Here is a 72,089-nt window from a genome sequence, read left to right on the forward strand (position 1 = left end):
CACAGAGACCCACTAAGGGAAACTATTGTTCCTGTAATATGGGCACACCCGCAATACATAGCCGTCGGTTGATTTCTGCTGAAACACCCGCATTCACGGGACATATATCCATTTGTTTCAAGGGGTCTGAAATTCCTAGGAATGATACAATCCCCAATGTGCACTTTACTGCCTGTCTCTTTTGATCTTAGTACACTTTTGCGGAGCTACTTTTCCTTGTTATAGGCTTGTGCCATTTCTTCTCGACGTAGTGTAGAATATGGCATTCATTCATCCTGTTGGAAGACTTGCAAGTCTATATCACGGACTAGGAATCCATTGGATTCCTAATCGGCATTTGGGTTAGGTCACGATATGCTCATATGAATCAATATTTACGAATATAAATGCACGCCTCTGATTTCCGAATACAGGTGTGCTGAGTACATTCAAGCCGCGATACTGGGTCGATGCATACTGAATGATCCTTGACATCACCTTGAGTAATTTCTTTTGAATATTCATGTTACCCTACCCTTTTTGTGTTGTTTGTTTGTTTGATTCTTTCTTGGTCTGCTTCTCGTTTGTTTTGCAAACACGTCAGGCCATGCATCTCTCCGTTTGCTTCCAACAGAGAGTCATATAAGCTGACTCCCTTAAGATAGTGCTTCCAATCCCCTATGATTTCCTGCTTCCCTCTCCCATCTTTAGGGTTTTGATGTCCTCCTTGCTTTCTTCTTGTTTCTTCTTTTCCACTCATGCTCTTCTTGCATTTCCAATAAGGGTTTTCTTCTTTCCATTTCATCTTGCTGCTTATCCCTTCAGGGGAGAATTCTCAACCTATCTGTTAGGATAGGTTTCGAACTGCTGAATTCTTTTAAGATTTGCAGGTCTGTGGCATTCTCTAGCTCTGCTGTTATTAGAAATGGTGGTCATGTGGCATAGGCTACCCTAGATGGCAGCATTTTGCCATTCAAGCTATGGTCTATGTCCTGGCACTCCCCCCTGTCCTGCAATATTGCTGCTGAGATAGCAGCTGAAACCCCTCTGGAGGTTCTCTTGTGACTATGTTGCTTTCCTCCAGGCGCATTTTAAATCACTGGGATGCTCATGAACTTTGTTGATTTGGATCATACAGCTGCTGCTAAGTCTATTGGGATTCCACCTCTTTTGGACGCTGTGTACTTCCTGAATTCGCCTAGATGATTCTATCTTGGCTTTCAGCAAGTTTCAGTCTGATTTTTTTACACATAACTTTTCAAACATTGTTTGTTTCTTTATCTCTTGCTTTTCCATCTGGGACTCTTTCGAATTTTAGTCTTTCATGCCTTGTCTTAAACCAGGATTCAACAGCAATGTTTTCAATGGTTTGCACTTGCTTTCCTATGTGTGCTTCTGACCGAGGGATTTCTGTTCCCCTGTCTTCAAAAACTTTCACGCGTCCCTCTGCAATATCTAGTCTGCTTAGGACGGAATGTTAGCCCTGATATTTTCTCATCCACTGAGTTTTCTGATATTATTTAGCTCGTCATTAGGCTTTCTCTTCCCCTTTTCTGGTATTCTGCCTTTTGTGATTCTGAGACACTGTTGTTCTTCAGTGTTTCCCTCACCTCCATTTTCAATACTTGCTCTGGAGAGCGTTTTGCAGTCTAGTTGTCTGAAAGCTTATCTTTAGGGCCTTCAATCTCTTTGGAACTGAAAATGGTACTTCCTTTTCCTTTTACTGTATTTCTTCATCTCTAGTGGTCAGGTAATTTCGGGTATCTAATGTAGACTTCTAGGGCTTGGTTAAGTGAAAACTTTAGACTCTTGGCTCTACACAATTGCATGGGATTTCTGTGAGGACAAATTTTCCTAGACATTGATGCCATGTCCTGTTCCTGTGTGTGTTGTCTGGTCTATCTCCAATTGCTGGTGTTGCATTTGTTGTGATGAACCCCCCATACTATTTCGATTAAGATAACTTCATTTTGATTACGCTTATCTCAGAAATCTGAAAGAGCACAGGACACTTCCTCTGGTGGAAATGGAGCTTCTAAAGGTTCTCAGCTCTGCATTCTACTCTATGTTATTTTGGAGTGTTTCCAGAAGAGCAGAGTGTGAGTGCGCTTGTGCTTTGTAGTGCCACGGGAATGTCCCACTGAAACCAGTTCTTCCAAGAGCTTCTCTGTCTACAGAAACACCAGTGGAAGCATATCTATGGATGTCACACATCAGGGCCTGCTGGAATGATCCCGCAGCCCGAACTTGGTGTCCTCGCTGCCGAACCGTGCCGGTGCCATCCAAAATGTAGCATCCGCTTTTGAGCGATAAACTGAAGGAAATCATTCCTCGTCTCACGCTGTGGTCTTGGACCACACTTCCTTGTCCTCTCATCCTTGTGGTACGGGTGCACGAAGGCAACCACAGAGCTGTTGCACATCCTGTGCCTCAAACCAAACCATAATCACAGCCCAGGTTATGAATGTAGCAGATCCTAAGGCTTTTCATTCTGAATTCAAACCCAAGGCCCCCTGGATCCCTCAGACCCGATGCACAATATCTCTGATTCAGCCCCACACATGCTCTATTGGCAAAATGCCAAATTGGTCTCTGGTCCTGCAGATGCACTGGGTGTGGCCATGGGACAGATCGATAATTTCAACTGCGTGCGCCAGGGTGGTTGCTTGCTCATTGGGGTCACAGGTCGGTTTGCTCTCTTGATAGGACCCACCACATCCCACAACGCACTCCAGATCCCTGAGACTCAGCGTGTGCCATCATCCGTAGCCCTATCCCTCCCTGAACGCTGCCTCTGCTACCTCAAATTTGGCAGCTCGGAGCTTGGTCTCAGAATCAACTGTGGGGATATTTTGCACTGGATTCTTTGCGTTCTGTCAGCCAAGCATCTGCTGTGCACTCTTCTAACACTCAGCGCATCACCTTCAATCCCATGTCTCCTGTCCGCTTGAGAGTGTGCGTCCAAGTTAAAGAGAGTTTCACCTTTACTGCTCCATCAACAGGGCTCAGACCATGCACTGGTATCCATTCCCTGCTTTTCCTTCTCCTGCTTCCAGGTGTTCTGAGGCCTCATCCTGTCTTTGGAAGTAACAGGCCTCTCTTCGGCAAGTGTCCTGTGCCAAGGGATGGGTGAGTGGATGTTTCCATTGCTGTGTTCATGGGAGCGAGTGAGCGCAGGTTGCACTGCTTCTCTGTCAACTGGGCATCGATGAATCAACACTTTCCAGATACATTTCACAGAAATGTGATTTTTTTTTATCTCTTTGTTTCTATACAGCCGTGGTGGGAGGGATTGTCCGAAGACTCCAGTTTTGACATTGTGTTGATATCTCATTTGCAGTCTCTAAAAATTTAATAGAATTTATATAAATGTTTTGGGAGTTATACGAAAATGAAGTTAGTTTCTGAAACATACTAAATCGACCTAGAAGCCAGACTTGTCAATTTCGGTAACATTTAGTCATCTCTAAGGAAAACAAAGACAGATACAATGCAAACTAGCAGTCCGAACTGTTAAAGGGGTCATGTCAACTCTTTACTGTTGAAGCCTCCGAAACCAACAGGAACCATGAAATAACTAATGGAAACATGAAATAACCCCCAAGCTTGGATTCACTTGTGCATGTGGTGCCCTTTACTCCCGATGACACCTACTGGTCAATGTTGGCATTTCAAGGTGTAACATCCCTCTCAAGGAAAATACAAGAGGAAACGAACTAAATATATACATTTAGCTTTGAATCCAAAGAACCTAGAGGCATTATAGCTATGAGAACCCTGCTGCAGCTATGCTAGGCTACTGAGAACCAGGTGTTCTTCTATCAGTGATGAGAACGCTTAATCATCCGATCATGTTGGGTAAAGCACTTGAATGCAACCAAGTCTGCACCCCCATGATCGATTGCCCCCGGGGGCTTGACTCAATTGAAAGACGGTCCACATAAGCTGTGTCTTTCATGTCATTGGCGACTTTTACAGTTCCGTTCACTATCTGACTTCTAATATGTACCTAGACTGTCTTGAAAAACGGAGACCTAATACAGATTCAAGTTCAGTCAAAGATTCCCCTCACTTACCACACTCCCTTCACCCCAGAGAAGACATGAACCCAGCATTTGCTGAATCTAGCGGAAGGCCATCGTTTCTTTGTGGGAGCTAAGTATTCAATTCCTATCTATTTCATACGAGAGTATTTGACCTTTATGGGGTTCCCTGTTGTTCACAGAGGATGAAGCTAGGGGAACTCTGATTCTAGGAGGGGCTTGCTCTTCTCTTACTGGCTTCATTGCAGCTCAGGTACTGATCCCTCAAAATGGATGCCTGAGTGGAGGGGAGGGAAGAGCAAGTGCTTGATAGCTAGGCCCAAACCTGGGAAAAGGCTTACCTGGGCTTGGTGCACTTTGATCTGAATGGCTTGGAATTGCCCCTTGGGTCGTGTGGATTATCTGACCTCTTTCAAGAACATGAGCGTTTTTATCATCTCTGCCATCTCTTCTCTTTAGACGTCAGAGATCTTGGACCCGTTCTTGGAGCAGAGAATTGAGGAACTTCCTCCAGTCCACGGTGGCCCTCCGTATGTTTCTGCTAGTATCAGCGAGGTTCAATATGTCTCATGAATGCCTTTCGAGCCTGCTATCCTCTACAGCTGTCTCCAGGCCAGTATTCTCTATTGTAGCAGAACATCTCTCATCAATGTGTTCGCATCTCTCCTCAATCCGTGCAGCCATATTTTCGGCCAGCTTCTCTTCGTGTCTCCCATAAAGTCGACTTCAACAGGACTGGGCAAGTCTGAAAGGACCTCGGAGCCTCTCCAGTAAGCTGAAGACAGGCAGATCTTCCACTGTCTGCCCTTTCAGGTTCTGGAAACTGAGCCGTGAACTCAGGTCTTTGGGCAGCAGCAGTATCTCGAACTGACACAGCTTCCCGGACCAAAGACCTAAGCCAAGCTCCACAGAGGGCGGCAGCCCCTCCATCGCACTGATCCACCCACAGAACTCTGCCCGGTTACCTAGGATCCACCAGCCACAACAAGCCTCGCGGTACACACCAACATTCCACCTGGAATCCAACCGCTAACTGCCATCCCCAATGGCTGCTGCATCTTGTCAGTGTTGGGGGAGGGGCTGCATCCGACGAGAGGTTCCTAAGGTAAATGTGATTCTACCCACTAGCGTCCCATGGGCCTTTGTTCTTCCCTCTTTCCTTTTGTTCAGATCTGTATGCACTGTAGCAACGGAGGGAAGTGTGTCCATTTTCAGTTGAATGTTTCACACGTCTTTAAACTTTCTAACAGTTCACAGTACACAGAGACCCACTAAGGGAAACTATTGTTCCTGTAATATGGGCACACCCGCAATACATAGCCGTCGGTTGATTTCTGCTGAAACACCCGCATTCACGGGACATATATCCATTTGTTTCAAGGGGTCTGAAATTCCTAGGAATGATACAATCCCCAATGTGCACTTTACTGCCTGTCTCTTTTGATCTTAGTACACTTTTGCGGAGCTACTTTTCCTTGTTATAGGCTTGTGCCATTTCTTCTCGACGTAGTGTAGAATATGGCATTCATTCATCCTGTTGGAAGACTTGCAAGTCTATATCACGGACTAGGAATCCATTGGATTCCTAATCGGCATTTGGGTTAGGTCACGATATGCTCATATGAATCAATATTTACGAATATAAATGCACGCCTCTGATTTCCGAATACAGGTGTGCTGAGTACATTCAAGCCGCGATACTGGGTCGATGCATACTGAATGATCCTTGACATCACCTTGAGTAATTTCTTTTGAATATTCATGTTACCCTACCCTTTTTGTGTTGTTTGTTTGTTTGATTCTTTCTTGGTCTGCTTCTCGTTTGTTTTGCAAACACGTCAGGCCATGCATCTCTCCGTTTGCTTCCAACAGAGAGTCATATAAGCTGACTCCCTTAAGATAGTGCTTCCAATCCCCTATGATTTCCTGCTTCCCTCTCCCATCTTTAGGGTTTTGATGTCCTCCTTGCTTTCTTCTTGTTTCTTCTTTTCCACTCATGCTCTTCTTGCATTTCCAATAAGGGTTTTCTTCTTTCCATTTCATCTTGCTGCTTATCCCTTCAGGGGAGAATTCTCAACCTATCTGTTAGGATAGGTTTCGAACTGCTGAATTCTTTTAAGATTTGCAGGTCTGTGGCATTCTCTAGCTCTGCTGTTATTAGAAATGGTGGTCATGTGGCATAGGCTACCCTAGATGGCAGCATTTTGCCATTCAAGCTATGGTCTATGTCCTGGCACTCCCCCCTGTCCTGCAATATTGCTGCTGAGATAGCAGCTGAAACCCCTCTGGAGGTTCTCTTGTGACTATGTTGCTTTCCTCCAGGCGCATTTTAAATCACTGGGATGCTCATGAACTTTGTTGATTTGGATCATACAGCTGCTGCTAAGTCTATTGGGATTCCACCTCTTTTGGACGCTGTGTACTTCCTGAATTCGCCTAGATGATTCTATCTTGGCTTTCAGCAAGTTTCAGTCTGATTTTTTTACACATAACTTTTCAAACATTGTTTGTTTCTTTATCTCTTGCTTTTCCATCTGGGACTCTTTCGAATTTTAGTCTTTCATGCCTTGTCTTAAACCAGGATTCAACAGCAATGTTTTCAATGGTTTGCACTTGCTTTCCTATGTGTGCTTCTGACCGAGGGATTTCTGTTCCCCTGTCTTCAAAAACTTTCACGCGTCCCTCTGCAATATCTAGTCTGCTTAGGACGGAATGTTAGCCCTGATATTTTCTCATCCACTGAGTTTTCTGATATTATTTAGCTCGTCATTAGGCTTTCTCTTCCCCTTTTCTGGTATTCTGCCTTTTGTGATTCTGAGACACTGTTGTTCTTCAGTGTTTCCCTCACCTCCATTTTCAATACTTGCTCTGGAGAGCGTTTTGCAGTCTAGTTGTCTGAAAGCTTATCTTTAGGGCCTTCAATCTCTTTGGAACTGAAAATGGTACTTCCTTTTCCTTTTACTGTATTTCTTCATCTCTAGTGGTCAGGTAATTTCGGGTATCTAATGTAGACTTCTAGGGCTTGGTTAAGTGAAAACTTTAGACTCTTGGCTCTACACAATTGCATGGGATTTCTGTGAGGACAAATTTTCCTAGACATTGATGCCATGTCCTGTTCCTGTGTGTGTTGTCTGGTCTATCTCCAATTGCTGGTGTTGCATTTGTTGTGATGAACCCCCCATACTATTTCGATTAAGATAACTTCATTTTGATTACGCTTATCTCAGAAATCTGAAAGAGCACAGGACACTTCCTCTGGTGGAAATGGAGCTTCTAAAGGTTCTCAGCTCTGCATTCTACTCTATGTTATTTTGGAGTGTTTCCAGAAGAGCAGAGTGTGAGTGCGCTTGTGCTTTGTAGTGCCACGGGAATGTCCCACTGAAACCAGTTCTTCCAAGAGCTTCTCTGTCTACAGAAACACCAGTGGAAGCATATCTATGGATGTCACACATCAGGGCCTGCTGGAATGATCCCGCAGCCCGAACTTGGTGTCCTCGCTGCCGAACCGTGCCGGTGCCATCCAAAATGTAGCATCCGCTTTTGAGCGATAAACTGAAGGAAATCATTCCTCGTCTCACGCTGTGGTCTTGGACCACACTTCCTTGTCCTCTCATCCTTGTGGTACGGGTGCACGAAGGCAACCACAGAGCTGTTGCACATCCTGTGCCTCAAACCAAACCATAATCACAGCCCAGGTTATGAATGTAGCAGATCCTAAGGCTTTTCATTCTGAATTCAAACCCAAGGCCCCCTGGATCCCTCAGACCCGATGCACAATATCTCTGATTCAGCCCCACACATGCTCTATTGGCAAAATGCCAAATTGGTCTCTGGTCCTGCAGATGCACTGGGTGTGGCCATGGGACAGATCGATAATTTCAACTGCGTGCGCCAGGGTGGTTGCTTGCTCATTGGGGTCACAGGTCGGTTTGCTCTCTTGATAGGACCCACCACATCCCACAACGCACTCCAGATCCCTGAGACTCAGCGTGTGCCATCATCCGTAGCCCTATCCCTCCCTGAACGCTGCCTCTGCTACCTCAAATTTGGCAGCTCGGAGCTTGGTCTCAGAATCAACTGTGGGGATATTTTGCACTGGATTCTTTGCGTTCTGTCAGCCAAGCATCTGCTGTGCACTCTTCTAACACTCAGCGCATCACCTTCAATCCCATGTCTCCTGTCCGCTTGAGAGTGTGCGTCCAAGTTAAAGAGAGTTTCACCTTTACTGCTCCATCAACAGGGCTCAGACCATGCACTGGTATCCATTCCCTGCTTTTCCTTCTCCTGCTTCCAGGTGTTCTGAGGCCTCATCCTGTCTTTGGAAGTAACAGGCCTCTCTTCGGCAAGTGTCCTGTGCCAAGGGATGGGTGAGTGGATGTTTCCATTGCTGTGTTCATGGGAGCGAGTGAGCGCAGGTTGCACTGCTTCTCTGTCAACTGGGCATCGATGAATCAACACTTTCCAGATACATTTCACAGAAATGTGATTTTTTTTTATCTCTTTGTTTCTATACAGCCGTGGTGGGAGGGATTGTCCGAAGACTCCAGTTTTGACATTGTGTTGATATCTCATTTGCAGTCTCTAAAAATTTAATAGAATTTATATAAATGTTTTGGGAGTTATACGAAAATGAAGTTAGTTTCTGAAACATACTAAATCGACCTAGAAGCCAGACTTGTCAATTTCGGTAACATTTAGTCATCTCTAAGGAAAACAAAGACAGATACAATGCAAACTAGCAGTCCGAACTGTTAAAGGGGTCATGTCAACTCTTTACTGTTGAAGCCTCCGAAACCAACAGGAACCATGAAATAACTAATGGAAACATGAAATAACCCCCAAGCTTGGATTCACTTGTGCATGTGGTGCCCTTTACTCCCGATGACACCTACTGGTCAATGTTGGCATTTCAAGGTGTAACATCCCTCTCAAGGAAAATACAAGAGGAAACGAACTAAATATATACATTTAGCTTTGAATCCAAAGAACCTAGAGGCATTATAGCTATGAGAAGCCTGCTGCAGCTATGCTAGGCTACTGAGAACCAGGTGTTCTTCTATCAGTGATGAGAACGCTTAATCATCCGATCATGTTGGGTAAAGCACTTGAATGCAACCAAGTCTGCACCCCCATGATCGATTGCCCCCGGGGGCTTGACTCAATTGAAAGACGGTCCACATAAGCTGTGTCTTTCATGTCATTGGCGACTTTTACAGTTCCGTTCACTATCTGACTTCTAATATGTACCTAGACTGTCTTGAAAAACGGAGGCCTAATACAGATTCAAGTTCAGTCAAAGATTCCCCTCACTTACCACACTCCCTTCACCCCAGAGAAGACATGAACCCAGCATTTGCTGAATCTAGCGGAAGGCCATCGTTTCTTTGTGGGAGCTAAGTATTCAATTCCTATCTATTTCATACGAGAGTATTTGACCTTTATGGGGTTCCCTGTTGTTCACAGAGGATGAAGCTAGAGGAACTCTGATTCTAGGAGGGGCTTGCTCTTCTCTTACTGGCTTCATTGCAGCTCAGGTACTGATCCCTCAAAATGGATGCCTGAGTGGAGGGGAGGGAAGAGCAAGTGCTTGATAGCTAGGCCCAAACCTGGGAAAAGGCTTACCTGGGCTTGGTGCACTTTGATCTGAATGGCTTGGAATTGCCCCTTGGGTCGTGTGGATTATCTGACCTCTTTCAAGAACATGAGCGTTTTTATCATCTCTGCCATCTCTTCTCTTTAGACGTCAGAGATCTTGGACCCGTTCTTGGAGCAGAGAATTGAGGAACTTCCTCCAGTCCACGGTGGCCCTCCGTATGTTTCTGCTAGTATCAGCGAGGTTCAATATGTCTCATGAATGCCTTTCGAGCCTGCTATCCTCTACAGCTGTCTCCAGGCCAGTATTCTCTATTGTAGCAGAACATCTCTCATCAATGTGTTCGCATCTCTCCTCAATCCGTGCAGCCATATTTTCGGCCAGCTTCTCTTCGTGTCTCCCATAAAGTCGACTTCAACAGGACTGGGCAAGTCTGAAAGGACCTCGGAGCCTCTCCAGTAAGCTGAAGACAGGCAGATCTTCCACTGTCTGCCCTTTCAGGTTCTGGAAACTGAGCCGTGAACTCAGGTCTTTGGGCAGCAGCAGTATCTCGAACTGACACAGCTTCCCGGACCAAAGACCTAAGCCAAGCTCCACAGAGGGCGGCAGCCCCTCCATCGCACTGATCCACCCACAGAACTCTGCCCGGTTACCTAGGATCCACCAGCCACAACAAGCCTCGCTGTACACACCAACATTCCACCTGGAATCCAACCGCTAACTGCCATCCCCAATGGCTGCTGCATCTTGTCAGTGTTGGGGGAGGGGCTGCATCCGACGAGAGGTTCCTAAGGTAAATGTGATTCTACCCACTAGCGTCCCATGGGCCTTTGTTCTTCCCTCTTTCCTTTTGTTCAGATCTGTATGCACTGTAGCAACGGAGGGAAGTGTGTCCATTTTCAGTTGAATGTTTCACACGTCTTTAAACTTTCTAACAGTTCACAGTACACAGAGACCCACTAAGGGAAACTATTGTTCCTGTAATATGGGCACACCCGCAATACATAGCCGTCGGTTGATTTCTGCTGAAACACCCGCATTCACGGGACATATATCCATTTGTTTCAAGGGGTCTGAAATTCCTAGGAATGATACAATCCCCAATGTGCACTTTACTGCCTGTCTCTTTTGATCTTAGTACACTTTTGCGGAGCTACTTTTCCTTGTTATAGGCTTGTGCCATTTCTTCTCGACGTAGTGTAGAATATGGCATTCATTCATCCTGTTGGAAGACTTGCAAGTCTATATCACGGACTAGGAATCCATTGGATTCCTAATCGGCATTTGGGTTAGGTCACGATATGCTCATATGAATCAATATTTACGAATATAAATGCACGCCTCTGATTTCCGAATACAGGTGTGCTGAGTACATTCAAGCCGCGATACTGGGTCGATGCATACTGAATGATCCTTGACATCACCTTGAGTAATTTCTTTTGAATATTCATGTTACCCTACCCTTTTTGTGTTGTTTGTTTGTTTGATTCTTTCTTGGTCTGCTTCTCGTTTGTTTTGCAAACACGTCAGGCCATGCATCTCTCCGTTTGCTTCCAACAGAGAGTCATATAAGCTGACTCCCTTAAGATAGTGCTTCCAATCCCCTATGATTTCCTGCTTCCCTCTCCCATCTTTAGGGTTTTGATGTCCTCCTTGCTTTCTTCTTGTTTCTTCTTTTCCACTCATGCTCTTCTTGCATTTCCAATAAGGGTTTTCTTCTTTCCATTTCATCTTGCTGCTTATCCCTTCAGGGGAGAATTCTCAACCTTTCTTTTAGGATAAGTTTCGAACTGCTGAATTCTTTTAAGATTTGCAGGTCTGTGGCATTCTCTAGCTCTGCTGTTATTAGAAATGGTGGTCATGTGGCATAGGCTACCCTAGATGGCAGCATTTTGCCATTCAAGCTATGGTCTATGTCCTGGCACTCCCCCCTGTCCTGCAATATTGCTGCTGAGATAGCAGCTGAAACCCCTCTGGAGGTTCTCTTGTGACTATGTTGCTTTCCTCCAGGCGCATTTTAAATCACTGGGATGCTCATGAACTTTGTTGATTTGGATCATACAGCTGCTGCTAAGTCTATTGGGATTCCACCTCTTTTGGACGCTGTGTACTTCCTGAATTCGCCTAGATGATTCTATCTTGGCTTTCAGCAAGTTTCAGTCTGATTTTTCTACACATAACTTTTCAAACATTGTTTGTTTCTTTATCTCTTGCTTTTCCATCTGGGACTCTTTCGAATTTTAGTCTTTCATGCCTTGTCTTAAACCAGGATTCAACAGCAATGTTTTCAATGGTTTGCACTTGCTTTCCTATGTGTGCTTCTGACCGAGGGATTTCTGTTCCCCTGTCTTCAAAAACTTTCACGCGTCCCACTGCAATATCTAGTCTGCTTAGGACGGAATGTTAGCCCTGATATTTTCTCATCCACTGAGTTTTCTGATATTATTTAGCTCGTCTTTAGGCTTTCTCTTCCCCTTTTCTGGTATTCTGCCTTTTGTGATTCTGAGACACTGTTGTTCTTCAGTGTTTCCCTCACCTCCATTTTCAATACTTGCTCTGGAGAGCGTTTTGCAGTCTAGTTGTCTGAAAGCTTATCTTTAGGGCCTTCAATCTCTTTGGAACTGAAAATGGTACTTCATTTTCCTTTTACTGTATTTCTTCATCTCTAGTGGTCAGGTAATTTCGGGTATCTAATGTAGACTTCTAGGGCTTGGTTAAGTGAAAACTTTAGACTCTTGGCTCTACACAATTGCATGGGATTTCTGTGAGGACAAATTTTCCTAGACATTGATGCCATGTCCTGTTCCTGTGTGTGTTGTCTGGTCTATCTCCAATTGCTGGTGTTGCCTTTGTTGTGATGAACCCCCCATACTATTTCGATTAGGATAACCTCATTTGGATTACGCTTATCTCACAAATCTGAAAGAGCACAGGACACTTCCTCTGGTGGAAATGGAGCTTCTAAAGGTTCTCAGCTCTGCATTCTACTCTATGTTATTTTGGAGTGTTTCCAGAAGAGCAGACTGTGAGTGCGCTTGTGCTTTGTAGTGCCACGGGTATGTCCCACTGAAACCAGTTCTTCCAAGAGCTTCTCTGTCTACAGAAACACCAGTGGAAGCATATCTATGGATGTCACACATCAGGGCCTGCTGGAATGATCCCGCAGCCCGAACTTGGTGTCCTCGCTGCCGAACCGTGCCGGTGCCATCCAAAATGTAGCATCCGCTTTTGAGCGATAAACTGAAGGAAATCGTTCCTCGTCTCACGCTGTGGTCTTGGACCACACTTCCTTGTCCTCTCATACTTGTGGTACGGGTGCACGAAGGCAACCACAGAGCTGTTGCACATCCTGTGCCTCAAACCAAACCATAATCACAGCCCAGGTTTTGAATGTAGCAGATCCTAAGGCTTTTCATTCTGAATTCAAACCCAAGGCCCCCTGGATCCCTCAGACCCGATGCACAATATCTCTGATTCAGCCCCACACATGCTCTATTGGCAAAATGCCAAATTGGTCTCTGGTCCTGCAGATGCACTGGGTGTGGCCATGGGACAGATCGATAATTTCAACTGCGTGCGCCAGGGTGGTTGCTTGCTCATTGGGGTCACAGGTCGGTTTGCTCTCTTGATAGGACCCACCACATCCCACAACGCACTCCAGATCCCTGAGACTCAGCGTGTGCCATCATCCGTAGCCCTATCCCTCCCTGAACGCTGCCTCTGCTACCTCAAATTTGGCAGCTCGGAGCTTGGTCTCAGAATCAACTGTGGGGATATTTTGCACTGGATTCTTTGCGTTCTGTCAGCCAAGCATCTGCTGTGCACTCTTCTAACACTCAGCGCATCACCTTCAATCCCATGTCTCCTGTCCGCTTGAGAGTGTGCGTCCAAGTTAAAGAGAGTTTCACCTTTACTGCTCCATCAACAGGGCTCAGACCATGCACTGGTATCCATTCCCTGCTTTTCCTTCTCCTGCTTCCAGGTGTTCTGAGGCCTCATCCTGTCTTTGGAAGTAACAGGCCTCTCTTCGGCAAGTGTCCTGTGCCAAGGGCTGGGTGAGTGGATGTTTCCATTGCTGTGTTCATGGGAGCGAGTGAGCGCAGGTTGCACTGCTTCTCTGTCAACTGGGCATCGATGAATCAACACTTTCCAGATACATTTCACAGAAATGTGATTTTTTTTTATCTCTTTGTTTCTATACAGCCGTGGTGGGAGGGATTGTCCGAAGACTCCAGTTTTGACATTGTGTTGATATCTCATTTGCAGTCTCTAAAAATTTAATAGAATTTATATAAATGTTTTGGGAGTTATACGAAAATGAAGTTAGTTTCTGAAACATACTAAATCGACCTAGAAGCCAGACTTGTCAATTTCGGTAACATTTAGTCATCTCTAAGGAAAACAAAGACAGATACAATGCAAACTAGCAGTCCGAACTGTTAAAGGGGTCATGTCAACTCTTTACTGTTGAAGCCTCCGAAACCAACAGGAACCATGAAATAACTAATGGAAACATGAAATAACCCCCAAGCTTGGATTCACTTGTGCATGTGGTGCCCTTTACTCCCGATGACACCTACTGGTCAATGTTGGCATTTCAAGGTGTAACATCCCTCTCAAGGAAAATACAAGAGGAAACGAACTAAATATATACATTTAGCTTTGAATCCAAAGAACCTAGAGGCATTATAGCTATGAGAAGCCTGCTGCAGCTATGCTAGGCTACTGAGAACCAGGTGTTCTTCTATCAGTGATGAGAACGCTTAATCATCCGATCATGTTGGGTAAAGCACTTGAATGCAACCAAGTCTGCACCCCCATGATCGATTGCCCCCGGGGGCTTGACTCAATTGAAAGACGGTCCACATAAGCTGTGTCTTTCATGTCATTGGCGACTTTTACAGTTCCGTTCACTATCTGACTTCTAATATGTACCTAGACTGTCTTGAAAAACGGAGGCCTAATACAGATTCAAGTTCAGTCAAAGATTCCCCTCACTTACCACACTCCCTTCACCCCAGAGAAGACATGAACCCAGCATTTGCTGAATCTAGCAGAAGGCCATCGTTTCTTTGTGGGAGCTAAGTATTCAATTCCTATCTATTTCATACGAGAGTATTTGACCTTTATGGGGTTCCCTGTTGTTCACAGAGGATGAAGCTAGAGGAACTCTGATTCTAGGAGGGGCTTGCTCTTCTCTTACTGGCTTCATTGCAGCTCAGGTACTGATCCCTCAAAATGGATGCCTGAGTGGAGGGGAGGGAAGAGCAAGTGCTTGATAGCTAGGCCCAAACCTGGGAAAAGGCTTACCTGGGCTTGGTGCACTTTGATCTGAATGGCTTGGAATTGCCCCTTGGGTCGTGTGGATTATCTGACCTCTTTCAAGAACATGAGCGTTTTTATCATCTCTGCCATCTCTTCTCTTTAGACGTCAGAGATCTTGGACCCGTTCTTGGAGCAGAGAATTGAGGAACTTCCTCCAGTCCACGGTGGCCCTCCGTATGTTTCTGCTAGTATCAGCGAGGTTCAATATGTCTCATGAATGCCTTTCGAGCCTGCTATCCTCTACAGCTGTCTCCAGGCCAGTATTCTCTATTGTAGCAGAACATCTCTCATCAATGTGTTCGCATCTCTCCTCAATCCGTGCAGCCATATTTTCGGCCAGCTTCTCTTCGTGTCTCCCATAAAGTCGACTTCAACAGGACTGGGCAAGCCTGAAAGGACCTCGGAGCCTCTCCAGTAAGCTGAAGACAGGCAGATCTTCCACTGTCTGCCCTTTCAGGTTCTGGAAACTGAGCCGTGAACTCAGGTCTTTGGGCAGCAGCAGTATCTCGAACTGACACAGCTTCCCGGACCAAAGACCTAAGCCAAGCTCCACAGAGGGCGGCAGCCCCTCCATCGCACTGATCCACCCACAGAACTCTGCCCGGTTACCTAGGATCCACCAGCCACAACAAGCCTCACGGTACACACCAACATTCCACCTGGAATCCAACCGCTAACTGCCATCCCCAATGGCTGCTGCATCTTGTCAGTGTTGGGGGAGGGGCTGCATCCGACGAGAGGTTCCTAAGGTAAATGTGATTCTACCCACTAGCGTCCCATGGGCCTTTGTTCTTCCCTCTTTCCTTTTGTTCAGATCTGTATGCACTGTAGCAACGGAGGGAAGTGTGTCCATTTTCAGTTGAATGTTTCACACGTCTTTAAACTTTCTAACAGTTCACAGTACACAGAGACCCACTAAGGGAAACTATTGTTCCTGTAATATGGGCACACCCGCAATACATAGCCGTCGGTTGATTTCTGCTGAAACACCCGCATTCACGGGACATCTATCCATTTGTTTCAAGGGGGCTGAAATTCCTAGGAATGATACAATCCCCAATGTGCACTTTACTGCCTGTCTCTTTTGACCTTAGTACACTTTTGCGGAGCTACTTTTCCTTGTTATAGGCTTGTGCCATTTCTTCTCGACGTAGTGTAGAATATGGCATTCATTCATCCTGTTGGAAGACTTGCAAGTCTATATCACGGACTAGGAATCCATTGGATTCCTAATCGGCATTTGGGTTAGGTCACGATATGCTCATATGAATCAATATTTACGAATATAAATGCACGCCTCTGATTTCCGAATACAGGTGTGCTGAGTACATTCAAGCCGCGATACTGGGTCGATGCATACTGAATGATCCTTGACATCACCTTGAGTAATTTCTTTTGAATATTCATGTTACCCTACCCTTTTTGTGTTGTTTGTTTGTTTGATTCTTTCTTGGTCTGCTTCTCGTTTGTTTTGCAAACACGTCAGGCCATGCATCTCTCCGTTTGCTTCCAACAGAGAGTCATATAAGCTGACTCCCTTAAGATAGTGCTTCCAATCCCCTATGATTTCCTGCTTCCCTCTCCCATCTTTAGGGTTTTGATGTCCTCCTTGCTTTCTTCTTGTTTCTTCTTTTCCACTCATGCTCTTCTTGCATTTCCAATAAGGGTTTTCTTCTTTCCATTTCATCTTGCTGCTTATCCCTTCAGGGGAGAATTCTCAACCTTTCTTTTAGGATAAGTTTCGAACTGCTGAATTCTTTTAAGATTTGCAGGTCTGTGGCATTCTCTAGCTCTGCTGTTATTAGAAATGGTGGTCATGTGGCATAGGCTACCCTAGATGGCAGCATTTTGCCATTCAAGCTATGGTCTATGTCCTGGCACTCCCCCCTGTCCTGCAATATTGCTGCTGAGATAGCAGCTGAAACCCCTCTGGAGGTTCTCTTGTGACTATGTTGCTTTCCTCCAGGCGCATTTTAAATCACTGGGATGCTCATGAACTTTGTTGATTTGGATCATACAGCTGCTGCTAAGTCTATTGGGATTCCACCTCTTTTGGACGCTGTGTACTTCCTGAATTCGCCTAGATGATTCTATCTTGGCTTTCAGCAAGTTTCAGTCTGATTTTTCTACACATAACTTTTCAAACATTGTTTGTTTCTTTATCTCTTGCTTTTCCATCTGGGACTCTTTCGAATTTTAGTCTTTCATGCCTTGTCTTAAACCAGGATTCAACAGCAATGTTTTCAATGGTTTGCACTTGCTTTCCTATGTGTGCTTCTGACCGAGGGATTTCTGTTCCCCTGTCTTCAAAAACTTTCACGCGTCCCTCTGCAATATCTAGTCTGCTTAGGACGGAATGTTAGCCCTGATATTTTCTCATCCACTGAGTTTTCTGATATTATTTAGCTCGTCTTTAGGCTTTCTCTTCCCCTTTTCTGGTATTCTGCCTTTTGTGATTCTGAGACACTGTTGTTCTTCAGTGTTTCCCTCACCTCCATTTTCAATACTTGCTCTGGAGAGCGTTTTGCAGTCTAGTTGTCTGAAAGCTTATCTTTAGGGCCTTCAATCTCTTTGGAACTGAAAATGGTACTTCATTTTCCTTTTACTGTATTTCTTCATCTCTAGTGGTCAGGTAATTTCGGGTATCTAATGTAGACTTCTAGGGCTTGGTTAAGTGAAAACTTTAGACTCTTGGCTCTACACAATTGCATGGGATTTCTGTGAGGACAAATTTTCCTAGACATTGATGCCATGTCCTGTTCCTGTGTGTGTTGTCTGGTCTATCTCCAATTGCTGGTGTTGCCTTTGTTGTGATGAACCCCCCATACTATTTCGATTAAGATAACTTCATTTTGATTACGCTTATCTCAGAAATCTGAAAGAGCACAGGACACTTCCTCTGGTGGAAATGGAGCTTCTAAAGGTTCTCAGCTCTGCATTCTACTCTATGTTATTTTGGAGTGTTTCCAGAAGAGCAGACTGTGAGTGCGCTTGTGCTTTGTAGTGCCACGGGAATGTCCCACTGAAACCAGTTCTTCCAAGAGCTTCTCTGTCTACAGAAACACCAGTGGAAGCATATCTATGGATGTCACACATCAGGGCCTGCTGGAATGATCCCGCAGCCCGAACTTGGTGTCCTCGCTGCCGAACCGTGCCGGTGCCATCCAAAATGTAGCATCCGCTTTTGAGCGATAAACTGAAGGAAATCATTCCTCGTCTCACGCTGTGGTCTTGGACCACACTTCCTTGTCCTCTCATCATTGTGGTACGGGTGCACGAAGGCAACCACAGAGCTGTTGCACATCCTGTGCCTCAAACCAAACCATAATCACAGCCCAGGTTATGAATGTAGCAGATCCTAAGGCTTTTCATTCTGAATTCAAACCCAAGGCCCCCTGGATCCCTCAGACCCGATGCACAATATCTCTGATTCAGCCCCACACATGCTCTATTGGCAAAATGCCAAATTGGTCTCTGGTCCTGCAGATGCACTGGGTGTGGCCATGGGACAGATCGATAATTTCAACTGCGTGCGCCAGGGTGGTTGCTTGCTCATTGGGGTCACAGGTCGGTTTGCTCTCTTGATAGGACCCACCACATCCCACAACGCACTCCAGATCCCTGAGACTCAGCGTGTGCCATCATCCGTAGCCCTATCCCTCCCTGAACGCTGCCTCTGCTACCTCAAATTTGGCAGCTCGGAGCTTGGTCTCAGAATCAACTGTGGGGATATTTTGCACTGGATTCTTTGCGTTCTGTCAGCCAAGCATCTGCTGTGCACTCTTCTAACACTCAGCGCATCACCTTCAATCCCATGTCTCCTGTCCGCTTGAGAGTGTGCGTCCAAGTTAAAGAGAGTTTCACCTTTACTGCTCCATCAACAGGGCTCAGACCATGCACTGGTATCCATTCCCTGCTTTTCCTTCTCCTGCTTCCAGGTGTTCTGAGGCCTCATCCTGTCTTTGGAAGTAACAGGCCTCTCTTCGGCAAGTGTCCTGTGCCAAGGGCTGGGTGAGTGGATGTTTCCATTGCTGTGTTCATGGGAGCGAGTGAGCGCAGGTTGCACTGCTTCTCTGTCAACTGGGCATCGATGAATCAACACTTTCCAGATACATTTCACAGAAATGTGATTTTTTTTTATCTCTTTGTTTCTATACAGCCGTGGTGGGAGGGATTGTCCGAAGACTCCAGTTTTGACATTGTGTTGATATCTCATTTGCAGTCTCTAAAAATTTAATAGAATTTATATAAATGTTTTGGGAGTTATACGAAAATGAAGTTAGTTTCTGAAACATACTAAATCGACCTAGAAGCCAGACTTGTCAATTTCGGTAACATTTAGTCATCTCTAAGGAAAACAAAGACAGATACAATGCAAACTAGCAGTCCGAACTGTTAAAGGGGTCATGTCAACTCTTTACTGTTGAAGCCTCCGAAACCAACAGGAACCATGAAATAACTAATGGAAACATGAAATAACCCCCAAGCTTGGATTCACTTGTGCATGTGGTGCCCTTTACTCCCGATGACACCTACTGGTCAATGTTGGCATTTCAAGGTGTAACATCCCTCTCAAGGAAAATACAAGAGGAAACGAACTAAATATATACATTTAGCTTTGAATCCAAAGAACCTAGAGGCATTATAGCTATGAGAAGCCTGCTGCAGCTATGCTAGACTACTGAGAACCAGGTGTTCTTCTATCAGTGATGAGAACGCTTAATCATCCGATCATGTTGGGTAAAGCACTTGAATGCAACCAAGTCTGCACCCCCATGATCGATTGCCCCCGGGGGCTTGACTCAATTGAAAGACGGTCCACATAAGCTGTGTCTTTCATGTCATTGGCGACTTTTACAGTTCCGTTCACTATCTGACTTCTAATATGTACCTAGACTGTCTTGAAAAACGGAGGCCTAATACAGATTCAAGTTCAGTCAAAGATTCCCCTCACTTACCACACTCCCTTCACCCCAGAGAAGACATGAACCCAGCATTTGCTGAATCTAGCGGAAGGCCATCGTTTCTTTGTGGGAGCTAAGTATTCAATTCCTATCTATTTCATACGAGAGTATTTGACCTTTATGGGGTTCCCTGTTGTTCACAGAGGATGAAGCTAGAGGAACTCTGATTCTAGGAGGGGCTTGCTCTTCTCTTACTGGCTTCATTGCAGCTCAGGTACTGATCCCTCAAAATGGATGCCTGAGTGGAGGGGAGGGAAGAGCAAGTGCTTGATAGCTAGGCCCAAACCTGGGAAAAGGCTTACCTGGGCTTGGTGCACTTTGATCTGAATGGCTTGGAATTGCCCCTTGGGTCGTGTGGATTATCTGACCTCTTTCAAGAACATGAGCGTTTTTATCATCTCTGCCATCTCTTCTCTTTAGACGTCAGAGATCTTGGACCCGTTCTTGGAGCAGAGAATTGAGGAACTTCCTCCAGTCCACGGTGGCCCTCCGTATGTTTCTGCTAGTATCAGCGAGGTTCAATATGTCTCATGAATGCCTTTCGAGCCTGCTATCCTCTACAGCTGTCTCCAGGCCAGTATTCTCTATTGTAGCAGAACATCTCTCATCAATGTGTTCGCATCTCTCCTCAATCCGTGCAGCCATATTTTCGGCCAGCTTCTCTTCGTGTCTCCCATAAAGTCGACTTCAACAGGACTGGGCAAGTCTGAAAGGACCTCGGAGCCTCTCCAGTAAGCTGAAGACAGGCAGATCTTCCACTGTCTGCCCTTTCAGGTTCTGGAAACTGAGCCGTGAACTCAGGTCTTTGGGCAGCAGCAGTATCTCGAACTGACACAGCTTCCCGGACCAAAGACCTAAGCCAAGCTCCACAGAGGGCGGCAGCCCCTCCATCGCACTGATCCACCCACAGAACTCTGCCCGGTTACCTAGGATCCACCAGCCACAACAAGCCTCGCGGTACACACCAACATTCCACCTGGAATCCAACCGCTAACTGCCATCCCCAATGGCTGCTGCATCTTGTCAGTGTTGGGGGAGGGGCTGCATCCGACGAGAGGTTCCTAAGGTAAATGTGATTCTACCCACTAGCGTCCCATGGGCCTTTGTTCTTCCCTCTTTCCTTTTGTTCAGATCTGTATGCACTGTAGCAACGGAGGGAAGAAGTGTGTCCATTTTCAGTTGAATGTTTCACACGTCTTTAAACTTTCTAACAGTTCACAGTACACAGAGACCCACTAAGGGAAACTATTGTTCCTGTAATATGGGCACACCCGCAATACATAGCCGTCGGTTGATTTCTGCTGAAACACCCGCATTCACGGGACATCTATCCATTAGTTTCAAGGGGGCTGAAATTCCTAGGAATGATACAATCCCCAATGTGCACTTTACTGCCTGTCTCTTTTGATCTTAGTACACTTTTGCGGAGCTACTTTTCCTTGTTATAGGCTTGTGCCATTTCTTCTCGACGTAGTGTAGAATATGGCATTCATTCATCCTGTTGGAAGACTTGCAAGTCTATATCACGGACTAGGAATCCATTGGATTCCAAATCGGCATTTGGGTTAGGTCACGATATGCTCATATGAATCAATATTTACGAATATATATGCACGCCTCTGATTTCCGAATACAGGTGTGCTGAGTACATTCAAGCCGCGATACTGGGTCGATGCGTACTGAATGATCCTTGACATCACCTTGAGTAATTTCTTTTGAATATTCATGTTACCCTACCCTTTTTGTGTGGTTTGTTTGTTTGATTCTTTCTTGGTCTGCTTCTCGTTTGTTTTGCAAACACGTCAGGCCATGCATCTCTCCGTTTGCTTCCAACAGAGAGTCATATAAGCTGACTCCCTTAAGATAGTGCTTCCAATCCCCTATGATTTCCTGCTTCCCTCTCCCATCTTTAGGGTTTTGATGTCCTCCTTGCTTTCTTCTTGTTTCTTCTTTTCCACTCATGCTCTTCTTGCATTTCCAATAAGGGTTTTCTTCTTTCCATTTCATCTTGCTGCTTATCCCTTCAGGGGAGAATTCTCAACCTTTCTTTTAGGATAAGTTTCGAACTGCTGAATTCTTTTAAGATTTGCAGGTCTGTGGCATTCTCTAGCTCTGCTGTTATTAGAAATGGTGGTCATGTGGCATAGGCTACCCTAGATGGCAGCATTTTGCCATTCAAGCTATGGTCTATGTCCTGGCACTCCCCCCTGTCCTGCAATATTGCTGCTGAGATAGCAGCTGAAACCCCTCTGGAGGTTCTCTTGTGACTATGTTGCTTTCCTCCAGGTGCATTTTAAATCACTGGGATGCTCATGAACTTTGTTGATTTGGATCATACAGCTGCTGCTAAGTCTATTGGGATTCCACCTCTTTTGGACGCTGTGTACTTCCTGAATTCGCCTAGATGATTCTATCTTGGCTTTCAGCAAGTTTCAGTCTGATTTTTCTACACATAACTTTTCAAACATTGTTTGTTTCTTTATCTCTTGCTTTTCCATCTGGGACTCTTTCGAATTTTAGTCTTTCATGCCTTGTCTTAAACCAGGATTCAACAGCAATGTTTTCAATGGTTTGCACTTGCTTTCCTATGTGTGCTTCTGACCGAGGGATTTCTGTTCCCCTGTCTTCAAAAACTTTCACGCGTCCCTCTGCAATATCTAGTCTGCTTAGGACGGAATGTTAGCCCTGATATTTTCTCATCCACTGAGTTTTCTGATATTATTTAGCTCGTCTTTAGGCTTTCTCTTCCCCTTTTCTGGTATTCTGCCTTTTGTGATTCTGAGACACTCTTGTTCTTCAGTGTTTCCCTCACCTCCATTTTCAATACTTGCTCTGGAGAGCGTTTTGCAGTCTAGTTGTCTGAAAGCTTATCTTTAGGGCCTTCAATCTCTTTGGAACTGGAAATGGTACTTCATTTTCCTTTTACTGTATTTCTTCATCTCTAGTGGTCAGGTAATTTCGGGTATCTAATGTAGACTTCTAGGGCTTGGTTCAGTGAAAACTTTAGACTCTTGGCTCTACACAATTGCATGGGATTTCTGTGAGGACAAATTTTCCTAGACATTGATGCCATGTCCTGTTCCTGTGTGTGTTGTCTGGTCTATCTCCAATTGCTGGTGTTGCCTTTGTTGTGATGAACCCCCCATACTATTTCGATTAAGATAACTTCATTTTGATTACGCTTATCTCAGAAATCTGAAAGAGCACAGGACACTTCCTCTGGTGGAAATGGAGCTTCTAAAGGTTCTCAGCTCTGCATTCTACTCTATGTTATTTTGGAGTGTTTCCAGAAGAGCAGACTGTGAGTGCGCTTGTGCTTTGTAGTGCCACGGGAATGTCCCACTGAAACCAGTTCTTCCAAGAGCTTCTCTGTCTACAGAAACACCAGTGGAAGCATATCTATGGATGTCACACATCAGGGCCTGCTGGAATGATCCCGCAGCCCGAACTTGGTGTCCTCGCTGCCGAACCGTGCCGGTGCCATCCAAAATGTAGCATCCGCTTTTGAGCGATAAACTGAAGGAAATCATTCCTCGTCTCACGCTGTGGTCTTGGACCACACTTCCTTGTCCTCTCATACTTGTGGTACGGGTGCACGAAGGCAACCACAGAGCTGTTGCACATCCTGTGCCTCAAACCAAACCATAATCACAGCCCAGGTTATGAATGTAGCAGATCCTAAGGCTTTTCATTCTGAATTCAAACCCAAGGCCCCCTGGATCCCTCAGACCCGATGCACAATATCTCTGATTCAGCCCCACACATGCTCTATTGGCAAAATGCCAAATTGGTCTCTGGTCCTGCAGATGCACTGGGTGTGGCCATGGGACAGATCGATAATTTCAACTGCGTGCGCCAGGGTGGTTGCTTGCTCATTGGGGTCACAGGTCGGTTTGCTCTCTTGATAGGACCCACCACATCCCACAACGCACTCCAGATCCCTGAGACTCAGCGTGTGCCATCATCCGTAGCCCTATCCCTCCCTGAACGCTGCCTCTGCTACCTCAAATTTGGCAGCTCGGAGCTTGGTCTCAGAATCAACTGTGGGGATATTTTGCACTGGATTCTTTGCGTTCTGTCAGCCAAGCATCTGCTGTGCACTCTTCTAACACTCAGCGCATCACCTTCAATCCCATGTCTCCTGTCCGCTTGAGAGTGTGCGTCCAAGTTAAAGAGAGTTTCACCTTTACTGCTCCATCAACAGGGCTCAGACCATGCACTGGTATCCATTCCCTGCTTTTCCTTCTCCTGCTTCCAGGTGTTCTGAGGCCTCATCCTGTCTTTGGAAGTAACAGGCCTCTCTTCGGCAAGTGTCCTGTGCCAAGGGCTGGGTGAGTGGATGTTTCCATTGCTGTGTTCATGGGAGCGAGTGAGCGCAGGTTGCACTGCTTCTCTGTCAACTGGGCATCGATGAATCAACACTTTCCAGATACATTTCACAGAAATGTGATTTTTTTTTATCTCTTTGTTTCTATACAGCCGTGGTGGGAGGGATTGTCCGAAGACTCCAGTTTTGACATTGTGTTGATATCTCATTTGCAGTCTCTAAAAATTTAATAGAATTTATATAAATGTTTTGGGAGTTATACGAAAATGAAGTTAGTTTCTGAAACATACTAAATCGACCTAGAAGCCAGACTTGTCAATTTCGGTAACATTTAGTCATCTCTAAGGAAAACAAAGACAGATACAATGCAAACTAGCAGTCCGAACTGTTAAAGGGGTCATGTCAACTCTTTACTGTTGAAGCCTCCGAAACCAACAGGAACCATGAAATAACTAATGGAAACATGAAATAACCCCCAAGCTTGGATTCACTTGTGCATGTGGTGCCCTTTACTCCCGATGACACCTACTGGTCAATGTTGGCATTTCAAGGTGTAACATCCCTCTCAAGGAAAATACAAGAGGAAACGAACTAAATATATACATTTAGCTTTGAATCCAAAGAACCTAGAGGCATTATAGCTATGAGAAGCCTGCTGCAGCTATGCTAGGCTACTGAGAACCAGGTGTTCTTCTATCAGTGATGAGAACGCTTAATCATCCGATCATGTTGGGTAAAGCACTTGAATGCAACCAAGTCTGCACCCCCATGATCGATTGCCCCCGGGGGCTTGACTCAATTGAAAGACGGTCCACATAAGCTGTGTCTTTCATGTCATTGGCGACTTTTACAGTTCCGTTCACTATCTGACTTCTAATATGTACCTAGACTGTCTTGAAAAACGGAGGCCTAATACAGATTCAAGTTCAGTCAAAGATTCCCCTCACTTACCACACTCCCTTCACCCCAGAGAAGACATGAACCCAGCATTTGCTGAATCTAGCGGAAGGCCATCGTTTCTTTGTGGGAGCTAAGTATTCAATTCCTATCTATTTCATACGAGAGTATTTGACCTTTATGGGGTTCCCTGTTGTTCACAGAGGATGAAGCTAGAGGAACTCTGATTCTAGGAGGGGCTTGCTCTTCTCTTACTGGCTTCATTGCAGCTCAGGTACTGATCCCTCAAAATGGATGCCTGAGTGGAGGGGAGGGAAGAGCAAGTGCTTGATAGCTAGGCCCAAACCTGGGAAAAGGCTTACCTGGGCTTGGTGCACTTTGATCTGAATGGCTTGGAATTGCCCCTTGGGTCGTGTGGATTATCTGACCTCTTTCAAGAACATGAGCGTTTTTATCATCTCTGCCATCTCTTCTCTTTAGACGTCAGAGATCTTGGACCCGTTCTTGGAGCAGAGAATTGAGGAACTTCCTCCAGTCCACGGTGGCCCTCCGTATGTTTCTGCTAGTATCAGCGAGGTTCAATATGTCTCATGAATGCCTTTCGAGCCTGCTATCCTCTACAGCTGTCTCCAGGCCAGTATTCTCTATTGTAGCAGAACATCTCTCATCAATGTGTTCGCATCTCTCCTCAATCCGTGCAGCCATATTTTCGGCCAGCTTCTCTTCGTGTCTCCCATAAAGTCGACTTCAACAGGACTGGGCAAGTCTGAAAGGACCTCGGAGCCTCTCCAGTAAGCTGAAGACAGGCAGATCTTCCACTGTCTGCCCTTTCAGGTTCTGGAAACTGAGCCGTGAACTCAGGTCTTTGGGCAGCAGCAGTATCTCGAACTGACACAGCTTCCCGGACCAAAGACCTAAGCCAAGCTCCACAGAGGGCGGCAGCCCCTCCATCGCACTGATCCACCCACAGAACTCTGCCCGGTTACCTAGGATCCACCAGCCACAACAAGCCTCGCGGTACACACCAACATTCCACCTGGAATCCAACCGCTAACTGCCATCCCCAATGGCTGCTGCATCTTGTCAGTGTTGGGGGAGGGGCTGCATCCGGCGAGAGGTTCCTAAGGTAAATGTGATTCTACCCACTAGCGTCCCATGGGCCTTTGTTCTTCCCTCTTTCCTTTTGTTCAGATCTGTATGCACTGTAGCAACGGAGGGAAGAAGTGTGTCCATTTTCAGTTGAATGTTTCACACGTCTTTAAACTTTCTAACAGTTCACAGTACACAGAGACCCACTAAGGGAAACTATTGTTCCTGTAATATGGGCACACCCGCAATACATAGCCGTCGGTTGATTTCTGCTGAAACACCCGCATTCACGGGACATCTATCCATTAGTTTCAAGGGGGCTGATATTCCTAGGAATGATACAATCCCCAATGTGCACTTTACTGCCTGTCTCTTTTGATCTTAGTACACTTTTGCGGAGCTACTTTTCCTTGTTATAGGCTTGTGCCATTTCTTCTCGACGTAGTGTAGAATATGGCATTCATTCATCCTGTTGGAAGACTTGCAAGTCTATATCACGGACTAGGAATCCATTGGATTCCAAATCGGCATTTGGGTTAGGTCACGATATGCTCATATGAATCAATATTTACGAATATATATGCACGCCTCTGATTTCCGAATACAGGTGTGCTGAGTACATTCAAGCCGCGATACTGGGTCGATGCGTACTGAATGATCCTTGACATCACCTTGAGTAATTTCTTTTGAATATTCATGTTACCCTACCCTTTTTGTGTGGTTTGTTTGTTTGATTCTTTCTTGGTCTGCTTCTCGTTTGTTTTGCAAACACGTCAGGCCATGCATCTCTCCGTTTGCTTCCAACAGAGAGTCATATAAGCTGACTCCCTTAAGATAGTGCTTCCAATCCCCTATGATTTCCTGCTTCCCTCTCCCATCTTTAGGGTTTTGATGTCCTCCTTGCTTTCTTCTTGTTTCTTCTTTTCCACTCATGCTCTTCTTGCATTTCCAATAAGGGTTTTCTTCTTTCCATTTCATCTTGCTGCTTATCCCTTCAGGGGAGAATTCTCAACCTTTCTTTTAGGATAAGTTTCGAACTGCTGAATTCTTTTAAGATTTGCAGGTCTGTGGCATTCTCTAGCTCTGCTGTTATTAGAAATGGTGGTCATGTGGCATAGGCTACCCTAGATGGCAGCATTTTGCCATTCAAGCTATGGTCTATGTCCTGGCACTCCCCCCTGTCCTGCAATATTGCTGCTGAGATAGCAGCTGAAACCCCTCTGGAGGTTCTCTTGTGACTATGTTGCTTTCCTCCAGGTGCATTTTAAATCACTGGGATGCTCATGAACTTTGTTGATTTGGATCATACAGCTGCTGCTAAGTCTATTGGGATTCCACCTCTTTTGGACGCTGTGTACTTCCTGAATTCGCCTAGATGATTCTATCTTGGCTTTCAGCAAGTTTCAGTCTGATTTTTCTACACATAACTTTTCAAACATTGTTTGTTTCTTTATCTCTTGCTTTTCCATCTGGGACTCTTTCGAATTTTAGTCTTTCATGCCTTGTCTTAAACCAGGATTCAACAGCAATGTTTTCAATGGTTTGCACTTGCTTTCCTATGTGTGCTTCTGACCGAGGGATTTCTGTTCCCCTGTCTTCAAAAACTTTCACGCGTCCCTCTGCAATATCTAGTCTGCTTAGGACGGAATGTTAGCCCTGATATTTTCTCATCCACTGAGTTTTCTGATATTATTTAGCTCGTCTTTAGGCTTTCTCTTCCCCTTTTCTGGTATTCTGCCTTTTGTGATTCTGAGACACTCTTGTTCTTCAGTGTTTCCCTCACCTCCATTTTCAATACTTGCTCTGGAGAGCGTTTTGCAGTCTAGTTGTCTGAAAGCTTATCTTTAGGGCCTTCAATCTCTTTGGAACTGAAAATGGTACTTCATTTTCCTTTTACTGTATTTCTTCATCTCTAGTGGTCAGGTAATTTCGGGTATCTAATGTAGACTTCTAGGGCTTGGTTAAGTGAAAACTTTAGACTCTTGGCTCTACACAATTGCATGGGATTTCTGTGAGGACAAATTTTCCTAGACATTGATGCCATGTCCCGTTCCTGTGTGTGTTGTCTGGTCTATCTCCAATTGCTGGTGTTGCCTTTGTTGTGATGAACCCCCCATACTATTTCGATTAGGATAACCTCATTTTGATTACGCTTATCTCACAAATCTGAAAGAGCACAGGACACTTCCTCTGGTGGAAATGGAGCTTCTAAAGGTTCTCAGCTCTGCATTCTACTCTATGTTATTTTGGAGTGTTTCCAGAAGAGCAGACTGTGAGTGCGCTTGTGCTTTGTAGTGCCACGGGAATGTCCCACTGAAACCAGTTCTTCCAAGAGCTTCTCTGTCTACAGAAACACCAGTGGAAGCATATCTATGGATGTCACACATCAGGGCCTGCTGGAATGATCCCGCAGCCCGAACTTGGTGTCCTCGCTGCCGAACCGTGCCGGTGCCATCCAAAATGTAGCATCCGCTTTTGAGCGATAAACTGAAGGAAATCGTTCCTCGTCTCACGCTGTGGTCTTGGACCACACTTCCTTGTCCTCTCATACTTGTGGTACGGGTGCACGAAGGCAACCACAGAGCTGTTGCACATCCTGTGCCTCAAACCAAACCATAATCACAGCCCAGGTTTTGAATGTAGCAGATCCTAAGGCTTTTCATTCTGAATTCAAACCCAAGGCCCCCTGGATCCCTCAGACCCGATGCACAATATCTCTGATTCAGCCCCACACATGCTCTATTGGCAAAATGCCAAATTGGTCTCTGGTCCTGCAGATGCACTGGGTGTGGCCATGGGACAGATCGATAATTTCAACTGCGTGCGCCAGGGTGGTTGCTTGCTCATTGGGGTCACAGGTCGGTTTGCTCTCTTGATAGGACCCACCACATCCCACAACGCACTCCAGATCCCTGAGACTCAGCGTGTGCCATCATCCGTAGCCCTATCCCTCCCTGAACGCTGCCTCTGCTACCTCAAATTTGGCAGCTCGGAGCTTGGTCTCAGAATCAACTGTGGGGATATTTTGCACTGGATTCTTTGCGTTCTGTCAGCCAAGCATCTGCTGTGCACTCTTCTAACACTCAGCGCATCACCTTCAATCCCATGTCTCCTGTCCGCTTGAGAGTGTGCGTCCAAGTTAAAGAGAGTTTCACCTTTACTGCTCCATCAACAGGGCTCAGACCATGCACTGGTATCCATTCCCTGCTTTTCCTTCTCCTGCTTCCAGGTGTTCTGAGGCCTCATCCTGTCTTTGGAAGTAACAGGCCTCTCTTCGGCAAGTGTCCTGTGCCAAGGGCTGGGTGAGTGGATGTTTCCATTGCTGTGTTCATGGGAGCGAGTGAGCGCAGGTTGCACTGCTTCTCTGTCAACTGGGCATCGATGAATCAACACTTTCCAGATACATTTCACAGAAATGTGATTTTTTTTTATCTCTTTGTTTCTATACAGCCGTGGTGGGAGGGATTGTCCGAAGACTCCAGTTTTGACATTGTGTTGATATCTCATTTGCAGTCTCTAAAAATTTAATAGAATTTATATAAATGTTTTGGGAGTTATACGAAAATGAAGTTAGTTTCTGAAACATACTAAATCGACCTAGAAGCCAGACTTGTCAATTTCGGTAACATTTAGTCATCTCTAAGGAAAACATAGACAGATAGAATGCAAACTAGCAGTCCGAACTGTTAAAGGGGTCATGTCAACTCTTTACTGTTGAAGCCTCCGAAACCAACAGGAACCATGAAATAACTAATGGAAACATGAAATAACCCCCAAGCTTGGATTCACTTGTGCATGTGGTGCCCTTTACTCCCGATGACACCTACTGGTCAATGTTGGCATTTCAAGGTGTAACATCCCTCTCAAGGAAAATACAAGAGGAAACGAACTAAATATATACATTTAGCTTTGAATCCAAAGAACCTAGAGGCATTATAGCTATGAGAACCCTGCTGCAGCTATGCTAGGCTACTGAGAACCAGGTGTTCTTCTATCAGTGATGAGAACGCTTAATCATCCGATCATGTTGGGTAAAGCACTTGAATGCAACCAAGTCTGCACCCCCATGATCGATTGCCCCCGGGGGCTTGACTCAATTGAAAGACGGTCCACATAAGCTGTGTCTTTCATGTCATTGGCGACTTTTACAGTTCCGTTCACTATCTGACTTCTAATATGTACCTAGACTGTCTTGAAAAACGGAGGCCTAATACAGATTCAAGTTCAGTCAAAGATTCCCCTCACTTACCACACTCCCTTCACCCCAGAGAAGACATGAACCCAGCATTTGCTGAATCTAGCGGAAGGCCATCGTTTCTTTGTGGGAGCTAAGTATTCAATTCCTATCTATTTCATACGAGAGTATTTGACCTTTATGGGGTTCCCTGTTGTTCACAGAGGATGAAGCTAGAGGAACTCTGATTCTAGGAGGGGCTTGCTCTTCTCTTACTGGCTTCATTGCAGCTCAGGTACTGATCCCTCAAAATGGATGCCTGAGTGGAGGGGAGGGAAGAGCAAGTGCTTGATATCTAGGCCCAAACCTGGGAAAAGGCTTACCTGGGCTTGGTGCACTTTGATCTGAATGGCTTGGAATTGCCCCTTGGGTCGTGTGGATTATCTGACCTCTTTCAAGAACATGAGCGTTTTTATCATCTCTGCCATCTCTTCTCTTTAGACGTCAGAGATCTTGGACCCGTTCTTGGAGCAGAGAATTGAGGAACTTCCTCCAGTCCACGGTGGCCCTCCGTATGTTTCTGCTAGTATCAGCGAGGTTCAATATGTCTCATGAATGCCTTTCAAGCCTGCTATCCTCTACAGCTGTCTCCAGGCCAGTATTCTCTATTGTAGCAGAACATCTCTCATCAATGTGTTCGCATCTCTCCTCAATCCGTGCAGCCATATTTTCGGCCAGCTTCTCTTCGTGTCTCCCATAAAGTCGACTTCAACAGGACTGGGCAAGTCTGAAAGGACCTCGGAGCCTCTCCAGTAAGCTGAAGACAGGCAGATCTTCCACTGTCTGCCCTTTCAGGTTCTGGAAACTGAGCCGTGAACTCAGGTCTTTGGGCAGCAGCAGTATCTCGAACTGACACAGCTTCCCGGACCAAAGACCTAAGCCAAGCTCCACAGAGGGCGGCAGCCCCTCCATCGCACTGATCCACCCACAGAACTCTGCCCGGTTACCTAGGATCCACCAGCCACAACAAGCCTCGCGGTACACACCAACATTCCACCTGGAATCCAACCGCTAACTGCCATCCCCAATGGCTGCTGCATCTTGTCAGTGTTGGGGGAGGGGCTGCATCCGACGAGAGGTTCCTAAGGTAAATGTGATTCTACCCACTAGCGTTCCATGGGCCTTTGTTCTTCCCTCTTTCCTTTTGTTCAGATCTGTATGCACTGTAGCAACGGAGGGAAGTGTGTCCATTTTCAGTTGAATGTTTCACACGTCTTTAAACTTTCTAACAGTTCACAGTACACAGAGACCCACTAAGGGAAACTATTGTTCCTGTAATATGGGCACACCCGCAATACATAGCCGTCGGTTGATTTCTGCTGAAACACCCGCATTCACGGGACATCTATTCATTTGTTTCAAGGGGGCTGAAATTCCTAGGACTGATACAATCCCCAATGTGCACTTTACTGCCTGTCTCTTTTGATCTTAGTACACTTTTGCGGAGCTACTTTTCCTTGTTATAGGCTTGTGCCATTTCTTCTCGACGTAGTGTAGAATATGGCATTCATTCATCCTGTTGGAAGACTTGCAAGTCTATATCACGGACTAGGAATCCATTGGATTCCTAATCGGCATTTGGGTTAGGCCACGATATGCTCATATGAATCAATATTTACGAATATAAATGCACGCCTCTGATTTCCGAATACAGGTGTGCTGAGTACATTCAAGCCGCGATACTGGGTCGATTCATACTGAATGATCCTTGACATCACCTTGAGTAATTTCTTTTGAATATTCATGTTACCCTACCCTTTTTGTGTTGTTTGTTTGTTTGATTCTTTCTTGGTCTGCTTCTCGTTTGTTTTGCAAACACGTCAGGCCATGCATCTCTCCGTTTGCTTCCAACAGAGAGTCATATAAGCTGACTCCCTTAAGATAGTGCTTCCAATCCCCTATGATTTCCTGCTTCCCTCTCCCATCTTTAGGGTTTTGATGTCCTCCTTGCCTTCTTCTTGTTTCTTCTTTTCCACTCATGCTCTTCTTGCATTTCCAATAAGGGTTTTCTTCTTTCCATTTCATCTTGCTGCTTATCCCTTCAGGGGAGAATTCTCAACCTTTCTTTTAGGATAAGTTTCGAACTGCTGAATTCTTTTAAGATTTGCAGGTCTGTGGCATTCTCTAGCTCTGCTGTTATTAGAAATGGTGGTCATGTGGCATAGGCTACCCTAGATGGCAGCATTTTGCCATTCAAGCTATGGTCTATGTCCTGGCACTCCCCCCTGTCCTGCAATATTGCTGCTGAGATAGCAGCTGAAACCCCTCTGGAGGTTCTCTTGTGACTATGTTGCTTTCCTCCAGGTGCATTTTAAATCACTGGGATGCTCATGAACTTTGTTGATTTGGATCATACAGCTGCTGCTAAGTCTATTGGGATTCCACCTCTTTTGGACGCTGTGTACTTCCTGAATTCGCCTAGATGATTCTATCTTGGCTTTCAGCAAGTTTCAGTCTGATTTTTCTACACATAACTTTTCAAACATTGTTTGTTTCTTTATCTCTTGCTTTTCCATCTGGGACTCTTTCGAATTTTAGTCTTTCATGCCTTGTCTTAAACCAGGATTCAACAGCAATGTTTTCAATGGTTTGCACTTGCTTTCCTATGTGTGCTTCTGACCGAGGGATTTCTGTTCCCCTGTCTTCAAAAACTTTCACGCGTCCCACTGCAATATCTAGTCTGCTTAGGACGGAATGTTAGCCCTGATATTTTCTCATCCACTGAGTTTTCTGATATTATTTAGCTCGTCTTTAGGCTTTCTCTTCCCCTTTTCTGGTATTCTGCCTTTTGTGATTCTGAGACACTGTTGTTCTTCAGTGTTTCCCTCACCTCCATTTTCAATACTTGCTCTGGAGAGCGTTTTGCAGTCTAGTTGTCTGAAAGCTTATCTTTAGGGCCTTCAATCTCTTTGGAACTGAAAATGGTACTTCATTTTCCTTTTACTGTATTTCTTCATCTCTAGTGGTCAGGTAATTTCGGGTATCTAATGTAGACTTCTAGGGCTTGGTTAAGTAAAAAGTTTAGACTCTTGGCTCTACACAATTGCATGGGATTTCTGTGAGGACAAATTTTCCTAGACATTGATGCCATGTCCTGTTCCTGTGTGTGTTGTCTGGTCTATCTCCAATTGCTGGTGTTGCCTTTGTTGTGATGAAACCCCCATACTATTTCGATTAGGATAACCTCATTTGGATTACGCTTATCTCACAAATCTGAAAGAGCACAGGACACTTCCTCTGGTGGAAATGGAGCTTCTAAAGGTTCTCAGCTCTGCATTCTACTCTATGTTATTTTGGAGTGTTTCCAGAAGAGCAGACTGTGAGTGCGCTTGTGCTTTGTAGTGCCACGGGAATGTCCCACTGAAACCAGTTCTTCCAAGAGCTTCTCTGTCTACAGAAACACCAGTGGAAGCATATCTATGGATGTCACACATCAGGGCCTGCTGGAATGATCCCGCAGCCCGAACTTGGTGTCCTCGCTGCCGAACCGTGCCGGTGCCATCCAAAATGTAGCATCCGCTTTTGAGCGATAAACTGAAGGAAATCGTTCCTCGTCTCACGCTGTGGTCTTGGACCACAGTTCCTTGTCCTCTCATACTTGTGGTACGGGTGCACGAAGGCAACCACAGAGCTGTTGCACATCCTGTGCCTCAAACCAAACCATAATCACAGCCCAGGTTTTGAATGTAGCAGATCCTAAGGCTTTTCATTCTGAATTCAAACCCAAGGCCCCCTGGATCCCTCAGACCCGATGCACAATATCTCTGATTCAGCCCCACACATGCTCTATTGGCAAAATGCCAAATTGGTCTCTGGTCCTGCAGATGCACTGGGTGTGGCCATGGGACAGATCGATAATTTCAACTGCGTGCGCCAGGGTGGTTGCTTGCTCATTGGGGTCACAGGTCGGTTTGCTCTCTTGATAGGACCCACCACATCCCACAACGCACTCCAGATCCCTGAGACTCAGCGTGTGCCATCATCCGTAGCCCTATCCCTCCCTGAACGCTGCCTCTGCTACCTCAAATTTGGCAGCTCGGAGCTTGGTCTCAGAATCAACTGTGGGGATATTTTGCACTGGATTCTTTGCGTTCTGTCAGCCAAGCATCTGCTGTGCACTCTTCTAACACTCAGCGCATCACCTTCAATCCCATGTCTCCTGTCCGCTTGAGAGTGTGCGTCCAAGTTAAAGAGAGTTTCACCTTTACTGCTCCATCAACAGGGCTCAGACCATGCACTGGTATCCATTCCCTGCTTTTCCTTCTCCTGCTTCCAGGTGTTCTGAGGCCTCATCCTGTCTTTGGAAGTAACAGGCCTCTCTTCGGCAAGTGTCCTGTGCCAAGGGCTGGGTGAGTGGATGTTTCCATTGCTGTGTTCATGGGAGCGAGTGAGCGCAGGTTGCACTGCTTCTCTGTCAACTGGGCATCGATGAATCAACACTTTCCAGATACATTTCACAGAAATGTGATTTTTTTTTATCTCTTTGTTTCTATACAGCCGTGGTGGGAGGGATTGTCCGAAGACTCCAGTTTTGACATTGTGTTGATATCTCATTTGCAGTCTCTAAAAATTTAATAGAATTTATATAAATGTTTTGGGAGTTATACGAAAATGAAGTTAGTTTCTGAAACATACTAAATCGACCTAGAAGCCAGACTTGTCAATTTCGGTAACATTTAGTCATCTCTAAGGAAAACATAGACAGATACAATGCAAACTAGCAGTCCGAACTGTTAAAGGGGTCATGTCAACTCTTTACTGTTGAAGCCTCCGAAACCAACAGGAACCATGAAATAACTAATGGAAACATGAAATAACCCCCAAGCTTGGATTCACTTGTGCATGTGGTGCCCTTTACTCCCGATGACACCTACTGGTCAATGTTGGCATTTCAAGGTGTAACATCCCTCTCAAGGAAAATACAAGAGGAAACGAACTAAATATATACATTTAGCTTTGAATCCAAAGAACCTAGAGGCATTATAGCTATGAGAAGCCTGCTGCAGCTATGCTAGGCTACTGAGAACCAGGTGTTCTTCTATCAGTGATGAGAACGCTTAATCATCCGATCATGTTGGGTAAAGCACTTGAATGCAACCAAGTCTGCACCCCCATGATCGATTGCCCCCGGGGGCTTGACTCAATTGAAAGACGGTCCACATAAGCTGTGTCTTTCATGTCATTGGCGACTTTTACAGTTCCGTTCACTATCTGACTTCTAATATGTACCTAGACTGTCTTGAAAAACGGAGGCCTAATACAGATTCAAGTTCAGTCAAAGATTCCCCTCACTTACCACACTCCCTTCACCCCAGAGAAGACATGAACCCAGCATTTGCTGAATCTAGCGGAAGGCCATCGTTTCTTTGTGGGAGCTAAGTATTCAATTCCTATCTATTTCATACGAGAGTATTTGACCTTTATGGGGTTCCCTGTTGTTCACAGAGGATGAAGCTAGAGGAACTCTGATTCTAGGAGGGGCTTGCTCTTCTCTTACTGGCTTCATTGCAGCTCAGGTACTGATCCCTCAAAATGGATGCCTGAGTGGAGGGGAGGGAAGAGCAAGTGCTTGATATCTAGGCCCAAACCTGGGAAAAGGCTTACCTAGGCTTGGTGCACTTTGATCTGAATGGCTTGGAATTGCCCCTTGGTTCGTGTGGATTATCTGACCTCTTTCAAGAACATGAGCGTTTTTATCATCTCTGCCATCTCTTCTCTTTAGACGTCAGAGATCTTGGACCCGTTCTTGGAGCAGAGAATTGAGGAACTTCCTCCAGTCCACGGTGGCCCTCCGTATGTTTCTGCTAGTATCAGCGAGGTTCAATATGTCTCATGAATGCCTTTCGAGCCTGCTATCCTCTACAGCTGTCTCCAGGCCAGTATTCTCTATTGTAGCAGAACATCTCTCATCAATGTGTTCGCATCTCTCCTCAATCCGTGCAGCCATATTTTCGGCCAGCTTCTCTTCGTGTCTCCCATAAAGTCGACTTCAACAGGACTGGGCAAGTCTGAAAGGACCTCGGAGCCTCTCCAGTAAGCTGAAGACAGGCAGATCTTCCACTGTCTGCCCTTTCAGGTTCTGGAAACTGAGCCGTGAACTCAGGTCTTTGGGCAGCAGCAGTATCTCGAACTGACACAGCTTCCCGGACCAAAGACCTAAGCCAAGCTCCACAGAGGGCGGCAGCCCCTCCATCGCACTGATCCACCCACAGAACTCTGCCCGGTTACCTAGGATCCACCAGCCACAACAAGCCTCGCGGTACACACCAACATTCCACCTGGAATCCAACCGCTAACTGCCATCCCCAATGGCTGCTGCATCTTGTCAGTGTTGGGGGAGGGGCTGCATCCGACGAGAGGTTCCTAAGGTAAATGTGATTCTACCCACTAGCGTCCCATGGGCCTTTGTTCTTCCCTCTTTCCTTTTGTTCAGATCTGTATGCACTGTAGCAACGGAGGGAAGTGTGTCCATTTTCAGTTGAATGTTTCACACGTCTTTAAACTTTCTAACAGTTCACAGAACACAGAGACCCACTAAGGGAAACTATTGTTCCTGTAATATGGGCACACCCGCAATACATAGCCGTCGGTTGATTTCTGCTGAAACACCCGCATTCACGGGACATCTATCCATTTGTTTCAAGGGGGCTGAAATTCCTAGGACTGATACAATCCCCAATGTGCACTTTACTGCCTGTCTCTTTTGATCTTAGTACACTTTTGCGGAGCTACTTTTCCTTGTTATAGGCTTGTGCCATTTCTTCTCGACGTAGTGTAGAATATGGCATTCATTCATCCTGTTGGAAGACTTGCAAGTCTATATCACGGACTAGGAATCCATTGGATTCCAAATCGGCATTTGGGTTAGGTCACGATATGCTCATATGAATCAATATTTACGAATATAAATGCACGCCTCTGATTTCCGAATACAGGTGTGCTGAGTACATTCAAGCCGCGATACTGGGTCGATGCGTACTGAATGATCCTTGACATCACCTTGAGTAATTTCTTTTGAATATTCATGTTACCCTACCCTTTTTGTGTTGTTTGTTTGTTTGATTCTTTCTTGGTCTGCTTCTCGTTTGTTTTGCAAACACGTCAGGCCATGCATCTCTCCGTTTGCTTCCAACAGAGAGTCATATAAGCTGACTCCCTTAAGATAGTGCTTCCAATCCCCTATGATTTCCTGCTTCCCTCTCCCATCTTTAGGGTTTTGATGTCCTCCTTGCTTTCTTCTTGTTTCTTCTTTTCCACTCATGCTCTTCTTGCATTTCCAATAAGGGTTTTCTTCTTTCCATTTCATCTTGCTGCTTATCCCTTCAGGGGAGAATTCTCAACCTATCTGTTAGGATAAGTTTCGTACTGCTGAATTCTTTTAAGATTTGCAGGTCTGTGGCATTCTCTAGCTCTGCTGTTATTAGAAATGGTGGTCATGTGGCATAGGCTACCCTAGATGGCAGCATTTTGCCATTCAAGCTATGGTCTATGTCCTGGCACTCCTCCCTGTCCTGCAATATTGCTGCTGAGATAGCAGCTGAAACCCCTCTGGAGGTTCTCTTGTGACTATGTTGCTTTCCTCCAGGCGCATTTTAAATCACTGGGATGCTCATGAACTTTGTTGATTTGGATCATACAGCTGCTGCTAAGTCTATTGGGATTCCACCTCTTTTGGACGCTGTGTACTTCCTGAATTCGCCTAGATGATTCTATCTTGGCTTTCAGCAAGTTTCAGTCTGATTTTTCTACACATCACTTTTCAAACATTGTTTGTTTCTTTATCTCTTGCTTTTCCATCTGGGACTCTTTCGAATTTTAGTCTTTGATGCCTTGTCTTAATCCAGGACTCAACAGCAATATTTTCTTTGGTTTGCACTTGCTTTCCTATGTGTGCTTCTGACCGAGGGATTTCTGTTCCCCTGTCTTCAAATTCATTCACGCGTCCCTCTGCAATATCTCGTCTGCTTAGGACGGAATGTTAGCCCTGATATTTTCTCATCCACTGAATTTTCTGATATTATTTGGCTCGTCTTTAGGCTTTCTCTTCCCCTTTTCTGGTATTCTGCCTTTTGTGATTCTGAGACACTGTTGTTCTTCAGTGTTTCCCTCACCTCCATTTTCAATACTTGCTCTGGAGAGCGTTTTGCAGTCTAGTTGTCTGAAAGCTTATCTTTAGGGCCTTCAATCTCTTTGGAACTGAAAATGGTACTTCCTTTTCCTTTTACTGTATTTCTTCATCTCTACTGGTCAGGTAATTTCAGGTATCTAATGTAGACTTTTAGGGCTTGGTTAAGTGAAAACTTTAGACTCTTGGCTCTACACAATTGCATGGGATTTCTGTGAGGACAAATTTTCCTAGACATTGATGCCATGTCCTGTTCCTGTGTGTGTTGTCTGGTCTATCTCCAATTGCTGGTGTTGCCTTTGTTGTGATGAACAACCCATACTATTTTGATAAGGATAACCTCATTTTGATTACGCTTATCTCACAAATCTGAAAGAGCACAGGACACTTCCTCTGGTGGAAATGGAGCTTCTAAAGGTTGTCAGCTCTGCATTCTACTCTATGTTATTTTGGAGTGTTTCCAGAAGATCAGAGTGTGAGTGCGCTTGTGCTTTGTAGTGCCACGGGAATGTCCCACTGAAACCAGTTCTTCCAAGAGCTTCTCTGTCTACAGAAACACCAGTGGAAGCATATCTATGGATGTCACACATCAGGGCCTGCTGGAATGATCCCGCAGCCCGAACTTGGTGTCCTCCCTGCCGAACCGTGCCGGTGCCATCCAAAATGTAGCATCCGCTTTTGAGAGATAAACTGAAGGAAATCCTTCCTCTTCTCACGCTGTGGTCTTGGACCACACTTCCTTGTCCTCTCATACTTGTGGTACGGGTGCACGAAGGCAACCACAGAGCTGTTGCACATCCTGTGCCTCAAACCAAACCATAATCACAGCCCAGGTTTTGAATGTAGCAGATCCTAAGGCTTTTCATTCTGAATTCAAACCCAAGGCCCCCTGGATCCCTCAGACCCGATGCACAATATCTCTCATTCAGCCCCACACATGCTCTATTGGCAAAATACCAAATTGTTCTCTCGTCCTGCAGATGCACTGTGTGTGGCCATGGGACAGATCGATAATTTGAACTGCGTGCGCCAGGGTGGTTGCTTGCTCATTGGGGTCACAGGTCGGTTTGCTCTCTTGATAGGACCCACCACATCCCACAATGCACTCCAGATCCCTGAGACTCAGCGTGTGCCATCATCCGTAGCCCTATCCCTCCCTGAACGCTGCCTCTGCTACCTCAAATTTGGCAGCTCGGATCTCGGTCTCAGAATCAACTGTGGGGATATTTTGCACTGGATTCTTTGAGTTCTGTCAGCCAAGCATCTGCTGTGCACTCTTCTAACACTCAGCGCATCACCTTCAGTCCCATGTCTCCTGTCCGCTTGAGAGTGTGCGTCCAAGTTAAAGAGAGTTTCACCTTTACTGCTCCATCAACAGGGCTCAGACCATGCACTGGTTTCCATTCCCTGCTTTTCCTTCTCCTGCTTCCAGGTGTTCTGAGGCCTCATCCTGACTTTGGAAGTAACAGACCTCTCTTCGGCAAGTGTCCTGTGCCAAGGGCTGGGTGAGTGGATGTTTCCATTGCTGTGTTCATGGGAGCGAGTGAGAGCAGGTTGCACTGCTTCTCTGTCAACTGAGCATCGATGAATCAACACTTTCCAGATACATTTCACAGAAATGTGATTTATTTTTATCTCTCTGTTTCTATACAGCAGTGGTGGGAGGGATTGTCCGAAGACTCCAGTTTTGACATTGTGTTGATATCTCATTTGCAGTCTTTAAAAATTTAATAGAATTTATATAAAAGTTTTGGGAGTTATACGAAAATGAAGTTAGTTTCTGAAACATACTAAATCGACCTAGAAGCCAGACTTGTCAATTTCGGTAACATTTTGTCAGCTCTAAGGAAAACATAGACAGATAGAATGCAAACTAGCAGTCCGAACTGTTAAAGGGGTCATGTCAACTCTTTACTGTTGAAGCCTCCGAAACCAACAGGAACCATGAAATAACTAATGGAAACATGAAATAACCCCCAAGCTTGGATTCACTTGTGCATGTGGTGCCCTTTACTCCCGATGACACCTACTGGTCAATGTTGGCATTTCAAGGTGTAACATCCCTCTCAAGGAAAATACAAGAGGAAACGAACTAAATATATACATTTAGCTTTGAATCCAAAGAACCTAGAGGCATTATAGCTATGAGAAACCTGCTGCAGCTATGCTAGGCTACTGAGAACCAGGTGTTCTTCTATCAGTGATGAGAACTCTTAATCATCCGATCATGTTGGGTAAAGCACTTGAATGCAACCAAGTGTGCACCCCCATGATCGATTGCCCACGGGGGCTTGACTCAATTGAAAGACGGTCCACATAAGCTGTGTCTTTCAAGTCATTGGCGACTTTTACAGTTCAGTTCACTATCTGACTTCTAATATGTACCTAGACTGTCTTGAAAAACGGAGGCCTAATACAGATTCAAGTTCAGTCAAAGATTCCCCTCACTTAGCACACTCCCTTCACCGCAGAGAAGACATAAACCCAGCATTTGCTGAATCTAGCGGAAGGCCATCGTTTCTTTGTGGGAGCTAAATATTCAATTCCTATCTATTTCATACGGGAGTATTTGACCTTTATGGGGTTCCCTGTTGTTCACAGAGGATGGAGCTAGAGGAACTCTGATTCTAGGAGGGGCTTGCTCTTCTCTTTCTGGCTTCATTGCAGCTCAGGTACTGATCCCTCAAAATGGATGCCTGAGTGGAGGGGAGGGAAGAGCAAGTGCTTGATAGCTAGGCCCAAAGCTGGGAAAATGCTTACCTGGGCTTGGTGCACTTTGATCTGAATGTCTTGGAATTGCCCCTTGGGTCGTGTGGATTATCTGACCGCTTTCAAGAACATGAGCGTTTTTATCATCTCTGCCATCTCTTCTCTTTAGACGTCAGAGATCTTGGACCCGTTCTTGGAGCAGAGAATTGAGGAACTTCCTCCAGTCCACGGTGGCCCTCCGTATGTTTCTGCTAGTATCAGCGAGGTTCAATATGTCTCATGAATGCCTTTCGAGCCTGCTATCCTCTACAGCTGTCTCCAGGCCAGTATTCTCTATTGTAGCAGAACATCTCTCATCAATGTGTTCGCATCTCTCCTCAATCCGTGCAGCCATATTTTGGGCCAGCTTCTCTTCGTGTCTCCCATAAAGTCGACTTCAACAGGACTGGGCAAGTCTGAAAGGACCTCGGAGCCTCTCCAGTAAGCTGAAGACAGGCAGATCTTCCACTGTCTGCCCTTTCAGGTTCTGGAAACTGAGCCGTGAACTCAGGTCTTTGGGCAGCAGCAGTATCTCGAACTGACACAGCTTCCCGGACCAAAGACCTAAGCCAAGCTCCACAGAGGGCGGCAGCCCCTCCATCGCACTGATCCACCCACAGAACTCTGCCCGGTTACCTAGGATCCACCAGCCACAACAAGCCTCGCGGTACACACCAACATTCCACCTGGAATCCAACCGCTAACTGCCATCCCCAATGGCTGCTGCATCTTGTCAGTGTTGGGGGAGGGGCTGCATCCGACGAGAGGTTCCTAAGGTAAATGTGATTCTACCCACTAGCGTCCCATGGGCCTTTGTTCTTCCCTCTTTCCTTTTGTTCAGATCTGTATGCACTGTAGCAACGGAGGGAAGTGTGTCCATTTTCAGTTGAATGCTTCACACGTCTTTAAACTTTCTAACAGTTCACAGTACACAGAGACCCACTAAGGGAAAGTATTGTTCCTGTAATATGGGCACACCCGCAATACATAGCCGTCGGTTGATTTCTGCTGAAACACCCGCATTCACGGGACATCTATCCATTTGTTTCAAGGGGGCTGAAATTCCTAGGACTGATACAATCCCCAATGTGCACTTTACTGCCTGTCTCTTTTGACCTTAGTACACTTTTGCGGAGCTACTTTTCCTTGTTATAGGCTTGTGCCATTTCTTCTCGACGTAGTGTAGAATATGGCATTCATTCATCCTGTTGGAAGACTTGCAAGTCTATATCACGGACTAGGAATCCATTGGATTCCAAATCGGCATTTGGGTTAGGTCATGATATGCTCATATGAATCAATATTTACGAATATATATGCACGCCTCTGATTTCCAAATACAGGTGTGCTGAGTACATTCAAGCCGCGATACTGGGTCGATGCGTACTGAATGATCCTTGACATCACCTTGAGTAATTTCTTTTGAATATTCATGTTACCCTACCCTTTTTGTGTTGTTTGTTTGTTTGATTCTTTCTTGGTCTGCTTCTCGTTTGTTTTGCAAACACGTCAGGCCATGCATCTCTCCGTTTGCTTCCAACAGAGAGTCATATAAGCTGACTCCCTTAAGATAGTGCTTCCAATCCCCTATGATTTCCTGCTTCCCTCTCCCATCTTTAGGGTTTTGATGTCCTCCTTGCTTTCTTCTTGTTTCTTCTTTTCCTCTCAATCTCTTCTTGCATTTCCAATAAGGGTTTTCTTCTTTCCATTTCATCTTGCTGCTTATCCCTTCAGGGGAGAATTCTCAACCTTTCTTTTAGTATACGTTTCGAATTGCTGATTTCTTTTAAGATTTACAGGTCTGTGGCATTCTCTAGGTCTGCTGTTATTAGAAATGGTGGTCATGTGGCATAGGCTACCCTAGATGGCAGCATTTTGCCATTCAAGCTATGGTCTATGTCCTGGCACTCCTCCCTGTCCTGCAATATTGCTGCTGAGATAGCAGCTGAAACCCCTCTGGAGGTTCTCTTGTGACTATGTTGCTTTCCTCCAGGCGCATTTTAAATCACTGGGATGCTCATGAACTTTGTTGATTTGGATCATACAGCTGCTGCTAAGTCTATTGGGATTCCACCTCTTTTGGACGCTGTGTACTTCCTGAATTCGCCTAGATGATTCTATCTTGGCTTTCAGCAAGTTTCAGTCTGATTTTTCTACACATCACTTTTCAAACATTGTTTGTTTCTTTATCTCTTGCTTTTCCATCTGGGACTCTTTCGAATTTTAGTCTTTCATGCCTTGTCTTAAACCAGGATTCAACAGCAATGTTTTCAATGGTTTGCACTTGCTTTCCTATGTGTGCTTCTGACCGAGGGATTTCTGTTTCCCTGTCTTCAAAAACTTTCACGCGTCCCTCTGCAATATCTAGTCTGCTTAGGACGGAATGTTAGCCCTGATATTTTCTCATCCACTGAGTTTTCTGATATTATTTGGCTCGTCTTTAGGCTTTCTCTTCCCCTTTTCTGGTATTCTGCCTTTTGTGATTCTGAGACACTGTTGTTCTTCAGTGTTTCCCTCACCTCCATTTTCAATACTTGCTCTGGAGAGCGTTTTGCAGTCTAGTTGTCTGAAAGCTTATCTTTAGGGCCTTCAATCTCTTTGGAACTGAAAATGGTACTTCATTTTCCTTTTACTGTATTTCTTCATCTCTACTGGTCAGGTAATTTCGGGTATCTAATGTAGACTTCTAGGGCTTGGTTAAGTGAAAACTTTAGACTCTTGGCTCTACACAATTGCTTGGGATTTCTGTGAGGACAAATTTTCCTAGACATTGATGCCATGTCCTGTTCCTGTGTGTGTTGTCTGGTCTATCTCCAATTGCTGGTGTTGCCTTTGCTGTGATGAACCCCCCATACTATTTCGATTAGGATAACCTCATTTTGATTACGCTTATCTCACAAATCTGAAAGAGCACAGGACACTTCCTCTGGTGGAAATGGAGCTTCTAAAGGTTCTCAGCTCTGCATTCTACTCTATGTTATTTTGGAGTGTTTCCAGAAGAGCAGAGTGTGAGTGCGCTTGTGCTTTGTAGTGCCACGGGAATGTCCCACTGAAACCAGTTCTTCCAAGAGCTTCTCTGTCTACAGAAACACCAGTGGAAGCATATCTATGGATGTCACACATCAGGGCCTGCTGGAATGATCCCGCAGCCCGAACTTGGTGTCCTCGCTGCCGAACCGTGCCGGTGCCATTCTAAATGTAGCATCCGCTTTTGAGCGATAAACTGAAGGAAATCCTTCCTCTTCTCACGCTGTGGTCTTGGACCACACTTCCTTGTCCTCTCATACTTGTGGTACGGGTGCACGAAGGCAACCACAGAGCTGTTGCACATCCTGTGCCTGAAACCAAACCATAATCACAGCCCAGGTTTTGAATGTAGCAGATCCTAAGGCTTTTCATTCTGAATTCAAACCCAAGGCCCCCTGGATCCCTCAGACCCGATGCACAATATCTCTGATTCAGCCCCACACATGCTCTATTGGCAAAATGCCAAATTGGTCTCTGGTCCTGCAGATGCACTGGGTGTGGCCATGGGACAGATCGATAATTTGAACTGCGTGCGCCAGGGTGGTTGCTTGCTCATTGGGGTCACAGGTCGGTTTGCTCTCTTGATAGGACCCACCACATCCCACAACGCACTCCAGATCCCTGAGACTCAGCGTGTGCCATCATCCGTAGCCCTATCCCTCCCTGAACGCTGCCTCTGCTACCTCAAATTTGGCAGCTCGGAGCTTGGTCTCAGAATCAACTGTGGGGATATTTTGCACTGGATTCTTTGCGTTCTGTCAGCCAAGCATCTGCTGTGCACTCTTCTAACACTCAGCGCATCACCTTAAATCCCATGTCTCCTGTCCGCTTGAGAGTGTGCGTCCAAGTTAAAGAGAGTTTCACCTTTACTGCTCCATCAACAGGGCTCAGACCATGCACTGGTATCCATTCCCTGCTTTTCCTTCTCCTGCTTCCAGGTGTTCTGAGGCCTCATTCTGTCTTTGGAAGTAACAGGCCTCTCTTCGGCAAGTGTCCTGTGCCAAGGGCTGGGTGAGTGGATGTTTCCATTGCTGTGTTCATGGGAGCGAGTGAGCGCAGGTTGCACTGCTTCTCTGTCAACTGGGCATCGATGAATCAACACTTTCCAGATACATTTCACAGAAAGGTGATTTTTTTTTATCTCTCTGTTTCTATACAGCAGTGGTGGGAGGGATTGTCCGAAGACTCCAGTTTTGACATTGTGTTGATAACTCATTTGCAGTCTCTAAAAATTTAATAGAATATATATAAATGTTTTGGGAGTTATACGAAAATGAATTTAGTTTCTGAAACATACTAATTCGACCTAGAAGCCCGACTTGTCAATTTCGGTAACATTTTGTCAGCTCTAAGGAAAACATAGACAGATAGAATGCAAACTAGCAGTCCGAACTTTTAAAGGGGTCATGTCAACTCTTTACTGTTGAAGCCTCCGAAACCAACAGGAACCATGAAATAACTAATGGAAACATGAAATAACCCCCAAACTTGGATTCACTTGTGCATGTGGTGCCCTTTACTCCCGATGACACCTACTGGTCAATGTTGGCATTTCAAGGTGTAACATCCCTCTCAAGGAAAATACAAGAGGAAACGAACTAAATATATACATTTAGTTTTGAATCCAAAGAACCTAGAGGCATTATAGCTATGAGAACCCTGCTGCAGCTATGCTAGGCTACTGAGAACCAGGTGTTCTTCTATCAGTGATGAGAACGCTTAATCATCCGATCATGTTGGGTAAAGCACTTGATGCAACCAAGTCTGCACCCCCATGATCGATTGCCCCCGGGGGCTTGACTCAATTGAAAGACGGTCCACATAAGCTGTGTCTTTCATGTCATTGGCGACTTTTACAGTTCCGTTCACTATCTGACTTCTAATATGTACCTAGACTGTCTTGAAAAACGGAGGCCTAATACAGATTCAAGTTCAGTCAAAGATTCCCCTCACTTACCACACTCCCTTCACCCCAGAGAAGACATGAACCCAGCATTTGCTGAATCTAGCGGAAGGCCATCGTTTCTTTGTGGGAGCTAAGTATTCAATTCCTATCTATTTCATACGAGAGTATTTGACCTTTATGGGGTTCCCTGTTGTTCACAGAGGATGAAGCTAGAGGAACTCTGATTCTAGGAGGGGCTTGCTCTTCTCTTACTGGCTTCATTGCAGCTCAGGTACTGATCCCTCAAAATGGATGCCTGAGTGGAGGGGAGGGAAGAGCAAGTGCTTGATAGCTAGGCCCAAACCTGGGAAAAGGCTTACCTGGGCTTGGTGCACTTTGATCTGAATGGCTTGGAATTGCCCCTTGGGTCGTGTGGATTATCTGATCTCTTTCAAGAACATGAGCGTTTTTATCATCTCTGCCATCTCTTCTCTTTAGACGTCAGAGATCTTGGACCGGTTCTTGGAGCAGAGAATTGAGGAACTTCCTCCAGTCCACGGTGGCCCTCCGTATGTTTCTGCTAGTATCAGCGAGGTTCAATATGTCTCATGAATGCCTTTTGAGCCTGCTATCCTCTAGAGCTGTCTCCAGGCCAGTATTCTCTATTGTAGCAGAACATCTCTCATCAATGTGTTCGCATCTCTCCTCAATCCGTGCAGCCATATTTTCGGCCAGCTTCTCTTCCTGTCTCCCATAAAGTCGACTTCAACAGGACTGGGCAAGTCTGAAAGGACCTCGGAGCCTCTCCAGTAAGCTGAAGACAGGCAGATCTTCCACTGTCTGCCCTTTCAGGTTCTGGAAACTGAGCCGTGAACTCAGGTCTTTGGGCAGCAGCAGTATCTCGAACTGACACAGCTTCCCGGACCAAAGACCTAAGCCAAGCTCCACAGAGGGCGGCAGCCCCTCCATCGCACTGATCCACCCACAGAACTCTGCCCGGTTACCTAGGATCCACCAGCCACAACAAGCCTCGCGGTACACACCAACATTCCACCTGGAATCCAACCGCTAACTGCCATCCCCAATGGCTGCTGCATCTTGTCAGTGTTGGGGGAGGGGCTGCATCCGACGAGAGGTTCCTAAGGTAAATGTGATTCTACCCACTAGCGTCCCATGGGCCTTTGATCTTCCCTCTTTCCTTTTGTTCAGATCTGTATGCACTGTAGCAACGGAGGGAAGTGTGTCCATTTTCAGTTGAATGATTCACACGTCTTTAAACTTTCTAACAGTTCACAGTACACAGAGACCCACTAAGGGAAACTATTGTTCCTGTAATATGGGCACACCCGCAATACATAGCCGTCGGTTGATTTCTGCTGAAACACCCGCATTCACGGGACATCTATCCATTTGTTTCAAGGGGGCTGAAATTCCTAGGAATGATACAATCCCCAATGTGCACTTTACTGCCTGTCTCTTTTGATCTTAGTACACTTTTGCGGAGCTACTTTTCCTTGTTATAGGCTTGTGCCATTTCTTCTCGACGTAGTGTAGAATATGGCATTCATTCATCCTGTTGGAAGACTTGCAAGTCTATATCACGGACTAGGAATCCATTGGATTCCTAATCGGCATTTGGGTTAGGTCACGATATGCTCATATGAAACAGTATTTACGAATATAAATGCACGCCTCTGATTTCCGAATACTGGTGTGCTGAGTACATTCAAGCCGCGATACTGGGTCGATGCGTACTGAATGATCCTTGACATCACCTTGAGTAATTTCTTTTGAATATTCATGTTACCCTACCCTTTTTGTGTTGTTTGTTTGTTTGATTCTTTCTTGGTCTGCTTCTCGTTTGTTTTGCAAACACGTCAGGCCATGCATCTCTCCGTTTGCTTCCAACAGAGAGTCATATAAGCTGACTCCCTTAAGATAGTGCTTCCAATCCCCTATGATTTCCTGCTTCCCTCTCCCATCTTTAGGGTTTTGATGTCCTCCTTGCTTTCTTCTTGTTTCTTCTTTTCCACTCATGCTCTTCTTGCATTTCCAATAAGGGTTTTCTTCTTTCCATTTCATCTTGCTGCTTATCCCTTCAGGGGAGAATTCTCAACCTTTCTTTTAGGATACGTTTTGAACTGCTGAATTCTTTTAAGATTTGCAGGTCTGTGGCATTCTCTAGCTCTGCTGTTATTAGAAATGGTGGTCATGTGGCATAGGCTACCCTAGATGGCAGCATTTTGCCATTCAAGCTATGGTCTATGTCCTGGCACTCCTCCCTGTCCTGCAATATTGCTGCTGAGATAGCAGCTGAAACCCCTCTGGAGGTTCTCTTGTGACTATGTTGCTTTCCTCCAGGCGCATTTTAAATCACTGGGATGCTCATGAACTTTGTTGATTTGGATCATACAGCTGTTGCTAAGTCTATTGGGATTTCACCTCTTTTGGACGCTGTGTACTTCCTGAATTCGCCTAGATGATTCTATCTTGGCTTTCAGCAAGTTTCAGTCTGATTTTTCTACACATAACTTTTCAAATATTGTTTGTTTCTTTATCTCTTGCTTTTCCATCTGGGACTCTTTCGAATTTTAGTCTTTCATGCCTTGTCTTAAACCAGGATTCAACAGCAATGTTTTCAATGGTTTGCACTTGCTTTCCTATGTGTGCTTCTGACCGAGGGATTTCTGTTCCCCTGTCTTCAAAAACTTTCACGCGTCCCTCTGCAATATCTAGTCTGCTTAGGACGGAATGTTAGCCCTGATATTTTCTCATCCACTGAGTTTTCTGATATTATTTGGCTCGTCTTTAGGCTTTCTCTTCCCCTTTTCTGGTATTCTGCCTTTTGTGATTCTGAGACACTGTTGTTCTTCAGTGTTTCCCTCACCTCCATTTTCAATACTTGCTCTGGAGAGCGTTTTGCAGTCTAGTTGTCTGAAAGCTTATCTAGGGCCTTCAATCTCTTTGGAACTGAAAATGGTACTTCATTTTCCTTTTACTGTATTTCTTCATCTCTACTGGTCAGGTAATTTCGGGTATCTAATGTAGACTTCTATGGCTTGGTTAAGTGAAAAATTTGGACTCTTGGCTCTACAGAATTGCATGGGATTTCTGTGAGGACAAATTTTCCTAGACATTGATGCCATGTCCTGTTCCTGTGTGTGTTGTCTGGTCTATCTCCAATTGCTGGTGTTGCCTTTGTTGTGATGAACCCCCCATACTATTTCGATTAGGATAACCTCATTTTGATTACGCTTATCTCAGAAATCTGAAAGAGCACAGGACACTTCCTCTGGTGGAAATGGAGCTTCTAAAGGTTCTCAGCTCTGCATTCTACTCTATGTTATTTTGGAGTGTTTCCAGAAGAGCAGAGTGTGAGTGCGCTTGTGCTTTGCAGTTCCACGGGAATGTCCCACTGAAACCAGTTCTTCCAAGAGCTTCTCTGTCTACAGAAACACCAGTGGAAGCATATCTATGGATGTCACACATCAGGGCCTGCTGGAATGATCCCGCAGCCCGAACTTGGTGTCCTCGCTGCCGAACCGTGCCGGTGCCATCCAAAATGTAGCATCCGCTTTTGAGCGATAAACTGAAGGAAATCCTTCCTCTTCTCACGCTGTGGTCTTGGACCACACTTCCTTGTCCTCTCATACTTGTGGTACGGGTGCACGAAGGCAACCACAGAGCTGTTGCACATCCTGTGCCTCAAACCAAACCATAATCACAGCCCAGGTTTTGAATGTAGCAGATCCTAAGGCTTTTCATTCTGAATTCAAACCCAAGGCCCCCTGGATCCCTCAGACCCGATTCACAAAATCTCTGATTCAGCCCCACACATGCTCTATTGGCAAAATGCCAAATTGGTCTCTGGTCCTGCAGATGCACTGGGTGTGGCCATGGGACAAATCGATAATTTCAACTGCGTGCGCCAGTTTGGTTGCATGCTCATTGGGGACACAGGTCGGTTTGCTCTCTTGATAGGACCCACCACATCCCACAACGCACTCCAGATCCCTGAGACTCAGCGTGTGCCATCATCCGTAGCCCTATCCCTCCCTGAACGCTGCCTCTGCTACCTCAAATTTGGCAGCTCGGAGCTTGGTCTCAGAATCAACTGTGGGGATATTTTGCACTGCATTCTTTGCGTTCTGTCAGCCAAGCATCTGCTGTGCACTCTTCTAACACTCAGCGCATCACCTTAAATCCCATGTCTCCTGTCCGCTTGAGAGTGTGCGTCCAAGTTAAAGAGAGTTTCACCTTTACTGCTCCATCAACAGGGCTCAGACCATGCACTGGTATCCATTCCCTGCTTTTCCTTCTCCTGCTTCCAGGTGTTCTGAGGCCTCATCCTGTCTTTGGAAGTAACAGGCCTCTCTTCGGCAAGTGTCCTGTGCCAAGGGCTGGGTGAGTGGATGTTTCCATTGCTGTGTTCATGGGAGCGAGTGAGCGCAGGTTGCACTGCTTCTCTGTCAACTGGGCATCGATGAATCAACACTTTCCAGATACATTTCACAGAAATGTGATTTTTTTTTTATCTCTTTCTTTCTATACAGCCGTGGTGGGAGGGATTGTCCGAAGACTCCAGTTTTGACATTGTGTTGATATCTCATTTGCAGTCTCTAAAAATTTAATAGAATTTATATAAATGTTTTGGGAGTTATACGAAAATGAAGTTAGTTTCTGAAACATACTAAATCGACCTAGAAGCCAGACTTGTCAATTTCGGTAACATTTTGTCAGCTCTAAGGAAAACATAGACAGATAGAATGCAAACTAGCAGTCCGAACTGTTAAAGGGGTCATGTCAACTCTTTACTGTTGAAGCCTCCGAAACCAACAGGAACCATGAAATAACTAATGGAAACATGAAATAACCCCCAAGCTTGGATTCACTTGTGCATGTGGTGCCCTTTACTCCCGATGACACCTACTGGTCAATGTTGGCATTTCAAGGTGTAACATCCCTCTCAAGGAAAATACAAGAGGAAACGAACTAAATATATACATTTAGCTTTGAATCCAAAGAACCTAGAGGCATTATAGCTATGAGAAGCCTGCTGCAGCTATGCTAGGCTACTGAGAACCAGGTGTTCTTCTATCAGTGATGAGAACGCTTAATCATCCGATCATGTTGGGTAAAGCACTTGAATGCAACCAAGTCTGCACCCCCATGATCGATTGCCCCCGGGGGCTTGACTCAATTGAAAGACGGTCCACATAAGCTGTGTCTTTCATGTCATTGGCGACTTTTACAGTTCCGTTCACTATCTGACTTCTAATATTTACCTAGACTGTCTTGAAAAACGGAGGCCTAATACAGATTCAAGTTCAGTCAAAGATTCCCCTCACTTACCACACTCACTTCACCCCAGAGAAGACATGAACCCAGCATTTGCTGAATCTAGCGGAAGGCCATCGTTTCTTTGTGGGAGCTAAGTATTCAATTCCTATCTATTTCATACGAGAGTATTTGACCTTTTTGGGGTTCCCTGTTGTTCACAGAGGATGAAGCTAGAGGAACTCTGATTCTAGGAGGGGCTTGCTCTTCTCTTACTGGCTTCATTGCAGCTCAGGTACTGATCCCTCAAAATGGATGCCTGAGTGGAGGGGAGGGAAGAGCAAGTGCTTGATAGCTAGGCCCAAACCTGGGAAAAGGCTTACCTGGGCTTGGTGCACTTTGATCTGAATGGCTTGGAATTGCCCCTTGGGTCGTGTGGATTATCTGACCTCTTTCAAGAACATGAGCGTTTTTATCATCTCTGCCATCTCTTCTCTTTAGACGTCAGAGATCTTGGACCCGTTCTTGGAGCAGAGAATTGAGGAACTTCCTCCAGTCCACGGTGGCCCTCCGTATGTTTCTGCTAGTATCAGCGAGGTTCAATATGTCTCATGAATGCCTTTCGAGCCTGCTATCCTCTACAGCTGTCTCCAGGCCAGTATTCTCTATTGTAGCAGAACATCTCTCATCAATGTGTTCGCATCTCTCCTCAATCCGTGCAGCCATATTTTCGGCCAGCTTCTCTTCGTGTCTCCCATAAAGTCGACTTCAACAGGACTGGGCAAGTCTGAAAGGACCTCGGAGCCTCTCCAGTAAGCTGAAGACAGGCAGATCTTCCACTGTCTGCCCTTTCAGGTTCTGGAAACTGAGCCGTGAACTCAGGTCTTTGGGCAGCAGCAGTATCTCGAACTGACACAGCTTCCCGGACCAAAGACCTAAGCCAAGCTCCACAGAGGGCGGCAGCCCCTCCATCGCACTGATCCACCCACAGAACTCTGCCCGGTTACCTAGGATCCACCAGCCACAACAAGCCTCGCGGTACACACCAACATTCCACCTGGAATCCAACCGCTAACTGCCATCCCCAATGGCTGCTGCATCTTGTCAGTGTTGGGGGAGGGGCTGCATCCGACGAGAGGTTCCTAAGGTAAATGTGATTCTACCCACTAGCGTCCCATGGGCCTTTGTTCTTCCCTCTTTCCTTTTGTTCAGATCTGTATGCACTGTAGCAACGGAGGGAAGTGTGTCCATTTTCAGTTGAATATTTCACACGTCTTTAAACTTTCTAACAGTTCACAGTACACAGAGACCCACTAAGGGAAACTATTGTTCCTGTAATATGGGCACACCCGCAATACATAGCCGTCGGTTGATTTCTGCTGAAACACCCGCATTCACGGGACATCTATCCATTTGTTTCAAGGGGGCTGAAATTCCTAGCAATGATACAATCCCCAATGTGCACTTTACTGCCTGTCTCTTTTGATCTTAGTACACTTTTGCGGAGCTACTTTTCCTTGATATAGGCTTGTGCCATTTCTTCTCGACGTAGTGTAGAATATGGCATTCATTCATCCTGTTGGAAGACTTGCAAGTCTATATCACGGACTAGGAATCCATTGGATACCAAATCGGCATTTGGGTTAGGTCACGATATCCTCATATGAATCAATATTTACGAATATAAATGCACGCCTCTGATTTCCGAATACAGGTGTGCTGAGTACATTCAAGCCGCGATACTGGGTCGATGCGTACTGAATGATCCTTGACATCACCTTGAGTAATTTCTTTTGAATATTCATGTTACCCTACCCTTTTTGTGTGGTTTGTTTGTTTGATTCTTTCTTGGTCTGCTTCTCGTTTGTTTTGCAAACACGTCAGGCCATGCATCTCTCCGTTTGCTTCCAACAGAGAGTCATATAAGCTGACTCCCTTAAGATAGTGCTTCCAATCCCCTATGATTTCCTGCTTCCCTCTCCCATCTTTAGGGTTTTGATGTCCTCCTTGCTTTCTTCTTGTTTCTTCTTTTCCACTCATGCTCTTCTTGCATTTCCAATAAGGGTTTTCTTCTTTCCATTTCATCTTGCTGCTTATCCCTTCAGGGGAGAATTCTCAACCTTTCTTTTAGGATAAGTTTCGAACTGCTGAATTCTTTTAAGATTTGCAGGTCTGTGGCATTCTCTAGCTCTGCTGTTATTAGAAATGGTGGTCATGTGGCATAGGCTACCCTAGATGGCAGCATTTTGCCATTCAAGCTATGGTCTATGTCCTGGCACTCCTCCCTGTCCTGCAATATTGCTGCTGAGATAGCAGCTGAAACCCCTCTGGAGGTTCTCTTGTGACTATGTTGCTTTCCTCCAGGCGCATTTTAAATCACTGGGATGCTCATGAACTTTGTTGATTTGGATCATACAGCTGCTGCTAAGTCTATTGGGATTCCACCTCTTTTGGACGCTGTGTACTTCCTGAATTCGCCTAGATGATTCTATCTTGGCTTTCAGCAAGTTTCAGTCTGATTTTTCTACACATAACTTTTCAAACATTGTTTGTTTCTTTATCTCTTGCTTTTCCATCTGGGACTCTTTCGAATTTTAGTCTTTCATGCCTTGTCTTCAACCAGGATTCAACAGCAACGTTTTCATTGGTTTGCACTTGCTTTCCTATGTGTGCTTCTGACCGAGGGATTTCTGTTCCCCTGTCTTCAAAGTCATTCACGCGTCCCTCTGCAAAATCTAGTCTGCTTAGGACGGAATGTTAGCCCTGATATTTTCTCATCCACTGAGTTTTCTGATATTATTTGGCTCGTCTTTAGGCTTTCTCTTCCCCTTTTCTGGTATTCTGCCTTTTGTGATTCTGAGACACTGTTGTTCTTCAGTGTTTCCCTCACCTCCATTTTCAATACTTGCTCTGGAGAGCGTTTTGCAGTCTAATTGTCTGAAAGCTTATCTTTAGGGCCTTCAATCTCTTTGGAACTGAAAATGGTACTTCCTTTTCCTTTTACTGTATTTCTTCATCTCTACTGGTCAGGTAATTTCAGGTATCTAATGTAGACTTCTAGGGCTTGGTTAAGTGAAAACTTTAGACTCTTGGCTCTACACAATTGCGTGGGATTTCTGTGAGGACAAATTTTCCTAGACATTGATGCCATGTCCTGTTCCTGTGTGTGTTGTCTGGTCTATCTCCAATTGCTGGTTTTGCCTTTGTTGTGATGAACCCCCCATACTATTTCGATTAGGATAACCTCATTTTGATTACGCTTATCTCAGAAATCTGAAAGAGCACAGGACACTTCCTCGGGTGGAAATGGAGCTTCTTAAGGTTCTCAGCTCTGCATTCTACTCTATGTTATTTTGGAGTGTTTCCAGAAGAGCAGACTGTGAGTGCGCTTGTGCTTTTTAGTGCCACGGGAATGTCCCACTGAAACCAGTTCTTCCAAGAGCTTCTCTGTCTACAGAAACACCAGTGGAAGCATATCTATGGATGTCACACATCAGGGCCTGCTGGAATGATCCCGCAGCCCGAACTTGGTGTCCTCGCTGCCGAACCATGCCGGTGCCATCCAAAATGTAGCATCCGCTTTTGAGCGATAAACTGAAGGAAATCCTTCCTCTTCTCATGCTGTGGTCTTGGACCACACTTCCTTGTCCTCTCATCCTTGTGGCATGGGTGCACGAAGGCAACCACAGAGCTGTTGCACATCCTGTGCCTCAAACCAAACCATAATCACAGCCCAGGTTTTGAATGTAGCAGATCCTAAGGCTTTTCATTCTGAATTCAAACCCAAGGCCCCCTGGATCCCTTGACCCGATGCACAATATCTCTGATTCAGCCCCACACATGCTCTATTGGCAAAATGCCAAATTGGTCTCTGGTCCTTCAGATGCACTGGGTGTGGCCATGGGACAGTTCGATAATTTCAACTGCATGCGCCAGGTTGGTTGCTTGCTCATTGGGGTCACAGGTCGGTTTGCTCTCTTGATAGGACCCACCACATCCCACAACGCACTCCAGATCCCTGAGACTCAGCGTGTGCCATCATCCGTAGCCCTATCCCTCCCTGAACGCTGCCTCTGCTACCTCAAATTTGGCAGCTCGGAGCTTGGTCTCAGAATCAACTGTGGGGATATTTTGCACTGGATTCTTTGCGTTCTGTCAGCCAAGCATCTGCTGTGCACTCTTCTAACACTCAGCGCATCACCTTCAATCCCATGTCTCCTGTCCGCTTGAGAGTGTGCGTCCAAGTTAAAGAGAGTTTCACATTTACTGCTCCATCAACAGGGCTCAGACCATGCACTGGTATCCATTCCCTGCTTTTCCTTCTCCTGCTTCCAGGTGTTCTGAGGCCTCATCCTGTCTTTGGAAGTAACAGACCTCTCTTCGGCAAGTGTCCTGTGCCAAGGGCTGGGTGAGTGGATGTTTCCATTGCTGTGTTCATGGGAGCGAGTGAGCGCAGGTTGCACTGCTTCTCTGTCAACTGGGCATCGATGAATCAACACTTTCCAGATACATTTCACAGAAATGTGATTATTTTTTATCTCTTTGTTTCTATACAGCCGTGGTGGGAGGGATTGTCCGAAGACTCCAGTTTTGACATTGTGTTGATATCTCATTTGCAGTCTCTAAAAATTTAATAGAATATATATAAATGTTTTGGGAGTTATACGAAAATGAAGTTAGTTTCTGAAACATACTAATTCGACCTAGAAGCCAGACTTGTCAATTTCGGTAACATTTTGTCAGCTCTAAGGAAAACATAGACAGATAGAATGCAAACTAGCAGTCCGAACTGTTAAAGGGGTCATGTCAACTCTTTACTGTTGAAGCCTCCGAAACCAACAGGAACCATGAAATAACTAATGGAAACATGAAATAACCCCCAAGCTTGGATTCACTTGTGCATGTGGTGCCCTTTACTCCCGATGACACCTACTGGTCAATGTTGGCATTTCAAGGTGTAACATCCCTCTCAAGGAAAATACAAGAGGAAACGAACTAAATATATACATTTAGCTTTGAATCCAAAGAACCTAGAGGCATTATAGCTATGAGAAGCCTGCTGCAGCTATGCTAGGCTACTGAGAACCAGGTGTTCTTCTATCAGTGATGAGAACGCTTAATCATCCGATCATGTTGGGTAAAGCACTTGAATGCAACCAAGTCTGCACCCCCATGATCGATTGCCCCCGGGGGCTTGACTCAATTGAAAGACGGTCCACATAAGCTGTGTCTTTCATGTCATTGGCGACTTTTACAGTTCCGTTCACTATCTGACTTCTAATATGTACCTAGACTGTCTTGAAAAACGGAGGCCTAATACAGATTCAAGTTCAGTCAAAGATTCCCCTCACTTACCACACTCCCTTCACCCCAGAGAAGACATGAACCCAGCATTTGCTGAATCTAGCGGAAGGCCATCGTTTCTTTGTGGGAGCTAAGTATTCAATTCCTATCTATTTCATACGAGAGTATTTGACCTTTATGGGGTTCCCTGTTGTTCACAGAGGATGAAGCTAGAGGAACTCTGATTCTAGGAGGGGCTTGCTCTTCCCTTACTGGCTTCATTGCAGCTCAGGTACTGATCCCTCAAAATGGATGCCTGAGTGGAAGGGAGGGAAGAGCAAGTGCTTGATAGCTAGGCCCAAAGCTGGGAAAAGGCTTACCTGGGCTTGGTGCACTTTGATCTGAATGGCTTGGAATTGCCCCTTGGGTCGTGTGGATTATCTGACCTCTTTCAAGAACATGAGCGTTTTTATCATCTCTGCCATCTCTTCTCTTTAGACGTCAGAGATCTTGGACCCGTTCTTGGAGCAGAGAATTGAGGAACTTCCTCCAGTCCACGGTGGCCCTCCGTATGTTTCTGCTAGTATCAGCGAGGTTCAATATGTCTCATGAATGCCTTTCGAGCCTGCTATCCTCTACAGCTGTCTCCAGGCCAGTATTCTCTATTGTAGCAGAACATCTCTCATCAATGTGTTCGCATCTCTCCTCAATCCGTGCAGCCATATTTTCGGCCAGCTTCTCTTCGTGTCTCCCATAAAGTCGACTTCAACAGGACTGGGCAAGTCTGAAAGGACCTCGGAGCCTCTCCAGTAAGCTGAAGACAGGCAGATCTTCCACTGTCTGCCCTTTCAGGTTCTGGAAACTGACCCGTGAACTCAGGTCTTTGGGCAGCAGCAGTATCTCGAACTGACACAGCTTCCCGGACCAAAGACCTAAGCCAAGCTCCACAGAGGGCGGCAGCCCCTCCATCGCACTGATTCACCCACAGAACTCTGCCCGGTTACCTAGGATCCACCAGCCACAACAAGCCTCGCGGTACACACCAACATTCCACCTGGAATCCAACCGCTAACTGCCATCCCCAATGGCTGCTGCATCTTGTCAGTGTTGGGGGAGGGGCTGCATCCGACGAGAGGTTCCTAAGGTAAATGTGATTCTACCCACTAGCGTCCCATGGGCCTTTGTTCTTCCCTCTTTCCTTTTGTTCAGATCTGTATGCACTGTAGCAACGGAGGGAAGTGTGTCCATTTTCAGTTGAATGTTTCACACGTCTTTAAACTTTCTAACAGTTCACAGTACACAGAGACCCACTAAGGGAAACTATTGTTCCTGTAATATGGGCACACCCGCAATACATAGCCGTCGGTTGATTTCTGCTGAAACACCCGCATTCACGGGACATCTATCCATTTGTTTCAAGGGGGCTGAAATTCCTAGGACTGATACAATCCCCAATGTGCACTTTACTGCCTGTCTCTTTTGATCTTAGTACACTTTTGCGGAGCTACTTTTCCTTGTTATAGGCTTGTGCCATTTCTTCTCGACGTAGTGTAGAATATGGCATTCATTCATCCTGTTGGAAGACTTGCAAGTCTATATCACGGACTAGGAATCCATTGGATTCCAAATCGGCATTTTGGTTAGGTCACGATATGCTCATATGAAACAATATTTACGAATATAAATGCACGCCTCTGATTTCCGAATACAGGTGTGCTGAGTACATTCAAGCCGCGATACTGGGTCGATGCGTACTGAATGATCCTTGACATCACCTTGAGTAATTTCTTTTGAATATTCATGTTACCCTACCCTTTTTGTGTTGTTTGTTTGTTTGATTCTTTCTTGGTCTGCTTCTCGTTTGTTTTGCAAACACGTCAGGCCATGCATCTCTCCGTTTGCTTCCAACAGAGAGTCATATAAGCTGACTCCCTTAAGATAGTGCTTCCAATCCCCTATGATTTCCTGCTTCCCTCTCCCATCTTTAGGGTTTTGATGTCCTCCTTGCTTTCTTCTTGTTTCTTCTTTTCCACTCATTCTCTTCTTGCATTTCCAATAAGGGTTTTCTTCTTTCCATTTCATCTTGCTGCTTATCCCTTCAGGGGAGTATTCTCAACCTATCTGTTAGGATAAGTTTCGTACTGCTGAATTCTTTTAAGATTTGCAGGTCTGTGGCATTCTCTAGCTCTGCTGTTATTAGAAATGGTGGTCATGTGGCATAGGCTACCCTAGATGGCAGCATTTTGCCATTCAAGCTATGGTCTATGTCCTGGCACTCCCCCCTGTCCTGCAATATTGCTGCTGATATAGCAGCTGAAACCCCTCTGGAGGTTCTCTTTTGACTATGTTGCTTTCCTCCAGGCGCATTTTAAATCACTGGGATGCTCATGAACTTTGTTGATTTGGATCATACAGCTGCTGCTAAGTCTATTGGGATTCCACCTCTTTTGGACGCTGTGTACTTCCTGAATTCGCCTAGATGATTCTATCTTGGCTTTCAGCAAGTTTCAGTCTGATTTTTCTACACATAACTTTTCAAACATTGTTTGTTTCTTTATCTCTTGCTTTTCCATCTGGGACTCTTTCGAATTATAGTCTTTCATGCCTTGTCTTAAACCAGGATTCAACAGCAATGTTTTCAATGGTTTGCACTTGCTTTCCTATGTGTGCTTCTGACCGAGGGATTTCTGTTCCCCTGTCTTCCAAGTCATTCACGCGTCCCTCTGCAAAATCTAGTCTGCTTAGAACGGAATGTTAGCCCTGATATTTTCTCATCCACTGAGTTTTCTGATATTATTTGGCTCGTCTTTAGGCTTTCTCTTCCCCTTTTCTGGTATTCTGCCTTTTGTGATTCTGAGACACTGTTGTTCTTCAGTGTTTCCCTCACCTCCATTTTCAATACTTGCTCTGGAGAGCGTTTTGCAGTCTAATTGTCTGAAAGCTTATCTTTAGGGCCTTCAATCTCTTTGGAACTGAAAATGGTACTTCCTTTTCCTTTTACTCTATTTCTTCATCTCTACTGGTCAGGAAATTTCAGGTATCTAATGTAGACTTCTAGGGCTTTGTTAAGTGAAAATTTAGACTCTTGGCTCTACACAATTGCGTGGGATTTCTGTGAGGACAAATTTTCCTAGACATTGATGCCATGTCCTGTTCCTGTGTGTGTTGTCTGTTCTATCTCCAATTGCTGGTGTTGCCTTTGTTGTGATGAACCCCCCATACTATTTCGATTAGGATAACCTCATTTTGATTACGCTTATCTCACAAATCTGAAAGAGCACAGGACACTTCCTCTGGTGGAAATGGAGCTTCTAAAGTTTCTCAGCTCTGCATTCTACTCTATGTTATTTTGGAGTGTTTCCAGAAGAGCAGAGTGTGAGTGCGCTTGTGCTTTGTAGTGCCACGGGAATGTCCCACTGAAACCAGTTCTTCCAAGAGCTTCTCTGTCTACAGAAACACCAGTGGAAGCATATCTATGGATGTCACACATCAGGGCCTGCTGGAATGATCCCGCAGCCCGAACTTGGTGTCCTCGCTGCCGAACCATGCCGGTGCCATCCAAAATGTAGCATCCGCTTTTGAGCGATAAACTGAAGGAAATCCTTCGTCTTCTCATGCTGTGGTCTTGGACCACACTTCCTTGTCCTCTCATCCTTGTGGCACGGGTGCACGAAGGCAACCACAGAGCTGTTGCACATCCTGTGCCTCAAACCAAACCATAATCACAGCCCAGGTTTTGAATGTAGCAGATCCTAAGTCTTTTCATTCTGAATTCAAACCCAAGGACCCCTGGATCCCTCAGACCCGATGCACAATATCTCTGATTCAGCCCCACACATGCTCTATTGGCAAAATGCCAAATTGGTCTCTGGTCCTGCAGATGCACTGGGTGTCGCCATGGGACAGTTCGATAATTTCAACTGCGTGCGCCAGGGTGGTTGCTTGCTCATTGGGGTCACAGGTCGGTTTGCTCTCTTGATAGGACCCACCACATCCCACAACGCACTCCAGATCCCTGAGACTCAGCGTGTGCCATCATCCGTAGCCCTATCCCTCCCTGAACGCTGCCTCTGCTACCTCAAATTTGGCAGCTCGGATCTCGGTCTCAGAATCAACTGTGGGGATATTTTGCACTGGATTCTTTGAGTTCTGTCAGCCAAGCATCTGCTGTGCACTCTTCTAACACTCAGCGCATCACCTTCAGTCCCATGTCTCCTCTCCGCTTGAGAGTGTGCGTCCAAGTTAAAGAGAGTTTCACCTTTACTGCTCCATCAACAGGGCTCAGACCATGCACTGGTATCCATTCCCTGCTTTTCCTTCTCCTGCTTCCAGGTGTTCTGAGGCCTCATCCTGTCTTTGGAAGTAACAGACCTCTCTTCGGCAAGTGTCCTGTGCCAAGGGCTGGGTGAGTGTATATTTCCATTGCTGTGTTCATGGGAGCGAGTGAGCGCAGGTTGCACTGCTTCTCTGTCCACTGGGCATCGATGAATCAACACTTTCCAGATACATTTCACAGAAATGTGATTATTTTTTATCTCTTTGTTTCTATACAGCCGTGGTGGGAGGGATTGTCCGAAGACTCCAGTTTTGACATTGTGTTGATATCTCATTTGCAGGCTTTAAAAATTTAATAGAATTTATATAAATGTTTTGGGAGTTATACGAAAATGAAGTTAGTTTCTGAAACATACTAAATCGACCTAGAAGCCAGACTTGTCAATTTCGGTAACATTTTGTCAGCTCTAAGGAAAACATAGACAGATAGAATGCAAACTAGCAGTCCGAACTGTTAAAGGGGTCATGTCAACTCTTTACTGTTGAAGCCTCCGAAACCAACAGGAACCATGAAATAACTAATGGAAACATGAAATAACCCCCAAGCTTGGATTCACTTGTGCATGTGGTGCCCTTTACTCACGATGACACCTACTGGTCAATGTTGGCATTTCAAGGTGTAACATCCCTCTCAAGGAAAATACAAGAGGAAACGAACTAAATATATACATTTAGCTTTGAATCCAAAGAACCTAGAGGCATTATAGCTATGAGAACCCTGCTGCAGCTATGCTAGGCTACTGAGAACCAGGTGTTCTTCTATCAGTGATGAGAACGCTTAATCATCCGATCATGTTGGGTAAAGCACTTGAATGCAACCAAGTCTGCACCCCCATGATCGATTGCCCCCGGGGGCTTGACTCAATTGAAAGACGGTCCACATAAGCTGTGTCTTTCATGTCATTGGCGACTTTTACAGTTCAGTTCACTATCTGACTTCTAATATGTACCTAGACTGTCTTGAAAAACGGAGGCCTAATACAGATTCAAGTTCAGTCAAAGATTCCCCTCACTTACCACACTCCCTTCACCCCAGAGAAGACATGAACCCAGCATTTGCTGAATCTAGCGGAAGGCCATCGTTTCTTTATGGGAGCTAAGTATTCAATTCCTATCTATTTCATACGGGAGTATTTGACCTTTATGGGTTTCCCTGTGGTTCACAGAGGATGAAGCTAGAGGAACTCTGATTCTAGGAGGGGCTTGCTCTTCTCTTACTGGCTCCATTGCAGCTCAGGTACTGATCCCTCAAAATGGATGCCTGAGTGGAGGGGAGGGAAGAGCAAGTGCTTGATAGCTAGGCCCAAACCTGGGAAAAGGCTTACCTGGGCTTGGTGCACTTTGATCTGAATGGCTTGGAATTGCCCCTTGGGTCGTGTGGATTATCTGACCTCTTTCAAGAACATGAGCGTTTTTATCATCTCTGCCATCTCTTCTCTTTAGACGTCAGAGATCTTGGACCCGTTCTTGGAGCAGAGAATTGAGGAACTTCCTCCAGTCCACGGTGGCCCTCCGTATGTTTCTGCTAGTATCAGCGAGGTTCAATATGTCTCATGAATGCCTTTCGAGCCTGCTATCCTCTACAGCTGTCTCCAGGCCAGTATTCTCTATTGTAGCAGAACATCTCTCATCAATGTGTTCGCATCTCTCCTCAATCCGTGCAGCCATATTTTCGGCCAGCTTCTCTTCGTGTCTCCCATAAAGTCGACTTCAACAGGACTGGGCAAGTCTGAAAGGACCTCGGAGCCTCTCCAGTAAGCTGAAGACAGGCAGATCTTCCACTGTCTGCCCTTTCAGGTTCTGGAAACTGAGCCGTGAACTCAGGTCTTTGGGCAGCAGCAGTATCTCGAACTGACACAGCTTCCCGGACCAAAGACCTAAGCCAAGCTCCACAGAGGGCGGCAGCCCCTCCATCGCACTGATCCACCCACAGAACTCTGCCCGGTTACCTAGGATCCACCAGCCACAACAAGCCTCGCGGTACACACCAACATTCCACCTGGAATCCAACCGCTAACTGCCATCCCCAATGGCTGCTGCATCTTGTCAGTGTTGGGGGAGGGGCTGCATCCGACGAGAGGTTCCTAAGGTAAATGTGATTCTACCCACTAGCGTCCCATGGGCCTTTGTTCTTCCCTCTTTCCTTTTGTTCAGATCTGTATGCACTGTAGCAACGGAGGGAAGTGTGTCCATTTTCAGTTGAATATTTCACACGTCTTTAAACTTTCTAACAGTTCACAGTACACAGAGACCCACTAAGGGAAACTATTGTTCCTGTAATATGGGCACACCCGCAATACATAGCCGTCGGTTGATTTCTGCTGAAACACCCGCATTCACGGGACATCTATCCATTTGTTTCAAGGGGGCTGAAATTCCTAGCAATGATACAATCCCCAATGTGCACTTTACTGCCTGTCTCTTTTGATCTTAGTACACTTTTGCGGAGCTACTTTTCCTTGATATAGGCTTGTGCCATTTCTTCTCGACGTAGTGTAGAATATGGCATTCATTCATCCTGTTGGAAGACTTGCAAGTCTATATCACGGACTAGGAATCCATTGGATACCAAATCGGCATTTGGGTTAGGTCACGATATCCTCATATGAATCAATATTTACGAATATAAATGCACGCCTCTGATTTCCGAATACAGGTGTGCTGAGTACATTCAAGCCGCGATACTGGGTCGATGCGTACTGAATGATCCTTGACATCACCTTGAGTAATTTCTTTTGAATATTCATGTTACCCTACCCTTTTTGTGTGGTTTGTTTGTTTGATTCTTTCTTGGTCTGCTTCTCGTTTGTTTTGCAAACACGTCAGGCCATGCATCTCTCCGTTTGCTTCCAACAGAGAGTCATATAAGCTGACTCCCTTAAGATAGTGCTTCCAATCCCCTATGATTTCCTGCTTCCCTCTCCCATCTTTAGGGTTTTGATGTCCTCCTTGCTTTCTTCTTGTTTCTTCTTTTCCACTCATGCTCTTCTTGCATTTCCAATAAGGGTTTTCTTCTTTCCATTTCATCTTGCTGCTTATCCCTTCAGGGGAGAATTCTCAACCTTTCTTTTAGGATAAGTTTCGAACTGCTGAATTCTTTTAAGATTTGCAGGTCTGTGGCATTCTCTAGCTCTGCTGTTATTAGAAATGGTGGTCATGTGGCATAGGCTACCCTAGATGGCAGCATTTTGCCATTCAAGCTATGGTCTATGTCCTGGCACTCCTCCCTGTCCTGCAATATTGCTGCTGAGATAGCAGCTGAAACCCCTCTGGAGGTTCTCTTGTGACTATGTTGCTTTCCTCCAGGCGCATTTTAAATCACTGGGATGCTCATGAACTTTGTTGATTTGGATCATACAGCTGCTGCTAAGTCTATTGGGATTCCACCTCTTTTGGACGCTGTGTACTTCCTGAATTCGCCTAGATGATTCTATCTTGGCTTTCAGCAAGTTTCAGTCTGATTTTTCTACACATAACTTTTCAAACATTGTTTGTTTCTTTATCTCTTGCTTTTCCATCTGGGACTCTTTCGAATTTTAGTCTTTCATGCCTTGTCTTCAACCAGGATTCAACAGCAACGTTTTCATTGGTTTGCACTTGCTTTCCTATGTGTGCTTCTGACCGAGGGATTTCTGTTCCCCTGTCTTCAAAGTCATTCACGCGTCCCTCTGCAAAATCTAGTCTGCTTAGGACGGAATGTTAGCCCTGATATTTTCTCATCCACTGAGTTTTCTGATATTATTTGGCTCGTCTTTAGGCTTTCTCTTCCCCTTTTCTGGTATTCTGCCTTTTGTGATTCTGAGACACTGTTGTTCTTCAGTGTTTCCCTCACCTCCATTTTCAATACTTGCTCTGGAGAGCGTTTTGCAGTCTAATTGTCTGAAAGCTTATCTTTAGGGCCTTCAATCTCTTTGGAACTGAAAATGGTACTTCCTTTTCCTTTTACTGTATTTCTTCATCTCTACTGGTCAGGTAATTTCAGGTATCTAATGTAGACTTCTAGGGCTTGGTTAAGTGAAAACTTTAGACTCTTGGCTCTACACAATTGCGTGGGATTTCTGTGAGGACAAATTTTCCTAGACATTGATGCCATGTCCTGTTCCTGTGTGTGTTGTCTGGTCTATCTCCAATTGCTGGTTTTGCCTTTGTTGTGATGAACCCCCCATACTATTTCGATTAGGATAACCTCATTTTGATTACGCTTATCTCAGAAATCTGAAAGAGCACAGGACACTTCCTCGGGTGGAAATGGAGCTTCTTAAGGTTCTCAGCTCTGCATTCTACTCTATGTTATTTTGGAGTGTTTCCAGAAGAGCAGACTGTGAGTGCGCTTGTGCTTTTTAGTGCCACGGGAATGTCCCACTGAAACCAGTTCTTCCAAGAGCTTCTCTGTCTACAGAAACACCAGTGGAAGCATATCTATGGATGTCACACATCAGGGCCTGCTGGAATGATCCCGCAGCCCGAACTTGGTGTCCTCGCTGCCGAACCATGCCGGTGCCATCCAAAATGTAGCATCCGCTTTTGAGCGATAAACTGAAGGAAATCCTTCCTCTTCTCATGCTGTGGTCTTGGACCACACTTCCTTGTCCTCTCATCCTTGTGGCATGGGTGCACGAAGGCAACCACAGAGCTGTTGCACATCCTGTGCCTCAAACCAAACCATAATCACAGCCCAGGTTTTGAATGTAGCAGATCCTAAGGCTTTTCATTCTGAATTCAAACCCAAGGCCCCCTGGATCCCTTGACCCGATGCACAATATCTCTGATTCAGCCCCACACATGCTCTATTGGCAAAATGCCAAATTGGTCTCTGGTCCTTCAGATGCACTGGGTGTGGCCATGGGACAGTTCGATAATTTCAACTGCATGCGCCAGGTTGGTTGCTTGCTCATTGGGGTCACAGGTCGGTTTGCTCTCTTGATAGGACCCACCACATCCCACAATGCACTCCAGATCCCTGAGACTCAGCGTGTGCCATCATCCGTAGCCCTATCCCTCCCTGAACGCTGCCTCTGCTACCTCAAATTTGGCAGCTCGGAGCTTGGTCTCAGAATCAACTGTGGGGATATTTTGCACTGGATTCTTTGCGTTCTGTCAGCCAAGCATCTGCTGTGCACTCTTCTAACACTCAGCGCATCACCTTCAATCCCATGTCTCCTGTCCGCTTGAGAGTGTGCGTCCAAGTTAAAGAGAGTTTCACCTTTACTGCTCCATCAACAGGGCTCAGACCATGCACTGGTATCCATTCCCTGCTTTTCCTTCTCCTGCTTCCAGGTGTTCTGAGGCCTCATCCTGTCTTTGGAAGTAACAGACCTCTCTTCGGCAAGTGTCCTGTGCCAAGGGCTGGGTGAGTGGATGTTTCCATTGCTGTGTTCATGGGAGCGAGTGAGCGCAGGTTGCACTGCTTCTCTGTCAACTGGGCATCGATGAATCAACACTTTCCAGATACATTTCACAGAAATGTGATTTTTTTTTATCTCTTTGTTTCTATACAGCCGTGGTGGGAGGGATTGTCCGAAGACTCCAGTTTTGACATTGTGTTGATATCTCATTTGCAGTCTCTAAAAATTTAATAGAATATATATAAATGTTTTGGGAGTTATACGAAAATGAAGTTAGTTTCTGAAACATACTAATTCGACCTAGAAGCCAGACTTGTCAATTTCGGTAACATTTTGTCAGCTCTAAGGAAAACATAGACAGATAGAATGCAAACTAGCAGTCCGAACTTTTAAAGGGGTCATGTCAACTCTTTACTGTTGAAGCCTCCGAAACCAACAGGAACCATGAAATAACTAATGGAAACATGAAATAACCCCCAAGCTTGGATTCACTTGTGCATGTGGTGCCCTTTACTCCCGATGACACCTACTGGTCAATGTTGGCATTTCAAGGTGTAACATCCCTCTCAAGGAAAATACAAGAGGAAACGAACTAAATATATACATTTAGCTTTGAATCCAAAGAACCTAGAGGCATTATAGCTATGAGAACCCTGCTGCAGCTATGCTAGGCTACTGAGAACCAGGTGTTCTTCTATCAGTGATGAGAACGCTTAATCATCCGATCATGTTGGGTAAAGCACTTGAATGCAACCAAGTCTGCACCCCCATGATCGATTGCCCCCGGGGGCTTGACTCAATTGAAAGACGGTCCACATAAGCTGTGTCTTTCATGTCATTGGCGACTTTTACAGTTCCGTTCACTATCTGACTTCTAATATGTACCTAGACTGTCTTGAAAAACGGAGGCCTAATACAGATTCAAGTTCAGTCAAAGATTCCCCTCACTTACCACACTCCCTTCACCCCAGAGAAGACATGAACCCAGCATTTGCTGAATCTAGCGGAAGGCCATCGTTTCTTTGTGGGAGCTAAGTATTCAATTCCTATCTATTTCATACGAGAGTATTTGACCTTTATGGGGTTCCCTGTTGTTCACAGAGGATGAAGCTAGAGGAACTCTGATTCTAGGAGGGGCTTGCTCTTCCCTTACTGGCTTCATTGCAGCTCAGGTACTGATCCCTCAAAATGGATGCCTGAGTGGAAGGGAGGGAAGAGCAAGTGCTTGATAGCTAGGCCCAAAGCTGGGAAAAGGCTTACCTGGGCTTGGTGCACTTTGATCTGAATGGCTTGGAATTGCCCCTTGGGTCGTGTGGATTATCTGACCTCTTTCAAGAACATGAGCGTTTTTATCATCTCTGCCATCTCTTCTCTTTAGACGTCAGAGATCTTGGACCCGTTCTTGGAGCAGAGAATTGAGGAACTTCCTCCAGTCCACGGTGGCCCTCCGTATGTTTCTGCTAGTATCAGCGAGGTTCAATATGTCTCATGAATGCCTTTCGAGCCTGCTATCCTCTACAGCTGTCTCCAGGCCAGTATTCTCTATTGTAGCAGAACATCTCTCATCAATGTGTTCGCATCTCTCCTCAATCCGTGCAGCCATATTTTCGGCCAGCTTCTCTTCGTGTCTCCCATAAAGTCGACTTCAACAGGACTGGGCAAGTCTGAAAGGACCTCGGAGCCTCTCCAGTAAGCTGAAGACAGGCAGATCTTCCACTGTCTGCCCTTTCAGGTTCTGGAAACTGACCCGTGAACTCAGGTCTTTGGGCAGCAGCAGTATCTCGAACTGACACAGCTTCCCGGACCAAAGACCTAAGCCAAGCTCCACAGAGGGCGGCAGCCCCTCCATCGCACTGATTCACCCACAGAACTCTGCCCGGTTACCTAGGATCCACCAGCCACAACAAGCCTCGCGGTACACACCAACATTCCACCTGGAATCCAACCGCTAACTGCCATCCCCAATGGCTGCTGCATCTTGTCAGTGTTGGGGGAGGGGCTGCATCCGACGAGAGGTTCCTAAGGTAAATGTGATTCTACCCACTAGCGTCCCATGGGCCTTTGTTCTTCCCTCTTTCCTTTTGTTCAGATCTGTATGCACTGTAGCAACGGAGGGAAGTGTGTCCATTTTCAGTTGAATGTTTCACACGTCTTTAAACTTTCTAACAGTTCACAGTACACAGAGACCCACTAAGGGAAACTATTGTTCCTGTAATATGGGCACACCCGCAATACATAGCCGTCGGTTGATTTCTGCTGAAACACCCGCATTCACGGGACATCTATCCATTTGTTTCAAGGGGGCTGAAATTCCTAGGACTGATACAATCCCCAATGTGCACTTTACTGCCTGTCTCTTTTGATCTTAGTACACTTTTGCGGAGCTACTTTTCCTTGTTATAGGCTTGTGCCATTTCTTCTCGACGTAGTGTAGAATATGGCATTCATTCATCCTGTTGGAAGACTTGCAAGTCTATATCACGGACTAGGAATCCATTGGATTCCAAATCGGCATTTTGGTTAGGTCACGATATGCTCATATGAAACAATATTTACGAATATAAATGCACGACTCTGATTTCCGAATACAGGTGTGCTGAGTACATTCAAGCCGCGATACTGGTCGATGCGTACTGAATGATCCTTGACATCACCTTGAGTAATTTCTTTTGAATATTCATGTTACCCTACCCTTTTTGTGTTGTTTGTTTGTTTGATTCTTTCTTGGTCTGCTTCTCGTTTGTTTTGCAAACACGTCAGGCCATGCATCTCTCCGTTTGCTTCCAACAGAGAGTCATATAAGCTGACTCCCTTAAGATAGTGCTTCCAATCCCCTATGATTTCCTGCTTCCCTCTCCCATCTTTAGGGTTTTGATGTCCTCCTTGCTTTCTTCTTGTTTCTTCTTTTCCACTCATTCTCTTCTTGCATTTCCAATAAGGGTTTTCTTCTTTCCATTTCATCTTGCTGCTTATCCCTTCAGGGGAGTATTCTCAACCTATCTGTTAGGATAAGTTTCGTACTGCTGAATTCTTTTAAGATTTGCAGGTCTGTGGCATTCTCTAGCTCTGCTGTTATTAGAAATGGTGGTCATGTGGCATAGGCTACCCTAGATGGCAGCATTTTGCCATTCAAGCTATGGTCTATGTCCTGGCACTCCCCCCTGTCCTGCAATATTGCTGCTGATATAGCAGCTGAAACCCCTCTGGAGGTTCTCTTTTGACTATGTTGCTTTCCTCCAGGCGCATTTTAAATCACTGGGATGCTCATGAACTTTGTTGATTTGGATCATACAGCTGCTGCTAAGTCTATTGGGATTCCACCTCTTTTGGACGCTGTGTACTTCCTGAATTCGCCTAGATGATTCTATCTTGGCTTTCAGCAAGTTTCAGTCTGATTTTTCTACACATAACTTTTCAAACATTGTTTGTTTCTTTATCTCTTGCTTTTCCATCTGGGACTCTTTCGAATTATAGTCTTTCATGCCTTGTCTTAAACCAGGATTCAACAGCAATGTTTTCAATGGTTTGCACTTGCTTTCCTATGTGTGCTTCTGACCGAGGGATTTCTGTTCCCCTGTCTTCCAAGTCATTCACGAGTCCCTCTGCAAAATCTAGTCTGCTTAGAACGGAATGTTAGCCCTGATATTTTCTCATCCACTGAGTTTTCTGATATTATTTGGCTCGTCTTTAGGCTTTCTCTTCCCCTTTTCTGGTATTCTGCCTTTTGTGATTCTGAGACACTGTTGTTCTTCAGTGTTTCCCTCACCTCCATTTTCAATACTTGCTCTGGAGAGCGTTTTGCAGTCTAATTGTCTGAAAGCTTATCTTTAGGGCCTTCAATCTCTTTGGAACTGAAAATGGTACTTCCTTTTCCTTTTACTCTATTTCTTCATCTCTACTGGTCAGGAAATTTCAGGTATCTAATGTAGACTTCTAGGGCTTTGTTAAGTGAAAATTTAGACTCTTGGCTCTACACAATTGCGTGGGATTTCTGTGAGGACAAATTTTCCTAGACATTGATGCCATGTCCTGTTCCTGTGTGTGTTGTCTGTTCTATCTCCAATTGCTGGTGTTGCCTTTGTTGTGATGAACCCCCCATACTATTTCGATTAGGATAACCTCATTTTGATTACGCTTATCTCACAAATCTGAAAGAGCACAGGACACTTCCTCTGGTGGAAATGGAGCTTCTAAAGTTTCTCAGCTCTGCATTCTACTCTATGTTATTTTGGAGTGTTTCCAGAAGAGCAGAGTGTGAGTGCGCTTGTGCTTTGTAGTGCCACGGGAATGTCCCACTGAAACCAGTTCTTCCAAGAGCTTCTCTGTCTACAGAAACACCAGTGGAAGCATATCTATGGATGTCACACATCAGGGCCTGCTGGAATGATCCCGCAGCCCGAACTTGGTGTCCTCGCTGCCGAACCATGCCGGTGCCATCCAAAATGTAGCATCCGCTTTTGAGCGATAAACTGAAGGAAATCCTTCGTCTTCTCATGCTGTGGTCTTGGACCACACTTCCTTGTCCTCTCATCCTTGTGGCACGGGTGCACGAAGGCAACCACAGAGCTGTTGCACATCCTGTGCCTCAAACCAAACCATAATCACAGCCCAGGTTTTGAATGTAGCAGATCCTAAGTCTTTTCATTCTGAATTCAAACCCAAGGACCCCTGGATCCCTCAGACCCGATGCACAATATCTCTGATTCAGCCCCACACATGCTCTATTGGCAAAATGCCAAATTGGTCTCTGGTCCTGCAGATGCACTGGGTGTCGCCATGGGACAGTTCGATAATTTCAACTGCGTGCGCCAGGGTGGTTGCTTGCTCATTGGGGTCACAGGTCGGTTTGCTCTCTTGATAGGACCCACCACATCCCACAACGCACTCCAGATCCCTGAGACTCAGCGTGTGCCATCATCCGTAGCCCTATCCCTCCCTGAACGCTGCCTCTGCTACCTCAAATTTGGCAGCTCGGATCTCGGTCTCAGAATCAACTGTGGGGATATTTTGCACTGGATTCTTTGAGTTCTGTCAGCCAAGCATCTGCTGTGCACTCTTCTAACACTCAGCGCATCACCTTCAGTCCCATGTCTCCTCTCCGCTTGAGAGTGTGCGTCCAAGTTAAAGAGAGTTTCACCTTTACTGCTCCATCAACAGGGCTCAGACCATGCACTGGTATCCATTCCCTGCTTTTCCTTCTCCTGCTTCCAGGTGTTCTGAGGCCTCATCCTGTCTTTGGAAGTAACAGACCTCTCTTCGGCAAGTGTCCTGTGCCAAGGGCTGGGTGAGTGTATATTTCCATTGCTGTGTTCATGGGAGCGAGTGAGCGCAGGTTGCACTGCTTCTCTGTCCACTGGGCATCGATGAATCAACACTTTCCAGATACATTTCACAGAAATGTGATTATTTTTTATCTCTTTGTTTCTATACAGCCGTGGTGGGAGGGATTGTCCGAAGACTCCAGTTTTGACATTGTGTTGATATCTCATTTGCAGGCTTTAAAAATTTAATAGAATTTATATAAATGTTTTGGGAGTTATACGAAAATGAAGTTAGTTTCTGAAACATACTAAATCGACCTAGAAGCCAGACTTGTCAATTTCGGTAACATTT

At 45.5% G+C, this 72,089-nt stretch overlaps 2 long non-coding RNA genes across 2 annotated transcripts; both read left to right on the plus strand.

Moving 5' to 3' along the window:
* The first annotated feature begins 10,183 nt into the window (after window positions 1–10,183).
* On the plus strand, window positions 10,184–15,147 carry LOC140693277 (uncharacterized). The gene is made up of 3 exons (XR_012069000.1): window positions 10,184–10,408; window positions 13,598–13,670; window positions 15,044–15,147. It is a non-coding gene; the product is annotated as an uncharacterized lncRNA (long non-coding RNA).
* Window positions 15,148–26,027: 10,880 nt separating this feature from the next.
* LOC140693276 (uncharacterized) lies at window positions 26,028–31,145 on the plus strand. Its single transcript, XR_012068999.1, has 3 exons — window positions 26,028–26,254; window positions 29,447–29,519; window positions 30,893–31,145. It is a non-coding gene; the product is annotated as an uncharacterized lncRNA (long non-coding RNA).
* Window positions 31,146–72,089: the final 40,944 nt, after the last annotated feature.

The sequence above is a fragment of the Vicugna pacos genome, unplaced genomic scaffold, assembly GCF_048564905.1.
Source record: "Vicugna pacos unplaced genomic scaffold, VicPac4 scaffold_19, whole genome shotgun sequence".
Taxonomy (NCBI): Eukaryota; Metazoa; Chordata; class Mammalia; order Artiodactyla; family Camelidae; genus Vicugna; species Vicugna pacos.